Below are 66,741 nucleotides of genomic sequence, written 5' to 3'. Positions count from 1 at the left end.
TCTCGGACAATTCTCAACCACTTTCACGTAGAAACATCGCCTTTACAGTGGCCATTTACATAGAATCTATCTTAGCAGTAATTAGATATTTATTAGACTAATACTAAGTTTTCGTCCTTCAATTGTAGGCACAATCTTTCTTCCTAGCTAAGTTTATTTATTCCCTCTAATCGCCCTGCTAAAATAGCGCAAGTCTGCCCAAGTAGGTACCACCCTTCTGTTTATTTCTGTCTCGAAGCAGTCTTGCATTCTGGTTTGAGAAAAAATCGATTAACAATAAAATTATTGGACCATTTTAGATGAAATTCTCGACCTCTTGAGTGATGGTGGTATTCACTTTGATCTATGATGGTAGTGGTGCTAGTGATTACTTTATCCATAAATCTTCGTACCCATAAACCAGGTGGTCTAGGTTTAGGTCTCGGTATAACTAAGTAGTGTAATAAAAATATCTTATCGGACCCGGGCGACGATGTCGTGTCGGATCCCCGGATCCTCTTTTAGCGCTTTAAAGCCCCTCAAGCACCGGTCACCATCCTCATCGAACTTGTCAATTAAGAAACTGAAGACACAGCTCACTGAGTTTTTCGCCGAATCTTCTCAGTGGGTCGCAATTCACAAAAAAATCTATGTTCTAGGAGCCATGGTACCATTTTGAAAGTTGTATTACCAAATTAACTTAAGATTCCAATTGCATCTTAAGGTGGATGAAATTCATGCTGTGGTGACTATGGATACTCAATGTAATTCTGTATTTTCACAACAAAATTGTACACTGCGTCAACACACAACCAACATGTCAGCAATTATATGACCGGTTACTAAAATAATTTAAACCTGACATTAGCCAAAAGTGTCGTCAGGTTGTTAATTCTCTTAACTAATATCCCACACTCTTGAGAATGAGGTCTGACTCTTAATTTTTTAATTTTAATGACGCAGTAGCTGTCCAGACTTGAAACAGAATTACTATTAAGCGGCTAATTTGAGAATTAAGAATTAAAGTATCTACAAATATTGCCTTCTCCTCGTAGTATTTTGATTCTTTCATGTATTTTTCTTTACAATCGCTATGACATGTCCTTCTTCAAACGAGGCTTGTGGAGAGTATTAAGCGGTAGGCAGCGGCTTGGCTCTGCCCCTGGCATTGCTGAAGTCCATGGGCGACGGTAACCCCTGACCATCAGGTGGGCCGTATGCTCGTCTGCCAACAAGGGTAATAAAAAAAAAAAAAACAATCTTAACTTACTTAGTAAGTCATAATTAGATTACGAAAATAAAATTTTTTACAGGTTTTGCGCAACCGGGATCGATTTCGCTATGTTATGTTACAGTTACTTCATGATTCAGAAATGATTACCTTGTGTGGGCATGTACCTACTGGCATCCATAACACAGAGCATCTTGAAGCCATTCAATGTTTATTAGGTACCAGACCTATTTGTGAAGATCTGGTGAGCTTATAATTTAAAAGGAAACCATTTTCATAGGCTTTCATATTCTAAGTCAGTAAATCTTACATTGTAATTCTTGATAGTATCGGTATAATTGGTAAGATGCATATTAAAAGATATTACGAGCAGAGTGTAGGTATTCAATAATGACGTTCTTTTAATGCTAATTATTTTAATAAGTATTTTTGTGAATATAGGTACCTATCTAAAAGAATTGATAATAAAAGTCAAAAGTATTCATAATATTCTCATCAAATTTAAACTTAAAAGCAAAACAATATCAAGGTGTCCACTTCATTAATTCGTAAGTTTAGGTAATCTTAGCAAAGTGGATATACATATGTATTTTAAGGTTAAGAATAAAATCGTTGTTCTACCTAACAAGTTCATATTTAACAAACAAAAAAAATCACATCAATATAGATCACAATTGTTTATTATCCATAATCATAAAGTATCCACCCAGAATCCATATAAACAAACGGGGTTGATTTCAAAAGGTTTCCTTTAGATGTTCATTAGCAGCAGTTTCCTGTAAGTTAACATATACATATTCAGTTTAAATAACGGATAAAACTATGCGATTTGCTTACAGAAGCAGCTAGGAAACGCCAGATTTGAAGAGTAGGACAACTACGGTAGGTACAATGCAATAGGGACTTACTTATGTCCCAAGAAAGGTCTACTAGGCGTTTGACGTAAGTCAAAAAAATTGAACATTTATTTATTTATAATGCCTCGGTTTTCGTTAGTGACCTTTACTTCTGTACCATAAGGTCCAAGTATGATTTCAGATTAGAGATTGGAGAAAAACACAGAAAAAATATTAATAAATAAATTCAAACCCAATTTTATTCCACATGGAAACACAAGGAAATACTGCGTCTTATTTCCTCGTGAAATTTTGTTCGTGTTGTACTCCTAGTATAAACTAATGAAAAAACTGATTGGATTAAAATTAAAAACAAACTTAAACAGATTTAAAGAACCATAATTAATTAGAAACAAACTTATTATACCTGTCTTTGGTGGACAATCGGAGCAGTTGGCATCGCAGTTGCAGTCGCCTTTACAGGTGGCGCCGTTCTTGCACGACTCTACATGAAATCACGTTTCATAGAATAAGCAAAGCAGTCAAAAAGATTGCTGAAAACTGAACTAGGATAGTTCGTTGACTGAAACAATTATTGACTGAACATCTAAATTCAACTAGCAGATAGTATACAAAACAAACAGAATCTCTTGCTTGTGGCACCGAATTTTCCCATAACATCAAATTTTTATAAAAGAATCGAGGCTTCGTTTTTTTATCAAGTAGCGATTTCAGTATATCAGATTAGGTGAAAGAGCAAAGAAGTCACAGTATACCCTGAGAATGCGGCCCTGAGGACTCGAGGAGGGGAGGATGAGGTAGTAAAATTGAAATACAATTTGAACTACAATAAATCTACGGAATCATTTTTGCTAATAATTGCATGCTTGCTTACCTACATTCTTGTACGGAAAAACTCTGACAATTTACTTTTTTTTTTTTTATTGCTCTTGTAAGCAGACGAGCATACGGCCCACCTGATGGTGAGTGGTTACCGTCGCTCATGGACTTCAGCAATGCCAGGGGCAGAGCCAAGCCGCTGCCTACCGCGTAATACTCTTCATAAGCCTCGTTTGAAGAAGGACATGTCATAGCGCTCGGGAAACACCGTGGAGGGGAGCTCATTCCATAGCCGGATGGTGCGTGGCAAAAAAGATCTCTGGAAGCGCATTGTGGATGACCGCAGTGGCTCCAGGTAGTATGGATGAACTCTACTCCGGTGGCGGGCGGTGCGGTGGTAAAAACGAGATGCCGGTATCATCTCGAATAATTCCTTAGAGCACTCCCCATGGAACATACGGTACAAAATACAGAGGGAACCGAAGTCCCTCCGCAGACCCAGAGGTTCCAAACGATCCGAGAGAATGGGATTATCGACAATCCGAACGGCCCTCTTCTGTAGGGAGTCAAATGGAAGAAGCTGGTATTTGGGAGCCCCGGCCCAGAGATGGGAGCAGTACTCCACGCGAGGCCGGACTTGTGCTTTATAAAGCAAAAGCCTTTGTCCAGGCGTGAAGTACCGCTTCGCTCTGTTGAGGACTCCCAGCATTTTGGACGCCAACTTGGCTTTGCTTTCCAAATGACTCCGAAACTGGACGTCGCTCGAAATGTCGACCCCAAGTATCCCGATACTCTTGGAAGGTTGCAGGGATATTCCTTGGAATTGCGGCGCCATGACAAAGGGGTCCTTCTTGGCAGTGAACGCGCAAACTTGTGTCTTTAACGGGTTACCGCAAGTTAAGTTAACGGGAACCAAGTTCAATTCACCCCATTTGGAGACTCGCCCCAGAGAGTTCTCCACTTCAGACACAAGTTTTGATCGTCTCTCTTGCACCACGCTCCGAGAGAGACTCTGATGGCCGATATATCGCGCATCCCCCGTGCTGTCATCCGCATAGCAATGCATGCCATCAATAGACAGCATGTCATTGATATACAGGATGAAAAGCGTGGGGTAGAGCACCGAACCTTGTGGAACGCCAGCGTTAATGATCAGAACAGTCACCGTCTACAACGACCGTGATGCTCCGCCCATCCAAAAAGCTAGCGATCCACTTGCAGAGACCCTCGGGGATTCCGTAAGATGGTAGCTTCGACAGAAGTGCCCTATGCCAGACCCTGTCGAAGGCCTTCGCGATATCAAGGCTCACAGCAAGAGCCTCGCCCTTGCTTTCCAAGGCTTCAGCCCACCTGTGAGTAAGGTATACAAGAAGATCGCCAGCTGAGCGACCGTGACGGAAGCCGTACTGTCGGTCACTGATCAGCTGGCGATCCTCAAGATACTTCAGGAGTTGTATATTTATTATTCGCTCCATCACCTTGGAAAGCAAGGAAGTTATCGCGATAGGCCTATAGCTCGATGGGTCCGACCGGTCACCCTTCTTGGGGATAGGGTGGACGTGGGCGGTCTTCCATGAAGACGGAACCCTGTTAGCGCAATAAGAAAGACGATACAAACGCGTTAGCGCAGGCGTCAGCTCAGGGGCGCACCTTTTCAGAACCACTGCAGGAATGCCGTCCGGCCCACTCGACTTATGGACGTCCAGGAGTCGGAGCTCCCGCCTGACTGCACACTGTGTGAAGCAGATCTCCGGCAGGGAGCTATCACACCGGGGGATGTTCGGTGGTGTGACACCCCCGTCGTCCACAGTCGAGTTCGAGGCGAAGAGTTTGACCAGAAGGTCAGCCTTCTCTTTCGCACTATGGGCCAGACTGTCATCGGACTTGCGTAGTGGTGGGAGACTAGACCTGCAAAAGTATCCTTCTGCAGCTTTGGCGAGCGACCAAAAAGCACGGCTCCCAGAGGGATAGCTCTTCAGTCGCTCGCCAATTCTAGCAACGTGCTCCGATTTCGCCCTGGCAATAACCTTCTTGTAGGATCTGGAAGCGGCGTTATATTTCCGCCTTTCCTCTGAGATGTTAGGATCCCGACGTCTCCTGGCATCATTCCATGCCACGTATGCGGACCGCTTGAGGTGTGCAGCATCCCTGCTGGCATTGTTATACCAGGGTCTGCTGCGACCCCCAACGGGCACTTCAGAGGAGGGAATAAACAATTCCATCCCCTGGAGCACCACGTCTTTAAGACGGTCCGCACAGACGTCAGGATCAGCAGAGGAAAAGCAGAACCGCCCCCATGGGTAGGATGCGTAAAATTCACGCAATCCATCCCAATCTGCTGACATATACTGCCAAACTCTTCGATACCCGGTCGTCGTTCGACGACTAGGACGAGAGAGTGGTGTGGCAGCACGGATAAGGCAGTGATCAGACGATCCAAGCGGAGCGTCGACCACCACACTGTATCCGGCTGGATCGGTGGTCAGCAGAAGGTCCAACAGAGAAGGCTCGTGCCCCTCAATATCTGGGACACGGGTGGGCTCTGTCACTAGCTGGGAGAAGCCGTAGGCCAGGGCGAAATCGTAGGCAGCCCGACCCGGGAGGTCAGTGGTTCTGGACCCCAACCACTCTTGGTGGTGAGCGTTAAAGTCTCCAAGAACCACTACCTCCGCAGATGGGTACTGCTCAAGCACGCGGTTAGTCCCCTCTTGCACATGCTCTATCAGAGCTGAACCTGCATCACTGTTGTGGGACCTGTACAGGCACGCGTAGACTCGGGTACAACCTCCGTGATCTGCGCGTAGCCACAAGAGGGACAGGTCCCGTTGTTCGAGGCCTCGTAGACGGCGACAACAGACATCAGCCCGGACGAATACACACATGAGAATGAACTCATAATACATTTTCATACCTTTGCACGGTTCACAGGGGGCAGGCATGTCGTAAGATTATCACGATAGTTGATTACTGTGCTAGATCTGTCATAGAATCGGTTTATATAGATGAAACTTCACGTAAAAAACATAAAGAAACAGTTGCAAGGCTGATCTGAGACCTCACTATTGTTGTTTAAGTATTGTTGGCTTTTTGCTACTAGATTAGTTTTTTGGTTAAAGTAACTTTAAGATTTACTTTTGACAGTTTTATTTATTTATACCGTATTTATAAGGGATGACACCATGGGGAAATTCTGTAACTCAGAGGAAATGGGTTGGCGAAAAATATTCCTAACATTGGACCATTGGCTACTCGTGTAGGAAGAAGGCGTTGCTTCATCGACGACTTCAGACAGCAGCTACCACCATGGGACAGTGGTTCCGGAAGTGACGCATCGACATCAACCCCACGGTAAGCACAGCGGTGCTCTTCAAAAGGGGTCGCTCTCCGAACACCACGCTGAGCATCCCTCTCGCGACTAGGCGCGTCAACACCTCCGCTTCCGCCATTCGCCCCATCACGATGTTCGACCAGCCCATACCGTGGGCCCCGAAGGTCAAATATTTAGGCGTCACCCTCGACAGTAGGATGACATTCCGCCCCCACATCAAGACGGTACGCGACCGTGCCGCCTTTATTCTAGGACGTCTCTACCCGATGATATGTAGGCGAAGTAAAATGTCCCTTAGAAATAAGGCGACACTCTACAAAACTTGCATACGCCCCGTCATGACCTATGCAAGTGTAGTGTTCGCTCACGCGGCCCGCACTCCCTTAAAATCCTTCCAAATTATTCAATCCCGTTTTTGCAGGATAGCCGTCGGAGCCCCGTGGTTCGTCAGGAACGTCGACCTCCATGACGACCTGGACTTAGAGTCCATCAGTAAGTATCTCCAGTCGGCGTCGTTGCGCCACTTCGATAAAGCAGCACGACACGAGAACCCTCTTATCGTGGCCGCCGGTAACTACATTCCCGATCCTGCGGACAGAATGGAAAGCAGTCGACGTCGCCCAAAACACGTCATCTCGGATCCTCCCGATCCACTAACGGTGCTTCTAGGTACTTCAAGCACCGGTCACCGTTCTCGTCGAACCCGTCGCTTGCGACGAAGGGCTCGACGAGTAAATTAACTCCCAGACACAGCCCACTGAGTTTCTCGCCGGATCTTTTCAGTGGGTCGCGTTTCCGATCCGGTGGTAGATTCTGCGAAGCACGGCTCTTGCTAGGGTTCGTGTTAGCAACGTCATCGGGTTTGAGCCCCGTGAGCTCACCTACAAACGTTAGAGCGAAGCTGAAATAGCCTCCCAAGGCTCTCAGCTTAGGTAGGATAAAAAAAAAAAAAGGACCATTGGAGATAGGTTGCTGTATAGCCAATTCATCACCATGAAACGCTTGAAGTGAGCATCGGAATGGTACTTCGATAAGGCGATGCGGCCCGATAGCCGCTTTATCGAGGTCACCACAGAATACTGTTTGGATTTTTTATTCATGCAAGAACCAGTAAAGCCATAGAAGTGTCCTTTCGGATCCTCCGGATCCACAAACACTTTTGCTAGACGCTTGCAGCTTAATACTAGGATCAAGTTTAGATACCCTTGGTAACCGTACTCGTCAAACTCATTGAAAACTTCAGTGAAACCTAGCGCATAACATCAACTCGCCACGTTTCTACCCAGATCTTTCCAGAGGCCCTTGGGCAGTTGTTAACAAATGCTTCTCCTCCAGGCTGAGTTTGTGCTCGTTCAACCATCCCATCGAAGCTGAAAAGGCCTTCGGGCTACTAGTTGATCATTCCATTGCAAAAACAATAGTAGATAGGCGCCACATTAAGATCGAATCGAGAGGCTACCGAAAACATATTTTTATAACTGAAAAAGACTGGTAAATTCACTAAATTGAGAAGTCTCCCAAAATATGATCTGGTTAAGAATATGTTAAACATAACATATCAAACAGGTCAAAACCTACAAAGTGAAAAAGTGTGACGGTAGGTCTCATAGTACATCAGAGATTTGACAAAAACCCGAATGGCGCTCACGACATTTTTATTGTAAGTTTGCATACATTCAAGTTCCAAATAAAAACATTCGGTCGTCGATCTACCGAGCTCGATCTTACCTTTTAATTTCCCATTAAAGTTTTTATATGCTTGTTTGAAGTCGTCTTTTAATTTCGCGTTTTCGTATTTCTTGTCATTATAATAATTGTTTTTCCGTCGCATCGAATAGTTACTTTATAGTTTTCGAGGTCACGGTCGTCTCTGTGTTTCTTCAAAAAGTCAAGGTACTTTTTTTTTTTAATTACTTCTCAGTGAAGTTTTAATTAGTTTCGCCTCATCAAACAAAACGCTTCGAATCGTAAGGGCATTTTTTTAAGACATGGATAGTACTCGTATACAACAATTTTACAAGGCATTATTGAATTTCTGTCGTCTTGATAATTCTATAGCTTATTAGAATATACAACATTTCCGAAGCATATTATTTGCTGATATTTGCTTCTGTACGCTATCTCATCTTTTTTCACATCCTAAATTCTTTTATTTATTAAATTTTAGAATTTAATAATTAGTATTTAGTTTTCTTTCACATCATCACAACGGCAAGGAACTTCTGTTTTAGTTACAAAAACTTTAAAAATATGGAAAAAACGTCTTATTGGTAACAGTGTAATGGTATCTTTCTGATTATTTCAAAAATGAATTTCAGTTGTGGAATCTGAAAAACACAGCCCAACGATTGTTGTTGGGTAGTGGCTGTCGAGAAATTATTGTGAAAAAATAATGAAGTTTGTTTGCATTACATTACGTACTTTTTTACTTTACATTACGACCTGTCTAGGCCCTAGAGGTTATTTGTTAATAGGGGTAGGTTCCACTAACTTGGCTATTTCTGCCGTGAAGTATTGCGTTTCGCAGTCAAGGATTGGGCAACTGTTGTACTCTAAAAACTGAAACTTAGAACTCATGTCTTAAGGTACGTGGCGGTATTTATGTTATTGATATCTACGGGCTTCGGTAACAACTTAACACCAGGTGGGCAGTGAGATCATCTACCAATCTAAGCAGCAAGTAAAATAAATACCTTTATTTTTTTACTGGTATTGGTTCATACGAGGCTTCAAATTTATTGTTTAATGACCATTGTAGATACGCAAATATATGTCCCAGCTAATAGTGGCGCTCACGGACATCAGTGTGCTTGGTGCGAGTTTTTTAACGTTCTCGATAGCGTAAAAGTTAACTCAAATTTGAATTTGTCAGTTGAAACGTTTGCCTACGTTTGCCGCTAGGGGCGCTGTTCCAACTGCATACAAACCTGAGATAACGTTTACGCTATCGAGAACGTTAAAAAACTCGCACTGAGCGCAGATAGGTCGCAGATACGAACGGACACGTGAGTCGTCTATTATCAAAGGCGGCAATCTGTACATTTGGACAAAAAAAATTTATTGATATGTCAATACAGATTTATTTGAATATAATCGTCTCCTTCAAAGAATACGGTTCAAAACCTGCATTAAATAAAGGTTAATAGTTAACCTGTTATTTATCTAAGATGTCGTTCCGAAGAGTTTTGTGACTGCCAATGGAATACAAAGTCAATAATTCGTTTTTCTGATTTACCAATCATTGTCCAAAAGTCAGATTGCCGCCTTTGATAATAGTCGACTCACGTATCGTATGATACTAATTTCCTACGTCAGCCTTCTAGTGGGATATTGTCGGCTTCTTACGAAAGTTCTAGAATTCTGATCTACGTGAAGACCTCTCAACCAATTACTACGGTTAATTGCAAGTTAGTTTACAGTAACATACTTTGAGCGAACTTTACGCTATCGAGAAAGTTAAAAAACTCGCACTAAGCACACAGAGACGTTGGCTTTTTCCCCTCACCTACTTCAGTTGAGACATCAATTTGTCCTTAACTTGCCTATCTCCAACCCATAGGCGGAAATACGGCGAATTCTCCAATCGGCATTCTGCTCCAAAAAAAAAAACTAACAACAACACAGTTTGTCCAATTTAAATGTTTATTAATCAGATTACATTCTCAATATTATGATACAATTTTCATTACCGAGATTACAATTTACAATTACATATTATAATTTTCTAGTCGATTTCATGATTTGGTAGTCTTCTTGCTGGCTTCCACTGGTGCTGGCTTCTTGCCGGAACAAGCGCACGAAGAATCGCATTTACAATTCTGACAGCACTGGTTTGTGGTGCATTTGCAACCTGGCAACATAAATTTTAGGTATAATTTTAAATTCATGGCGTATATTAAAATACTATTGATAGGGCGTCTTGTGAACGCGCACAGGTATTACTGGTGGTAGGACCTCTTGTGAGCCCGCATGGGTAGGTAACACCACTCTGCCATTTCTACCGTGAAGCAGTAATGCGTTTCGGTTTGAAGGGTGGGGCAGCAGTTGTAACTATACTTGAGACCTTAGAAGTTATATATCTCAAGGTGGGTTGCGCATTTACGTTGTGGATGTCTATGGGCTCCTGTAACCACCTAACACCAGGTGGGCTGTGAGCTCGTCCACCCCATCTAAGCAATAAATAAAAATAAAAAAGGTAGGTACCACCACCTTGACCATTTATGCCACGAAGCAGCACCGAGATCCGGTTTGAAAGGTGGGACAGCTGTCGTACTATAGTACTGAGACTTAGAACTCATGTCTCAAGGTAGATGACGGCATTTACTTTGTTGATGGCTCCGATAACCACTAGGTGGGTTGTGATCTCAATAGCCCGGCTTAGCAATAAAAAACAAATTAAAAATGCAATTATATGACATCTAAGACGGCCATGGTATTTGTATCAAGTGACTGGAACCATGCCGGGTGCCACGGCTGATACCAAGTGTATACGTGTCAAGTATGTGTACGGCTTTTAAAAGATGTAAAGAAGTTTATCGTCGTATTGTGACCCCACACTTTTTTAATACGCTTTTATTAGCTTCAGACGTATGTATGTTAGTATGTAACGGAATCTTTGAACATGATTTTCACCCCCTTCAAAACGTCGGATTAACTCGAAATTTGGTTTACTTATTAAGGACCGATGACAATTCAATATTAAAAAATATATTGAGAAAATTGAAACTCAACTATAAAATGAAAAATAAATAATAGTTTAAAAAAACTAACAAAATACGCTTTTATAGAAAATCGAACAAAAAATAGAAAATAAATTTTAATAAATTTGAATTAAATAAATAGTGTAAGAAAAAATGATTTTATTGAAAAAAAAGCGTGGGTTGCATGGTATCGGTAGTTATAAATATTTTATGAACAGATATGAGTAGAAGGGTTATTTTGATAATATCCTGAAAAGCACCCCACGCTTTTTTTACAATAAAATAATTTTTTCTACCTATTCTAGTAACCTCGTCGGGTAATACTAGATTCGACGAACGAGTAGGTGAGCTCACAGGGCTCTAACCTGTAGACCTTGCCAACACTAAACCTAGCGAGAGCTTCGCTAGCTGAACCCTTGCTCGCCCACCTGTCTTTGTGAAACTGTAAAGGCCACCGTGCCACCAGTGCACTCTCAATCATAAAAAAAAGCTTATCAGAATCTACCACCGGATCGGAAACGCCACCCACTGAAAAGATCCGGCGAGAAACTCAGCGGGCTTACCCCACACGGGATGGAAGCACCGTCCAGCTTTCTCTGGCGCGAAGCAGTCACGAGTTCTCGTTGAAAGAGTGTTCTAAATTAATACATACGTAATATGTTCAGATCGACTATCTGTTTCACGCCATTGACATTGTCGAGATGATAATGAGATGCATCGTACGTGAATGCATATAATTAATAATAACGATAAAGATAGTGATATCTTCGTTCGGTTCAAAGTTTTTGTTTGTGTTTTATTTAAGTTTTATCGAATGAACAATATATTTTTTTAAAACAAAAAACTCTTAATAGATTTTTTTATTTTGCTGTCATAATTACAATTCGATATATATATTTTTTTGTTTTTAGCCGCAACTAATTATAATGAAGCATTCAGAAGTATGTACATACGTATATTATTTTCATTGTGTTATTTATTTGAACAAGCTAGCCTTATGAGTCAAGCAACTTCCGTGTTATGATATCGAGCACTGCAGTACCAGAATCTTCTCGAAAGAACTCTTAACAATTCATTTTTAATCTATTAAGTTACGGATTAAGATACGACAGAATGTATCTAGTACATTTCGATGCCTCCAATGAACACTACTCTAACTCAGAATTTTGAAATTTTCGTTTTTCACGCAAATCGCTTCACTATGCTAAAAGTATTACAATTAATCATAATTAATGGGGTTCGAAGCAAGAGTAAATCTGCTAGTTACACAAGAAAACCATAAATATATCTGCAGTAATAAAGATTTTATCAACTTTTTTCGTTTAAACGCTCCTCCTGTAAACCTACGAATTTGGAGTTAGCGTAGTGTTCATTGGAGGCATCGATTTCTTATCTGGACGGAAAAGTACGTTTATTTAGGACACACAATTATTTTTTATTGCATGTGAGTGGTTTACCGGAACCCAATCCAAACCCGGAACCGGAGTTTAAGTTATTGGACAGTCGTTATGAAATCATATTGGAACGTCTTTATAACTCAAGTCAGCTTTAGGCTGTGACTTCTATGGGCTCCAATGGTCACTTCAATTAGGTGGACGGTAAACTCGAAGCGTTTGTTTAACATTAGCGCATGATTAGCGCGATTAAAATCTATACTAATATTATAAAGAGGAAAGATTTGTTTGTTTGTTTGTTTGTATAGAATAGGCTCGGAAACTACTGAACCGATTTGAAAATTTGTTTCACTGTTTGTTTCCAAGTGACGTAGGCTATAATCTTTTTTGAAAAAAATTAGGGATCCTTACTAAAACTCCAATAATGTAACCCAAGGTGTAAAAAAATACCTAAAATATTCTTTACATCGCGTACCCTGCGAAAACTATTCATGACAGAATAAAATAATGTACTACGACTTTGTAGAAAACATTATTATTTACAATAAGTGTCGCGACAGCATATTATGTCTAACTATTATAGTTATGCCGCAATAAGTGTTCTTTTATTAAAAAAAATACGACAACGTCAAATATCGTTGAGATTTTTGTGAAAGACCCGAGCGGAGCCGGAGCGGGCCACTAGTCACTAATAAAGCAGAGTTACGCTGAGAATGTTTTTGTATACGTCATAATAACTATGTGGCATATTTATAACGTATAAAGTATGATATTGTTAACAGTATAGCGATGGTTTCATTCATTAATAATTTTATTGGTGGGAGAACTTTTTGTGAGTCCGCACGGGTAGGTACCACCATCCCCATCCTGCCTATTTCTGCCGTGAAGCAGTAATGCGTTTCGGTTTGAAAGATACTGTTGTAATTATACTGAGACCTTAGAACTCATATCTCAAAGTGGGTGGCGGCATTTACGTTGTAAATGTCTATGGGCTCCGGTAAACACTTAACACAAGGTGGGCTGTGAGTTCGTCTACCCATTTAAGCAATAAAAAATAAAATGAAAATTAGCTACTCACCGTCTCCGCAACCTCCGCACGGCATTGTTAATGGTTTGAAATGAGACTAATTTGGTTAAATGTTGAATAACAAAAGTCTTGTGCTGTAAGAACGACTTGTTTAATCAACTGAAAACGTAATGCAGTTTATATACGTTTATAAACTCGTGTTATCGATACACTCGATCGTTCCGAAACATGTTATTGTATTAAATATAAATATTGTTAAGGTGTCATTTACCTACAATGGCGGGTAATCACTGGATTCGGTTAGTGCAGGACTAAAGAGAGGAAAGAGGAAAAGAGTCCAGTAATAAATGTCTGTAGGCTCAGTGGGTAATCTTGGATCAGGGGTTCCCTAACTTATTTTGTCTACTGCCCACTTCGAGAGTAAGTTATTTTTTTACGACTCAATTTTTTCACCTATATAAAAACCACTAAAGCGAGAGCTCAATCGGTGTCTAAGAGTCCGGCTAGATGAAATTACAAATCGCCTCCCAAGACTCTACACAACGCCCACTTTTTTTTTTTCTGGGTCTCTTACCGCCCCCCTTTAGCTCTGCAGCGCCCATAAGGAGGCGTTATCGCCCACTTTGGGAAAGGCTATCTTAGATTATTACGACCTCTAGACAATTCTCCTCCTGCTTGCGTCGTAAATCCTGAATGACGGTCGGGTCGTGGTTTGCGAGTGATCGCTGTGCAATTTGAGAATCTTCCGACGTACTATATCACACCGCGTTGATCTTTTCTCGGCAGCGTGGACCGCCTCACACACGGTGATGTTCAGTGCGGTGCGGATTTAGTCTGACATTGATATTTGGCATTGACTTCAAATACCGTAAATCTGAGGCCACGCGGTGATCCATAAACCGACGTTGGAAGCGTATTAATGACGCCGCTGTTGAGGCAATTCTAAGCCTCTTCTATTTGTAACTGCTCGATAAATCCGTTTTTTAAACGGTTTTTTCTCCATTGAAGCCATGACTTACCAACATATATGGGGCGCTTCGAATTGCGCTTTCTAAGTTTTCTATCCCAAAAACTGTCGATTTTGCTATTTATTGTCTCTAGCCACTGCGAATTGTCAATCGTAAATGTTCACGATGTCTGTGAAAAAAAACAGTCCAGAACTTCGGAACTGCGAATATTTTATTTTTAACTAGCTGACCCGGCAGACTTCGTAGTGCCTCAATCGATAAATAAAAGACCTAAGTTTTTGTATAAAATAAAAATTAAAAAAATTAAAACAAACAAAAGGAATTCGTCCGACGGGGGACATATCAAAGGAAAAACAAAATTGTTATTTTTATTTAATTCCGAGCATTTTCATATTTATCAACCTTTTAAACTTTCTCTGGACTTCCACAAATAATTTAAGACCAAAATTAGTCAAATCGGTCCAGCGGTTCTCGAGTTTTAGCGAGACTAACGAACAGCAATTCATTTTTATATATATCGATTTAAAACTCGTATGTATTTTTAATCGCCAATGTGGGCAGGCATTGCCCAACTGATGGTAAGAACTCACGTCGCCCGTGGACATCTGAGCTTCCTAAATTAATAAGTTAACACAGTTATTAAGTGTTCTGCGAGCATATTTTCATTTCAAACCAACATAAAATAACTCAGATATTCAGTTCTATTTCGGAACACGAATCGAAAACAACGCAGCGGTTACCAATTCACATAATAGTAAGTAGGTACAATATTTTATCAATCTATAAAACTTGACATTTTGATGTTTTGAAATAATTCGCTTTACAATGCGCGATGCGTTTACAAGTTCTTCGCAAAAACCTTAAGCACCATCATCAAATGGTAAGAGCTACATACATATGAAGCCTATAAAATCAAAGGCAGCTAAACGCCATAATGTCGTAAAAGGTATTAACAATGGCTCTATCTTGTTTAGTTAGTTGAACATGCTTTAGTGTTTTCATGTTACAACAAATGCAGCTAAATCTCTAACAACTTTAGTTCAAAAAAGTTAAGTTTACTCTGTATTAAGTACTAATAAACGAAGTTTTATCATTTAAAATTCAGATTATTAGTAATATTCTCATTCTTTATAAATCTGCTTTAAAATAAAGAATATCGTAGCTATACGAACAAAGTTATTTCAGATTCTCAAGCCGGGAGTGTTTGCTAACACTGGCCCTAGCAAGAGCAGTACTTCGATGGATCGGGAGGATCCGTAATGACGTGCTTAGGGCCAAATTTTGTCTTTTGTTTATCTGAATATTTGACAGACTTGGATATAGCTGCCTTTGATTTTATAGACCTCATATATGCCTGATTTGCGAACGCGGGCAAAATACTCATAGAGACAACCCGCTGAGTTACTCACTGTCTTCTTCTCTTCTCGTTCTTCTCAGTGGGTCGCGATTTCGTTCCGGTAGTAGATTCAGCGAAGCACTGCTCTTGCTAGGGCTAGTGTTAGTTCTCTCAAGTTGAGCTCATGGGCTCAACCGATCCGCGCGAAGCTGGAATAGCTCCTTAGTCTACTAACGATTATGTAGGAAAAATAACGCAAAAAAAAAACAGTGTAAGATAGTCTCTTAATGTATTCAATCGTTTCATCCACGTAGATTTCGTATCTTCCATATCACACCATCATTCTTCCTTTTCATTTATTTATTGCCCGTATTTATTCTCCACAAGCCTCGTTTGAAGAAGGACACGTCATAGCGCTCAGGAAACAGCGTGGACCTATTTCTGCCGCAAAATAGCGACGCGCTCTAGTCTGAATGATGGGACAGCCGTTATACAATACAATTGAAACTTCATCTCACGTGTCAAGGTAGGTAAGAAAAACCTATGGAATAAAAAATCCAAGTTCATTGCTAGTGTTTAGTTTTACTTTGAGTATATACCCGGAGAGTATTTTATGCCCTCAGCGCTGTCGATACCAATTCGTGATAAAATCACTGGTTATTAAATCAAGTTATGACAACCAGCAATGGATTGTGAACAACTGAAATGTGTTTACATCATTGTATTTATCTAGTCCAAAGCGAGTCAATTTATTTAGCTCTCGTTAAATGAAAGGGCTTATTCTCGAACATTCTGTGAAGTTTCTTAAACACACAACTATTCAAAACAGCGTGATAAGGAAGATAAGGCGATCTTTGATATGTCGATATTATTTCTTGGAGCGCAAAATGAAGATAATGGTGGCTTAGTAATAAACACGGCAGTCATTGAAGCCACATACCACTTTTATTTCGGTGTCGGTAACGATTTAAAGGTTTTTTTTTTAATTTGGTCAGGAGGAAATCGGCAGACTTCATCCCCAGTGGAGGGCGGAGCATGTCAGAGTCGAACTGACTAAAACCTCCTGTCGCTCAACAACCAACGTCCAAACCTCGCATGAGACAGAACTCATGAAGAGGCAAAGGTTGGAAAGTGAAGCGCTTAGTGCGGAGCACATCTCTCCCATCACCCTCCCCCTCGGGACTCCGGACCGGCGGTCGTCGGCGCCACGACCACCAGCCCTCTCGGTAACGATTTAAAGGTTAGCCGAATTCGAACGCAACACAAAAGCAATTGCTGATGTTCCTATCGCACTGGAATAAGGGCTATTTCTTTCGCTACTTTATAAACCGGTACATTTCTTTACGTCATAAGTAAGTATTATTACGCAGTAGTAAGTTCCTGGTGGCAGAGCGTCAGATGAGCCCGTAGGGTCGGGTACCACCAACCTGCTTATTGCTGCCGTGAAGTAGTAATGCGTTTCGGTTTGAAGGGTGGGTCAGCCGTTGTACTGTAAAACTGAGGCTTAAACTCATATCTAAATGTGGGTGGTGCCACTTACGTAGTTAACATCTACGGGCTCAGTGTGCTTAGTGCGAGTTTTATAACGTTCTCGATGCCGTCAAGGTTAACTCAAATTTGTATGGAGTTGGAACGTTTGCCTACGTTTGCCATTGGGGGCGCTGTTCCAACTGCAGTCACTTTTACTTTTACGCTATCGAGAACGTTAAAAAACTCGCACTAAGCACAAAGGTACCACACCACATACCCGATCCTGCGGACCGAATGGTAAACAGTCGAAGTGGCCCTAAATACGTCATTTCGGATCCTCCCGATCCACTAACGATGCTTTTAGGTACCCGAAGCACCGGTCATCGTCCTGAGCATGCCATGAGTTCATGAGCTCACCTAGTAGCCTAGTGACGCTGACATGGTCTCTCTTGACCATAAGCTTAGGTAGAAAAAAAAAGTATTCGACGAATAAACTAACCCATAGGCACAGCCCACTGTGTTTCTCGCCGGATCTTCTCAGTGGGTCGCGTTTCCGATCCGGTGGTAGATTCTGCGAAACACTGCTCTTGTTAGGGCCAGTATTAGCAACATCTCCTGGTTTGAGCCCCGAGAGCTCATCTACATGTTAGGGTAACACTGATATAGCTTATCATAGGAAGGAAAAAAACAGGTAACCACTTCACACCCGGGGGACAGTGAGCTCCATCGACCTAAGCAATAAAAAACTGTGTTTTTATTACTGATTATAATGTAACTGTAAGAGAAGTCATAAGTTTTTGGTGTCGCTTTCTTCAATGTTACGGTAGGCAAGACAAAAAAGATTTTATTTTATTTTAACCATCAGAGACTCTCCTCCAGTTAGAGGGCTTTAATATGCTGAAATTGCGACTAGGCTCTTTATGTCTACCGTTCATTTTGGGGCTAAAATAATATGATAGAATACGAACCAACTTTCCTTCGAGTCCAGAAATAAATTCGACTCTCCACCTTCAATAACCGAAGTAAAATGTGCTTTGTAAGATAATTCACTGTTCAAATAAATCAGGCGCTTAATGATAAATAATCGCCGAGCGCGTTTTGGTATGGCCATTAACTTAACAAGACCTGCATTGGTATAGGTAGTTAGTATAGGTATTTAGTATGTTTCTTAGTACGAAAATTTACTATGGTCCGTTAAGCCAATACAAGATTTAGACACCCTTGAAGAGTTTACACTAAGCAATCAAATGGAAAAATATTATCGTTTATTTTTCCTTCTATATCGTTCCCTCACTGCTGAGTATCGCGACCACGTGTGACGTTCTTCCGCTGTGTTCGATCATAGGTGGTATGGACCGCTTGGTACAGACTACCACCAAGTGCTTCTTTTACTAGATCTGACCATTTGGCTGGTGTTCTGACAACGACGCGCTCGCCCTCTATGCGACACGCAATTATGAGCTTCTCTAATTCGCGTCTGGGAAACCGCATGATGTGTCCGAAGAAGCTCATAACACGAACATATTTTCCCACGAAGTATTTAAAGTTCAAAACCTCAATTCTATTAAAAGGACGTTCTATTTCTACAACGTAGAGCACATTACTCTGCTTCTTTTTTATTATTTTTTTACTACCTTTGCTGATAGCCTCGAGAGGCCATTTCAGCTTCGCCCTAACATCTAGGGACTCAAACCGGAGTGTTGCTAGCACTGGCCCTAGCAAGAGCAGTGCTTCGCAGAATCTACCACCGGATCGGAAACGCGACCCACTGAGAAGATCCAGCGAAGAAATCAATGGTGGTTTTCCATAACCACTATATGTTTTGTTACCTTACGCACCTGGCAAATATCCGGTTTGGATTCGGAAATGAAATGATTAATTCGTAAAATATTCATGAATCATTCGAACGGAACGGTTCATTTCTATGTAATATCAACCGCTTTGTTACTCGAAAACATCGCTATCACTGATAAAATATACGCCGTGGAGGTTTTATTGATTAATTGCGATAGCAATGTACTTAGGGACTAGATTTAACGTAGCCATGGATTTAATCATCCAAATCGGCATAGGAAATATTGTTTGCGTGTTTGTCTTTGAATTCTAAAATCGTTCATAGGCAATCAAATGCGTTTTTAACATGTATACGAACAGAGTCAAGGGGCCACGAAACTTGCTTCAATAAGTCGGTACATCTAAGAAATGTTCTAACTTATTGATTTATAATATTTTTTATGTGTGTTTTTTTTATTGCTTAGATGGGTGGACGAGCTCACAGCCCACCTGGTGTTAAGTGGTTACTGGAGCTCATAGACATCTACAACGTAAATGCGCCACCCACCTTGAGATATAAGTTCTAAGGTCTCAAGTATAGTTACAACGGCTGCCCCACCCTTCAAACCGAAACGAATTACTGCTTCACGACAGAAATGGGCAGGGTGGTGGTACCTACCCGTGCGGACTCAGAAGAGGTCCTACCACCACCACCATATGTGTGTTTATAATGCCTTTTAAACATTTATACTTATTTATCTGTTTTAATTGATGATATTTAAGTGGAAATTTTATAATATGTATTAAAATGATTAAAGACTTTTCTGAAATAAATCTTTTTAATTTAAATTCAAATTCAAAATCATTTATTTCAACTTAGATGTCAGCATAACACACTTGTTGAATGTCAAAATATAAATAAAAATGTTAACTCTACCACAACAATACACTACAGAACAAATTAATTTGATTAATTAACAATTACCTAGACAACACTAGACACACATACTTATAGGCATTCTAAGCACCGGTCACCGTTTTCGTGTAATCCGCTGAAGAGTCAAACGTTTAACTTAGCCAATAGATAGACCCTTCATCGGTACGTACGTATTGACTGAGAAACAAAATGGAAATCTTAATTTTTTTATTTTTTATTGCTTAGATGGGTGGACGACCTCACAGCCCACCTGGTGTTAAGTGGTTACTGGGACCCATGGACATCTACAGCGTAAATGCGCCACCCACCTTGAGATATAAGTTCTAAGATCTCAGTATAGTTACAACAGCAGCATAATTACAACCCTTCAAACCGAAACGCATTACTGCTTCACGGCAGAAATAGGCAGGGCGGTGGTACCTACCCGCGCGGACTCACAAGAGGTCCTACCACCAGTAAAATCGCTCGCCTGAGAATTTTAACTTTGGCATTCCTTCATATTGTTACGCGCTGGGGTTCGGGATAAATAAAAAATCTACCGAATCACAAGTTAACACTATATTCAAAACTTAGAACACTTAAAGCACTCAACAAACACTTTAAAACTCTAAAATCGCTTTTTCCGATTCGCTTCAGCTAATCCGTTCGTTGTTTCACCATACGCCGATACCACATCCCTAGAATCGTCGAGAATATTCCACACATTTCTAGTATTGTGTTTCCGCTGACTAAAAATAGATGGCGTTGTTCTTCTCGAGCGTTTTAGGTGCTACTAGATCCTTCGATATTCGTCTGACTATTCGGCGATAGCTGGCGTTACTCTTACCGCCGTAACAATATAAATACACCACGCATTTAAGCCCACGGATGCGGAGAATAATATGTAAATAAGTTTGAAGGAATATAGCTGAAAAATTAATTCACTTTGGGCAACAAAAAGGTTTTCCTAATATTTGCTATCAATGCTTAGACTGACTCTTTTGCCTAACCACTGCTAGTAACATCTGGAGGTTTATACTAGCTTCACCGATAGTGTAGGTGAGCTCACAGGTCTCGGTCTGGGAGACGGCTGACACTAGCTCTAACAAGAGCACTGCTTCGCTGAATCTACCACCGAATCCATGTCGAGACCCACTGAGAAATTCCGGCGAGAATCTCACAGGGTTATTTCTATGGGTGAGTTTACTCCTCCTCCCTGATACGCATTCCTCATGTCTGAGGGTCGTGACCATCTCCTCCCATTATCCTTCTCTGGGTGACTTTACAATCAGTACTCGTTTTGCATGGAATACATTTTCTTAGTTAAATCTGATACCACTTGATTTAAGCGTGAATTTCTAATAGAATCTTGTCCGTGTGTTAATCATTAGTCATAAATATTTAGTGCTGACTTCTGACTTCTTGTTACGCATTTGTTGTACATTAAATCGCTGAATTTAATAGAAGCAAGTCGTTTGCGATATATTATCGTCGGCAATTAATTTCTAGTTGCGTCTGTTTTGTAGTGGAAAGGATAAATTGTACAAATCTAACACACTCCCCAATAAGCAGGGCCACGATTAGGACAAAGAATTTGGCACACCTAACGTTCCTATTTACTATCTTATCATATCTGTGTTGATAATACGATATCAGCCGCGTACACAATATACCCACACTTCAGTCGACCTATACAATAGAGAGGCACCTGTCGTTGTTGAGAGCGAATAAAAAAACCGATAAGCCGACCAAATAACGATGACCACAAAAGCGTGAAAGAAACTGGAACAATGGGTGTTAAAATCAAATTAGTTTTAGCGGTGGTCCTAATTTTAAGTGCCAATGTTTTAGGACAAGACGAAATAGTTAATGATACGGAAAGTACTGTGAGTGTTACCGAAGCACAGGTAGTGGAACTTGAAACGGATGTTAAAGAGAAAGAAGATGAGACATTTGAAGAAACTTCACCGGTAGAACTGCTGCCGGATACTGAAAATTTAGAAGTGCGAAGCGGGAAGTACCAGCTCAACGATGGCTTAGTTGGAGAAGAGCCAGTTAACCTTGAAGCTGTCGATTTCAACTCGAACAATGTTGAAAGCGAAAAGCAACTCCTCTCGCCACCAAGTACTACGGTCGTCACCGGAACTGACTATTGTAAGTGTTTTCTTTTTAAATAATATTAAAACGCCTGTATCTAATCCAAATCTGAACTGCTTTTTTCGTTTTGCCTTTTCTTTTCATTTAAGTCGTAACGCAATTGCAATTTAAATCTAGTGAGTTTCGGCCTAACTTTAGGACTCCGACAAGATGGACTGACGATCTATTGAGGTTCGCGGATATCCGCTGGGTGCAGGCAGCGCAGGACCGGTCTTTGTGGCAATGCTTGGGGGAGGCCTATGTCCAGCAGTGGACGTCTGTGGGCTGATAAGAAGAATTTCGGCACCAGTCCCAACTTTTGAATTAAGAGATACCTAATACCAAGAGACGGTTGTTTCGTTTTTTCTATAAATCTCAAATAAAAGAAGACTTCAATTTCTATTCTAGACGATGACCAATTTTAGAGAATCCTTGCAAATCCTGTCCCAGAACAAACTAAGTACGAAGGTGTGATTCATAATTGAGTTGAGTCATTACATACATAACGCTTTGGAAAGAGACATACATTGTATTCCTCTAGTATGTTTGACTTGTGTATGTACTCCCATCTAAGACGCGGTATTGGACTTCCGCTAAGTTCTCGAGCTTAACAATTTATAATTGTAATATACATATATATAATTTTACGCCTTTTTTCAATTAGAACCGTTTTAATAAATAATAATTATGACCTATTAACTCGCAACCGTGTAAGAACGATAAGAGCCACGCCTAGGCATATTAAACTCGAAAACATTATAAGCGACATGATATCGAAGCGTCCAAAATGTATTTTTTTCTTTTTTTTTTAACACGCTTTTACAAGTTTGGCTTGCGTCACTTGTCGTCATGTTCATCAGATTCGAGTATACCTGGAATCAACTGGAAATGTGAACAGGCATGACCAAAGATTCTTGGTAGATAGATACCAAAGATACAATATTTGTATTACGAGTAGTTTAACTTAGTTTGATTTTCTGCCGCGAAGCAGTAATGCGTTTCGGTTTGACGGGTGGGGCAGCCGTTGTAACTGTACTTGAGAGACTCTTGTCCACCCATCTAAGCAATAAAAAAGAGCTTTTAATTTTTAATTCAGCTCATTATTATTCAGTTCATTATTGACGCGTTTTCGCGGCATACGAAGACACAGAGCACATACGGCTTATCGAATTTTGAGAGCTCATTGGATCTCTGTTAGATCATGAACAAATGCTATTGCCATATTGAGAAATAAGGAAAATATCTCAGTTGGGTATTGGTCTCAACCCCTGACCTCGTGATCGCTTCGCGGTAGAAAGGGGCAGAACCCTGAAACTTATCAGTTGAGGCCAATAGCACGCACTACAAGTAATGGTTTTGGCTATTGAATTAAAATTTAAATGTGTAAATTTGCGTTGTTTCTGTTCAAAAAAAAAAAACGCATTTCTTCATTCTGTCTACCTTCTAATGCCATCACCATAGTCATAACACACTGAGTTTCTCGCCGGATCTTCTCAGTGGGTCGCAATTCAGATCTGGTGGTAGATTCAGCGAAGCACTGCTCTTGCTAGAGCTAATGTTAGCAAATCCTCTCAGGTTGAGCCCGTGAGCTCCACCTACCCGTTCGGATGTAGCTGAAATAGCCTACCAGCGAATAGGTACCTAGGGAAAAAAAATACCATCATCGCCTTCTACTTTTCATAGTATTTGTCGTCTTTAATAAACGGGTGTCACTAAGCAATGCTCTGGCCATTTTAAACCTCTTTTAAGTTGAAATCTATACTAATATATACATCTACAGTGGTTTTTACGGATTTTCCCTTATAACTACTGAACCATGCATCCGATTGATTTGGAACTTGGTATCCATGTAGAAAATACACATACTTAATGGATAGGCTAATATTTATATGAATGTTGGACTCCCTAATAATAATGACAATAAATAATAGTGTTAATTTTAAATGCCCAGTGAATTGGGTGAGTACGGCTAGTTATTTATAAAAATATTCATGCGCTTAAAACGTTATTTTAAATTATTATCCGTACAGAGTACTAAACTTTAATGAACGACAAATTAAGTACAGATAAGGGCTCGTATCAGTTAAGATAAAGAATGCTCGTAAAGAATTTGTTTAAATAAAATTATGATTTCATCACGAAGTTGGTTGAAGGATCATGTTTTTGGGTCGTTATGTGTAACTAACAAACCGGGTCAATGCTGAAGAGTCTCTGTTTAATTAATGTACATACCTTTTCTTTTTAAATCTTTAACTAGTTAATTTTACGTATGAGTAAAAACTGTGCAGTGCTCGTCTTTTTCCTACCTAAGCTTAAGCCTTGAGAGGCTATTTCAGCGGAACCTTAACTAGTAGGTGAACTCACGGGGCTCAAACCTGATGACGTTGCTAACACGAACCCTAGCAAGAGCCGTGCTTCGCAGAATCTACCACCGGATCGGAAACGCGACCCACTGAGAAGATCCAGTGAGAAACTCAGTGGGCTGTGTCTGAGAGTTAATTTACTTGTCGAACCGACGAGAAATCATCGGTCATCGTTCTCGTCGGCTCGACGAGAACGATGACCGGTGCTTGAGGTACCAAAAAGCACCGTTAGTGGATCGGAAGGAACATGCAGTACTCATTAACGGATAATTAATTGAACGATGTCAGTTTTACTCGATGGAAAACAGCATGTTATGATGTTTTTATTGTAATCGAGAACTTTTTTGTTTATCTGTACCTAACAGATGTTTGATCAATAAATTTCGATAGAATTAAAAGATTAACAAAAATAGGTCAAAAATTCTATTAAGTTTCTGGCGGTACTCCCTTATTTGCTGGTTGTAAGGCCGTAAAGACATATAGCAAGTCCGCACGAGTAGATAAAAACACTAAGTATATCTACCAAGCAGAAGCCATACATTTCGGTTCGGTTAATACTATACAATTGAAACTTCGACATCAATCCTCAATTAATTATCATAGTATTATTGATTTAACTAAAACTGATTTTCCAAACAAAAAAACTTACAAATTCAGTACTATGTGTTTACTGAAAGACTATCAAATCAACACAAAAAAAATTAAGCATTTAATCAACAAGCGTAACACCAAAACAACAAAAACTGGGCAAAATAAATCTATTAATAGTGATGGATATTACAGATTCATAATAAAAATAACTCATATTAATAATAAATTGAACCCTTAGAACAGAAAAAGTGAATGATTACTTATCGTCCACAGAAGTGCCTTTCCCTTTGCTCACATTTAAATATTACAAATAAAGACAACAAAAATATTTACACAGGTTAATTTGCATCGTTTTAAAATACAGATTCTTCATCTTCACTGTCCGCTTAATGCTTTATTTGACATAATAGAATTATGTTCTCTCCATATTTTTCTGTAATGGAATTTTAATATTTAATTAATTATTTAATAAGCTGTATAGTGAATAGGGCCGTTCGCATTGTCGATAATCCCATTTTCACTCATCGTTTGGAGCCTATGGGTCTGCGGAGTGACTTCGGTTCTCCTTGTATTTTGTACCATATGCTCTCTAGGGGGAGTGCTCTGAGGAACTGTTTAAGATTTTCCCATCATCTCGTTTTTACCACAACACTGTCCGTAGTTCATCTATACTATCTAAAATCACTACGTTCATCCACAGTGCGTTTCCAGAGATCTTTTTTACCACTTACCATCTGACTTTGGAATGAGCTCCCCGATGTGTCCCAAGAGCTGAATCTATCATCGTTTAGGAATCGCGACCCAGTACCGGGGTCCCTAGGCCTGCTCATATTGTTAGAGCTGAAAGCGTCTAGTACTGAGATTAATGGATCTGATGGAATATCTTGCAGAGATATGTTCCCAGTTACTACTTACTCATGACGAAGAGTTTCTGTAATTTGTCGCAGGGTTATCTCAGTAACTGCCCTATTCATAAAAGATAACGGCACCTTAATGACACCAAATTCCGCCAATCTTGAAAAGTCAGGCGTGAAATTGACATCGTAATGCCTACGAATCCTTTCGTCGCAATGATGGCGGCGTTTACTTGGACTTGTTTAAAATACATGTTAGGTAGGTGTTAGACGTACAAATTAAAAGTACCTACGCGGTTTTTAAGATCGCGAACTTAGTCGGGTCGACGTCCGTAACACACATGAAACATACTCACTCGGTATTGCGATGTCGTCGACAGAAAAAGCTTTCTGTTATTTAGTAATTATATCACAGTACATTTCGATGCCTCCAATGAACACTACTCTAACTCAAAATTTTGAAATTTTCATTTTTCACGCAAATCGCTTCACTATTTTAAAAGTATTACAAATCATTATTAATGGGGTTCGAAGCAAGAGTAAATCAGCTAGTTACACAAGAAAAAACCATAAATATATCTGCAATAATAAAGATTTTATCAACTTTTTTCGTTTAAACGCTCCTCCTGTAAACCTACGAATTTGGAGCTAGCGTAGTGTTCATTGGAGGCATCGTTTTAAAAATTTTAATAACAAGTCGAAGAGTTGTCGCTCGCGGTTCGCAATGCTACCACACGTACAAGCGGAGGCGGGTTAAGAGCAAAGTTTCAAATATGTCGGATCGCCAAAGAAGTTTGGCGATTGTCTACAAACAAGATGTACTATGTACCAATGTATATTACGCACCGAGGGAGAAAAGTAGGAAATTCACGCCCGCGAATTGTTTTGTCACAATTGAATTGTGACAATCGCGGGTGGGAATGTTCTACTTTTCTCCCTAAGTGCTTATTCAATTTTTTTTCAACCGGGATGAAAAGTTCGCTTTTAGTCCGCGGACGCGGAGTCCTCTCACCGGGAGAGAATCGAGTACTTTTGTCCCGCGTGCCAGGGACTAAAAGCGAACTTTTCATCCTGGGGGGGAAACAAAGATATTTTGAAACTCGCCGCGAATCGTATTCGGATACGTATATACATTAATCAGTCAGTAATTGTTATGACAATAATCATTACGCTAACCAGAATGCCACCTACTCTGAATGACACTTGAAATTTCTTATACGCAACATCATATTTGTCTTAGATAAGAACACGCGTTAAGTATATTCTTGGAATATAGCAATATGAATCGTGAGTAATAATTGTTTGTTAATGAGTTGATTTAAATTTCGAAACAATCGGAATTCTAAAATAAAGCGTTTTTTTTTTTAGTGCGTAGCTTGCACTACATGTCCGAATTCGCTGATGGCCTGTTTAGGGTATGTGGTTGCCTGAGGCCATATACATCCCGGCTTGAATCCTGCCACTTACTAACACGAGGTCTAGTATGAAAGCGAACTAAAAACTACATAAACAATTTGTTAATCGTGTTGATTATCAGGAAATTAAAGCAAGAAGAACGAAAAGAAGGCAAAGTATTAAATTAATAATTTATTGCACTTTTTTTTACCTACCAATCCGCTAGTAGCCCAAGGGGCTATTATAGCTACACAGTGGCTGGTAAGTAAACACACTGACTCCAGCAAGAGCAGTGCTTCGTAGAACCTACCACCGGATTGCTTATGATACTGTCAAAGATACTTGATACGTGAAAAGTGAAGTAATAATTGTGTGTGTGTGGAGTAATAAAGTGTCATAATAAGGTCATCTGATCCCAAGCTAGGATTTCCTGTAGTATGGAAATCAGAGACTGAGGTGGAGGTGGACGAGCTCACAGCCCACCTGGTGTTAAGTGGTTATTGGAGCCCATAGACATCTACGACGAAATGTGCCACCCACCTTGAGATATAAGTTCTAAAGTCTCAAGTATAATTACAGCGGCTGCCCCACCCTTCAAACCGAAACGCATTACTGCTTCACGGCAGAAATAGAAACGGCGTGCGGACTTATAAGAGGTCCTACCACCAGTAATACATACTTAAATACGCTTAAATACGTACATTTATAGACATTAAATACACAGACAAAGAGCGAACAAGCCTGTTAATCATATGAATGTTTGCCTGATGTCGGAATCGAGTCTTTACAATCAGAGGCACTAATTTCCGCGCCACCGAATCAGCCAGTCAATGAAAATCAAGTCAAATACGGATGCATACGGATTAAGCTAATAAAGGCATGTTAAAAACATCATTAACGTATAGAGGATTTAGCGCGCGCAAACTGAGGGAACTATTCAATTACAGAAAATAAACTATAAGAAAGTCACTTGTAAAATAAATAGTTTGAAACAATCGAAAGTGACATCATACGTCGAGTTAGTCGCCTCCGTCCGATATAAAACGATAAGCTATCATTTATCGGAGGTTAAGCCCGATATAGACACTTACTAGAACTATTTGCCTCGGGAAATTGTGCCCTCAATGAAAACATTTAGATATGTATAGAAATTCAACGCCATTACGAATCAAAATGAAGTTTTTTTTTTTTTTTTTTTTTTTTTTTTTTTTTTTTTTTTTTTTTTTTTTTTTTTTTTTTTTTTTTTTTTTTTTTTTTTTTTTTTTTTTTTTTTTTTTTTTTTATTGCTTAGATGGGTGGACGAGCTCACAGCCCACCTGATGTTAAGTGGTTACTGGAGCCCATAGACATCCACAACGTAAATGCGCCACCCACCTTGAGATACAAGTTCTAAGGTCTCAAGTATACTAACGACGGCTGCCCCACCCTTCAAACCGAAACGCATTACTGCTTCACGGCAGAAATAGGCAGGGTGGTGGTACCCACCCGCGCGGACTCACAAGAGGTCCTACCACCAGTAATTACGCAAATTATAATTTTGCGGGTTTCATTTTTATTACACGATGTTATTCCTTCACCGTGGAAGTCAATCGTGAACATTTGTTGAGTACGTATTTCATTTGAAAAATTGGTACCCGCCTGCGGGATTCGAACACCGGTGCATCGCTCAACACGAATGCACCGGACGTCTTATCCGTTAGGCCACGACGACTACAAAGTCTTAAGCATTCGTTTATTTGCAATCAAAGCAAATCGGTCGCGAATTTCGATAAGGCAAGCTGGTGGTAGGACCTCTTGTGAGTCCGCGCAGGTAGGTACCGCCGCCCTGCCTATTTCTGCCGTAAAGCAGTAATGCGTTTCGGTTTGAAGGGTGGGGCAGCCGCTGTAACTATACTTGAAACCTTAGAGCTTATATCTCAAGGTGGGCGGCGCATTTAATTTGTAGATGACTACGGGCTCCAGTAACCACTTAACACCAGGTGGGCTGTGAGCTCGTCCAACCATCTAAGCAATAAAAAAAAATTGCTTTAAATGCTGTTGCCTGCTAGAGTTCTAAGTATGAACTTACTAATACAAGGGCTGCCCTATTCTTAAATCCAAAACGCATTACCCTTTCACAGCAAAAATAGGTAAGGTAGTGAGACCTACCCATGCTCACAAGAGGCCATACCACCAGTAATTACTTAATTTGGATGTCATTCGTTCATCGTGGTAGTCATTCATGATGGTAAGTACATACTTCATTGCAAAAATGGGTACCTGCTTGCGTGATTCGAACACCAGTACATCGCGTCGCTCGATTCGCACGCATGCACCGGCCGTTTTATCCTTTAGGCCACGACTGAATCAAAAATGATTATATATCTGCTTAAAGTTTTTGAATTTGTTTGTTTTACATTGCTTTTTTTGTATCAATTCGGTTCAAACGTATCGATAAAACCGAGCATTGTACGTTAATAGTTAATAATAAGTTTACTAGCTGTCCGCTTCGCTGGCCATTTAAAATTAACATTATTATTTCTCACCCCCACAAAGATTCTCATCAACGCCCCCGCAACTGGTGTAGGGAGTCCAAAACTCATATAAATATTAGCCTATCCATTAAGTACATGTATTTTCTACATGGATACTAAGTTTCAAGTCAATCGGATGCACGGTTCAGTAGTTATAACAAAACATCCGTAAAAACCACTGTAGATTTATATATAGGTATTAGTATAGATATGAATGTAGTGATAAGTTTTGGTATAGACAGCATAATATTCTGAAAAAAATTCAAAAGTCCCAATTTAAATACAAGAATACCCTGATCAGTTATCAGTTAAAATCAGATGGGCTTATCTGCCCGTTGAGACACAAAAATACCAATAGCTTCATTATTACCCACAGCTTACATCGATGGCCGTGTCCTCCCAGCGACGACTTACCAGAATAATGGACAACCATACGTCATCACCACCCAGCGCCTTCAGCAGATCCGCTCCAATTTTATGTACTGGTTCTACGATCAAGGAGGCAGCGAAAACATCGGTGACTACCAGAGAGACATACACACTTCAACGCCGCAGATCCACAAGAATTTCAACTTTCAACTGCCATTCTTTGGGTTCAGATTCAATTATACAAGGGTAAGCATAGAAAAAAATACCGACAAAACCTTTAATTATATTTCAAACTATTAGTAACTATTTGCTGTTTGCTAAATATTATATCACTTAGTTACGTACTTAATCCAACTGTCTCATTATATTACCCACTGAGTTTCTCGCCGGATCTTCTCAGTGGGTTGTGCTTCCGATCCAGTGATAGATTCTGCGAAGCACTGCTCTTGCTAGGGCTAGTGTTAGCAAAATCTTTGAGGTTGAGCCCGTGGACTCACCTACCCGTAGCGAAGCTGGAATAAGCACATAAGACTACCAGCGAACAAGTAGCCAAAATGTTATCTATATACTGCCATAGTTAAGAATTTTTATTAACATAACCAAAATGGTTCCCAAAAATGTTGTGGAAAATAATGACTGTATCTATTTTCTAGATCTCGATGAATGGGTACATTTACTTCAGTGACCCCCCAGACCACTACACCTACCCATTGTCGTTTCCCGTGCGAGACTGGCCGAATATCAACGATCCTTCTTTCATAGGGATATTCTTCAGCAAGTGTCGTATTGGTAACATGAGACCCGAAGAGCCTGATCCGAGAAGACCTGGAATATACTTCAGATTGGACAGAGACTTACAGGTAACGTTCTTAACGCAATTTCGAAGCAGGAGTTTTTTATTTTATTTTTTATTATAGTTTAGATGAGTGGACGAGCTCAGCCCACGTGGTGTTAAGTGGTTACTGGAGCCCATAGACATCTACAACGTAAATGCGCCATCCACTTTGAGATATAAGTTCTAAGGTCTCAGTATAGTTACAATGGCTGCACCACCCTTCAAACCGAAACGCAATATCGCTTCACGGCAGAAATAGGCAGACAGAAGCAGGCAGTTAATAATTATAAATAACTAGATATACTACTCATTGAATTTAGGGCCCGTAGTGTGACCTTAAGTCGTAGCTCATAAGGACTAATGTAAATTGTTGCTGAATTGGATAATTACGCGTTAATGCCTAAGAATGAAACCCATAAATATTCCTAACAAGTAAAACAAACACGCGATATGTCAAGTGAATAATCTTTTTTTTTCTAGACACGTACGGACCAACTGGGAGTCGAGATGCGAGAACGCGTGACGTGGGACATCCGTGAGGGCGTCATCGGCTCTGAGACCTTCTTCCCGAAACATACAATAACGATCACGTGGAAGAACATGTCGTTTGCCGGCGGTATTGACAACTCGCTGTTTATGGTAAGTATTAACATCGTGTAATATCAAGTGTGTCCAAGAAACTTTGATCTCAGGTCTCTAGTTTGGCGGTCCCACCCCGTTTACCAAGTTTTTGGGCACCAGTAACTAGTTACGACCAGTCGGGTTGCTTGGTAAAAGTGGTTGATACTGCTTAAAATTAAATGCTTAAAGCACGTACAGAACGTTTTATTTTATAGAATATGTTCATTCCCCCTATGGTGGGTGGTATTTCTCTATTTACATCTCATTGAAATTACTTTGAAGCATACTTAATACCTCATTTTATCGGTTTTAGACAAACACATTCCAAATGGTTCTAGCAACGGATGAAGTCTTCACTTATGCGATTTTCAATTATCTCGAAATAAATTGGAGTTCTCACACTGAAGCTGGCGGAGACACCACTACTGGTGAAGGAGGCATACCGGCCTATGTAAGTTCTAGAAGTTTACTGTAATCTATTTCAAGATGTCCAGGATTGTAAGAATCCGTAGTATCAAAGTCTCTAGTCACCGAAAAGTCTGTATTACCATCAAACTCTTTCCGCTATGAATTTTCTGCCATAAATTTTGTGGCTAACCAAGCAGCTTTGGGCAAAAATGTATAAGATCTACGCAATTTTTTTATAAAGATTTTAAAATTTTTGTCGCTGATTCCAGATTGGCTTCAACGCTGGTAACGGGACACGAAGTTACGAATACAAACCGTATTCCCAAGCTTCTGTGCTTCGAGATTTGACCGGCAGAGGCTGGGCCAATGGCTTTCCAGGGCGACACATATTCAGAATTGACGAGAATATACTAATGGGCACTTGTAATAAGGATATCGGTTAGTTTTTATATTATTTAGAAACAGCAAACGTATTCCTATAGATTGCCTAAAATTCAGGTTAATTAAAAGTGGAGAAGTCAAACAGTAATAGTATAAATAAAATAAAAATTATTTTCCAATGTCCATAGAACTTTATTGCTATTTATTCCAATTGGCCGAGTTGGTTATTATTTTGTTATACCATTATAACTACTCAAGCATAATCAGTTTATGATGCAATGACTTTTGACAATTTAAGATGCCTTTAGATATATTAATTTAAGGTTCAAAATTTCATATATAATGGCCTAGATCTAGGGTTTTTTCGAGTTTTTTCGAGTCGATTCAAGATTTTTTCAAGTTGAGTTGAAAGTGTACAGTTTACAAGTACAAGGTTTTCCTACACTTTCAACTCGACTCGAAAAAATCTTAGTTTTTACTAAGATACCGATACCAAATATTTCTAGCCAGTTGATACAGAAATCAGGATTGCTAACCAATAGATCACCTACTTAAAGCGGTGTAAGTATTGACGCTGTTTCTTTATTTATAATCTCAGACGGCGCCAACCTGCCCCTGATGTTCGCGCCAGAGAGTGGTAACATGCTCGGCGGCACAATCGTCAATATCACGGGTCCATGCTTCAATCCCAACGACAGAATAACGTGCAGATTCGATACAGAATCCGTTCTCGGAGCTGTTGTGGACGTCAACAGGGCTATCTGTGTGCAACCAAGATTCTGGCACAATGGTTACGCAAGATTTGAAGTTGCCATTAACAATGAACCTTATAAATGGAAAGGAAGATATTTTGTTGGTAAGTTTGCTTTTAAAATAGGCTTTGAAACGAGTTGTTAGAAGTCTTGTACATGCACACTTTTGTACACTATATGCCATTACACCACAAGTTGCTTACGGAACACAACCTTGAACCAAGAGTTCGAAGTCCCAGTTTCGTTGAGTGTAACACTAATCTTATCCTGAATTTGGCAACAAAGCGCCTCTTTTGTTTGAGGTGGATACATTTAAGAATGATAAACTTATCCTACAAAATACCTGGGTCTTTCGTTACTGAAACAGGCGTAATGATTGACCCGGCAAGGGCGAATCTATTAATTCATATCATTAATTAGGTTTCATTTTTTTCAGAAACCCCTGCGACCGCAACCGAAAAGATATTTTTCCCAGATAATTCTGTACACGAAAGATATCCTCCAGAAGTCCGAATAACTTGGGACCGATTTAATTTGACAACAAACCTAAACGTGCAGCTCCAAATCAGTTTGTGGGGCTACAAAGAAGTCACGATCCGACCTCAATTAGAATACATCGATATGATAGAAGTCGGAGTTGCGAACACCGGTGAATACGTGATAAATCCACAAAATTTCCGGAACAGGGAAAACATCATGCACAACGACATGCAATTTGGTTTTCTGCAAATCAATTTGACCACTCCCGAAGTATTCAAAGGGGTTCCTATATCTCCGTAAGTATCCTGTTAATGTCCTTAAAATATACTTTTGAAATGTAAATTTACTACACTAAAATTTTGTTTTTTAAGCCGAAATGCACTTTATGACAGTCGTTACCACAATATTGAAATCGCCATCATCAAATTCGTCCCTGACCGTACCAAAACTAAAGTTTCGGATTCGTAAAAACAGTTTTAATTGTATTTTAATAATTGAAAGGTTATATGGAAACCGCTGAAGCTTATTTTTCCTTTTAGGATTCTATGGAGTCGTCCGATCCCGCTAGGTTGGTATTTCGCCCCACAGTGGGAAAGGCTTCATGGACAGCGCTGGTCGAACTCCATGTGTAACAACTGGCTTCGAACCGATCGTTTCCTTAAGAACTTTGCAGCTCAAGTTTGGGTCTGCCCCTGTACTTTGGAACACGCGCTTCTTGATAAAGGTCGCTTCATGCCGGACTTGGACTGCGACAGAGACACGAACCCTACTTGTAGATATCATTGGGGTGGTATTCATTGTGTCAGGAGTGGTGCTCCAAGGTAAGAGAAAACTAATAAAATTTCAGAGTTCCTATCTTTTTTATATTAATTGTTACTGTTATTTTTGCGCTCTATAACAAATATCACGCTGTTAACACTTCTTCTTGCATCGATCTCCTCAATACTGAGGGTCGTGACCATCTCCTCGCAACAAGAGTTTATTGCGCACTATTCCACGCCATTTGCCTCTATCTGCCGCCGAGTGTAGAGCATCGTGAACTGGTTTGTCGAGGGTAGTGCGGATCTGGTCAGTCCAACGTGTCGTTAACACTACAATAACTATAATATTACAACTGAATCACACCTTGTTCACACTTACTAATATTAAAAATCCAAGAATAGGCGATATTTACTAGTTGTTTAGAAGATTGTTATTTATTACAATACATCCCCTTAGGAGGAATGATGTTCTAAGCTCGACCCACTACTAATGCCTGCCTAAAGATTTGCTTAATATTCATCTCAAACTACAACAAATAAATACGTAGTAAAGATGTAATTTAGAATATAGTAAACTCACATTGATATAATCAGGTAGTCATAGTTTTTGTCTCGTGAAAATTTGACTCTCTGTATAAGCTTTTCCAAGCGAATTGAGCAATTGATGTGCGAATGAGTTTTCCACTCATAACTAGATCAGCCGCCCTTACTAATGACTAACGCCTCATATATTTTAGTTCGGAAGGTTCTGGTCAGCAATGCTGCTACGACAAGAACGGCTTCCTCATGTTATCCTACGACCAGATGTGGGGCTCTAAGCCGTCAAGATCTCACGATTTCGGATTTACACCTTACAACGAAGCCAATAAGGTATTTTATAACCAGGAACCTTTCTTTTTGGCATCGGTTCTATCAAATGCTGACCATTGTTTTGTTTTGATTAGGTTCCGTCGTTATCTCGCTGGTTCCACGACATGATTCCGTTCTATCAATGCTGTTTGTGGCAAGAAGAACAAGCTGTCGGTTGCGAGACTTTCAGGTAACCATTGCGTTTTATACTAATATATAGTAATAGGCGTATTGCTCTAAGCTGGTGGAAGAAATCATGTCGTCATGATCTACATGACGTCACGTTAAACTAGCCCTTACAATAGTTATACAACTCAAATATCTACACTCACTTTGATACCTAAAAACGAGTCAACCTCGACAGACCTCAACTTTATGAAGGCAATAACAGACCGTTATGACTGTGACTGTCACTGTTCACTTGCGGACTAAATAATAATAATAATAATGGTTGGTTCGAAGTAAATATCAGTTGAATGGAATACTTGAAATGTATTCAACTGATAATTACTTTTAATAAATGTATCTTTTTTATTTGATTGGTTTTGTTAATTTTAAGTATGTTTCAATGATACTATGTACACATATGGACTTATTGTTGTCTGAAATAAAACAAATCATTCATTCATTCATTCATTAATTCATTTATTTTAAGTATGTTCCACTATTCAAACCATTAATTATACGAGTAGCTATTGCAAAATTAGTTTCATTTTGAAGTTATGATTAATTTACTTCATGAGCCTTCTTATTTGACTAACTCAGGTTTGAACGTCGACCGTCTCAAGACTGTGTGGCCTATCAATCTCCAGGAGTGGCGGGTATCTTCGGTGATCCACATATAGTCACTTTTGACGACCTGCAGTACACTTTCAATGGCAAAGGTAAATATTATTCAGGGTAGATATCCCTTACCCAGACCACGAGTAAGATCGCCTATTAAGTGGATTGATTGGATAAAAGCCGCCGTAAAAGGCTCATCATCATTATACGAATGCACATGCACGAGGAGTGTGGCCGTCAGTGAGAAGTGGCGGCGTGTTGTGATATTTGCCACTAACACTTTAAATGATGACCACGACCACTCTGTCAAGAACGATACCGACTTGAATTCTTAATCCCAAATCGAGAAAATAAGATTTTACAAAAATACACTGTTTTGCTTTTAAAATAACGTCGGACTTTCTTTGGTTGTTTTTAAGGTGCACATTTGTTATTTAAGGCCTTTGATAAGGAATCGATTTAATGTAAATTAAATTTGTATTGCTTAGGTGAATACGTCCTAGTGAGGGTGGATCATTCACAACTCAAGCTCGACGTCCAAGGTAGATTTGAACAGGTACCAAGAAATATTCACGGTGCGGTCAACGCGACGCACTTAACGTCAGTCGTAGCAGCGTCCAACAACTCTCAAACCATTGAGGTAATACCTATATTTGGTTGTAATTTTTTTTCCCTACCTATGCCGATAGCCTTGAGAGACTATTTCAGCTTCTCCTTGACGTGTAGGTGAGCTCACGGGGCTCAAACCGGGAGTGTCGCTAACACCGGCCCTAGCAAGAGCAGTGCTTCGCAGAATCTACCACCGGATCGGAAACGGGACCCACTGAGAAGATCCGGCGAGAAACTCAGTGGGCTGTGTCTGTGGGCTAATACACTCGTCGAGCCCTTCGTCGCAAGCGACGGGTTCGACGAGGACGGTAGTGGTTATCAAGCGAACGAATTGCGTATAGGAAACAATATAAAATTAAATAAATATCGATTCAGTTCATAATATGATTTATAAACACAATATAGCCGCAATAAATTATTCCAAATAACAATGTATATGTTTGAAAACTTAAAATAAACACGCCTAAGTTGAAAACTGAATTAACAATTCATTTCATCATTTTTATCCAGTTGGTACTGTTCTAGATATCAAAAAGCGTAGGTACTATAAAATTATCGCATTAATTATTATTTATTCCGAGTTCTTAAAATCGTTGAAGATGATTCAAGATTCCGATCTATATAACTATATTATATAAAAATGATTTGCTGTTCGTTAGTCTCGCTAAAACTCGAAAACAGCTGGACCGATTTGGCTAATTTTGGTCTTCAATTATTTGTGGAAGTCCAGAGAAGGTTTAAAACGTGAATAAATATGAAAATGCTCGGAATTATATAAAAACAAACAATTTTGTTTTTCCTTTGATGGGTCCCCCGTCGGACGGATTCCTTTAAGTTTATTTTATACAAAAGTTTAGGTCTTTTATTTATCGATAGAGGCACTACGAAGTCTGCCGGGTCAGCTAGTATAATATATAATAAAAGCGATTTTATTATTAAGCATCAGCACATCAGTCAGGGTTAAAACTGACACTGTGACCATAGGATTGATTCGACTGACTTTTGATATTTCCACAGGTACGCCTTCGACCACAACACGCTCAGTGGAGGTACAGGCTCGATGTTTTCGCCAATGGCAAGAGAGTCTACTTCGACAGGACTGCACTAAGAGTACAATATTTCCCAGGTAACATGTCAATCGGTGTTCACGCAACGTCAAACCATGATATGATATTCCTCAATAGTTTGTGAATCCGATTTCTGCCGTGAAGCAATAACGCGTTTCGGTTTGAAGGGCGGGGCAGCCGTTGTAACTATACTTAGATCTTAGAACTTATATCTCAAGGTGGGTGGTGTATTTACGTTGTAGATGTCTATGGGCTCCAGTAACCAATTAACACCAAGTCGGCTGTGAGCTCGTCCAACCATCTAAATAATAGTTAATTAAGTTCTAGGGATCTTTTTTTCATATCTATTCTCGTCAGGTCATTTATTTATTTATTTTTATTTATTTTTTTATTAAGTTCCACCAACAAAGCGGATCATCAATACAAAACATTGATAAACTATTCAATCATCAATATCACTTAAAATTAGTTCAGCGCAATCGGACAACTCCGAATGAACATTGACGGAGACCGCGCTACCGTGAACTGTATTGTAGTCCCAAAGGATTCTGTTTAAGGGAGAGTAAGCACCTAAATTCGAAAGAGCGGGCTTTCGAATTTACGATTTAAATTTCTTTGTAGGTACTTAAGGGCTGATATTTTTAACCTAGATTCACCAAAAGAGTAGGTGATCTCACGGGGGTCCAACCTATGGACGCTACTAACACTAGCAAGAGTAGTGCTTCGCAGAATCTACCACCGGATCGGAAACGCGATCCACTGAGAAGATCCGGCGAGAAACTCAGTGGGCCGTCTGAGGGTCAAGGCTTCAACTATATGTCTTCGTTTTCATTATACCAGGTGTCACCGTGTACCAGCCTATGTACGTCCTAAACCAGTCGGAAATTGTCGTTATGTTCTCGTCTGGGGCCGGATTGGAAGTAGTCGAGAATCGTGGCTTCATGACCGCGAGAGTTTATTTACCGTGGACGTTTATGGTTAGTGAAATTGACAGTTATTTTTATTTTATTTATTTATACTTTATTACAGTTTTTTTTTTAAACCATAACATTTTGTTAGTAAGAATTACTTATAATCTATGTTAGTAACTTAAAATATGTATCTGAAAAAAAAAATTCCAAAAACTCTTGCATCCATCCTAACACTCTCCTAGGGGCACTTAGGGGAGATGGAGGACCTCGGTCCTTAAATTTCTAAACACGACTTTAAGGATGGGACTGTTGCTATATAGTTTGAGACTTTAACCTCATGTTTTTTAGTTGGATAACTGTATTCGTGCTGTGGTGTCTTTTTTCATATAATAATTATTTATTTTTATTATGTAACGTACGACACAATACTAGGATTACAATCTAGCTCAATAAGGGTAATAAGTAATTTTAATTTAACATAAACTACAATTTTAACTAATGTCTCTAAGAATAAATTCCACTGACCTTACTTAGTGCCTATTAAGGCTACGCACTTTTGTTCATGTGTTTTTTAACTCATATAACGAGTATGAGTATAAGAATGAGCTACCTACACCTATTATACCTTTCATTTTTTTAGAATCAAACTCGAGGATTATTCGGCAACTGGTCTCTGGATGTGAACGATGACTTCACAAGACCCGATGGCACGCTGGCATCGGTCGATCTGAACAATTTCCAATCCGCCCACAGAGATTTTGCACAGCACTGTATGTATCTTTCACTTTCTTTGTTATTACATTGTGAATTTTCAATAAAGATAAAATATGTTATTAATCTAGTAAATGTAAAATGATCTTACTAATTTAGTTTATTAATATGTGAATTAAATTAAACGAATAGAATTAATTTTTGAATAAACGGTTTTTTTTATTGCTTAGTTGGGTGGACTAGCTCACAGCCAACAACAACAACAACAGCTGGTGTTAAGTGGTCACCGGATTCCATAGACATCTACAACATAAATGCCGCCACCTACGTTGAGATACGAGTTCTAAGGTCTCAGTATAGTTACCACGGCTTCCCCGCCCTTCAAACCGAAACGCGTTACTGCTTCACCCCAGAAATAGGCAGGGTGGTGGTGCCTACCCGTGCGGACTCACAAGAAAGAATACTTCAACAGAGATACTGATTTAGACCATACAATAAACTCACACCATACATAGGATACAGTATACATTAGCTACGTTCTCATTGACATCTTTTTTATAGCCTTCTGTATTTAGGACATCATAGTATGACAAGTGAATCACAAGCTTATTAATTTTCCCAGGGCAACTCACAGATCGTGAGCAACGGGACATCGGCGTAGCGATGTTCGTTAGAGAATATGGTCGGACGGCGGCTTATTACAACGACAATGAATTTATACCGAACTTCATACGAGAACCGGCGAACTTCTTGCCGGCGAATCGTTCTCACGACGTGGCAAGAGCTATCGAGATATGCCAAGATTCTTATCAGTGTCGATACGATTACGGCATGACCCTCAATCGGGATATGGCTGAATTTACGAAGAATTATCTCTCATCGATTGTAAGTGTAAATCTATACATACACTAGCCTACCCGGCAGACTTCGTAGTGCCTCAATCTATAAATAAAAGACCTAAACTTTTGTATAAAATAAACTTAAAACAAACAAAAGGAATCCGGACGGGGGACACATCAAAGGAAAAACAAAAATTATTTTATTTTTATTTAATTCCGAGTGCTCTGGTCTTCCACAAATAATTCAAGACCAAAATTAGCCAAATTGGTCGGTAGTTAAGCTTCGTTAGTACTAACCTGTTCGTTCACCGTTCTCGTCGAACCCGTCGCTGGCGACGAAGGGTTCGTCGAGTAAACTAACCCATAGACATAGTCCACTGGGTTTCTCGCCGGATCTTCTCAGTGCGTCGCGTTTCCGATCCGGTGGTAGATTCTGCGAAGCACTGCTCTTGCTAGAGCCAATGTTAGCAACACTCCGGTTTAAGCCCCGAGGGCTCGCCTACACGTTATGGTAACGCTGATATAGCCTCTCAAGGCTATCAGCATAGGTAGCAAAAAAAAAGAACTAAACTGCACTGTCAATAAGGCGGGTCAGTCGTAACACAAAAAAAATTGGAACTCTGACCCCACATGGGTGCCGTATTAATTCTCTGCAGTCTCCGATAACTCAGATACTGGCTAGGCCGTAAGCTCTGCTTAACCACAAAGCTTAAGAAAATGTAAATATGCGTAAATAATTGCGAATTCACTTACTAATGAATCACGCTTACACAATAATTGAACAACCTTGGTCGTTAAGGCAAACCTTTAACGTTTTCCCATAATTAAAAGTAGAAAAAAGTACATATTTACCTACAAAGAATATATTTCTAGAATCTCGGCATCACATATAATAACTAACAGTATTGTTGGTCTATTCAAGACAAGAGAGAGATCTGACCTAAGAAGATTTTTTTATTTTTTTATTGCTTAGATGGGTGGACGAGCTCACAGCCCACCTGGTGTTAAGTGGTTACTGGAGCCCATAGACATCCACAACGTAAATGCGCCACCCACCTTGAGATATAAGTTCTAAGGTCTCAGTATAGTTACAACGGCTGCCCCACCCTTCAAACCGAAACGCATTACTGCTTCACGGCAGAAATAGGCAGGGCGGTGGTACCTACCCGCGCGGACTCACAAGAGGTCCACATATTTTTGAATATCCTCAAATTTAGTTTTGAGTTTTATTTTATAGGAAACGTATTTGTTATTAATTATTCAAGCCTCCACTGGTGACGTATTATCATATGTACATATTAATCGAGAGGTTGGGAATACGTTTAAGGCCAAGGACTTTCTAAGGGCAGGACAACCGTTACTAGAATGTAATTGAGGCCAAGACCTCATGTGAAAAAAGTTGGCGGCTAAATTCTTGCCGTAGTACGAACAAGCACTGATATCCACCTAATGCCGAATAGGCAATAAACCGTCTGCCCAAAACCCTTCTAAGTCAATGATTAAATCCGCGGGTATCGCACCGTCTCCTTCGAGGCAGCGTGTGTTTTGGCGGGGACGCCGCCATGGGAGCTGGAGGCGGAGTCGCTCGCTGCCGACTATCGGTGGCGCAGCGAGCTTCGTGCTCGGGGCGTGGCGCGTGTCCCCGAAAGTGAGGCGCGGGCGCGGAAGGCCCATTCTCGGCGGTCCGTGCTCGAGTCGTGGTCGAGGCGATTGGCCAACCCCACGTGGGGGCTACGGACCGTCGAGGCGGTTTACCCGGTCTTTGATGACTGGGTGAATCGTGGCGATGGACGTCTCACCTTTCGTCTGGTGCAGGTGCTGACCGGGCACGGATGCTTCGGGAAGTACCTGCGCCGGATAGGGGCTGAGCCGACGACGAGGTGTCACCATTGTGGACACGACCTGGACACGGCGGAGCATACGCTCGCTGTCTGCCCCGCGTGGGAGGTGCAGCGCCGTGTCCTGGTCGCAAAGATAGGACCTGACTTGTCGCTGCCTGGCGTCGTGGCGTCGATGCTTGGCAGCGATGAGTCATGGAAGGCTATGCTCGACTTCTGCGAGTGCACCATCTCGCAGAAGGAGGCGGCGGGGCGAGTGAGGGAAAGCTCTCCTCACTACGCAGAAACCCGCCGCCGCCGAGCAGGGGGTCGGGACCGGGGTCGTATCCGTGACCTGGCCCCCTAAGAGCTAGGGGTCCCACCCGTTGTGTGCGGGGAGAGACCCAGACGTGGGGTGGCGTGCTTTGCACGCTCACCCGCAATAGGAAGCCGGGTGATGGTAGACCGCGTTCCCCCGACCGCTCTGGGGGAAGGTGTAACGCGGCGCCATCAAAGCGGACCGAGAGCCCGCTGAACGAGGGAACCGGTGGTCGTGTCGCTGGCGGCCACCGGTCCGGCGTCCGTGGGACGGTGGGATGGATGTAATGTGCTCTGCGTCAACCCTGTCCCGCCGTTTCAATAGTCCCGACTGGGCTCCGGCCCGGTCCGAGGTAGGGCGCCGGTTGTGAGCGGCAGGAGTTTTTAGTGAGGTTCAACTCCCACATACCCCACCTGCCGCGCGGGTGGGGATCCGGTGATTTTCTCCTGTGGAAAAAAAAAAAAAAAAAAAGTCAATGATTAAAAGTATTTTCTGTGCTATCTAGTATTCGCTATATCTATGAATCATTTTATAATTCTATAGCTATTTTAATGATTTTTTTTTAACTAATACTTTTTAATTAATTTGTAACTAATTGCAAAGACGTCTGCGCACTTATTCAGATTGATAAATAAAAACATTTGTAGCTACTAGCTACCTAAAAAACGCAGAATTTATAAATAGTACGTACAAAAACCATTTTAACTGAATCACCACTTTAAAGTCTAAAAACAAAGTATTAATCAAAATTAAAGTAATAGATAAAAGTAGGTAATTGATATTTTATTTAAACAGGAAATGTAAGGAAAATCTTTGATAAGTATAAGATAAATAAATAATTTTGACTCTATTTTATTGAAATATGAGATTGGCTCTGATTTATTGAAAAAACATTTTCATTGATTCTTTTTGAAGAGTTTTTACACTGTGCCGTTGCGTGCCAAGCTTTATGTCATTCTATTGTTCGTTTTATTGAAATGCATAATATGCCAAGGACTTAGAACACACATAGTAAGAATGTGGTCTTAACTCAGTCTGTCGTTGTAAGCCGTGAAGATTTATGCATTAAATGTTTTTTTTTAATAATTTTTAACATTAGAATTCTAAGTTTTGCCAATAATTTAAACGAAGACACTGACGTAACAGCACAGATAATATTCGTTTTCGTACGTTTCGCGCGCTCAAACTATTATAGTTTATTTATAGGGAGTTTTATCAATTGGGTCTCTTTTAATTGTGAGCTATTTATTAAAACTCAGTTCATATTTTACAGTTTTAATTAAATAATGTGCATAGTTACGAATCTGGTGAGTGATGAGAGCTATTATTTCATTTTGTTCCCAGACTAATATAAAAGAGCAGAACGCAAGGCGGGTCATCAGTTGCGGTATTTTGGAGACGCCACGTTTTGGAAGAAAGAGTAACTTCTTCTTCACACCTGGAACCAGGGTAACTATTCATTCTTACAAAAAGTTAACTCATATTTGTATGGAGTTGGAAGGTTTGCCTACATTTGCCGCTAGGGGTGCTGATCCAACTGCATACAAATTTGAGTTAACTTTTACGCTATCGAGAACGTTAAAAAATCCAACGAAAAAAAACAACTCTTCCTAGCTCCGTCTGGAAGCATTCGAGTCTTAAAGGTGAGCGGTGGTATTCACTTTCAGTACTTAATAGGCTCAACAAAATACATTAATAAAAGATCTAAGATTTCAAAGATAAAAAAGAATAGAAAGAAATACTACTGATTTGAAGTGATCTCTCTCTCCCGTTTTCATGTTCACGAATGTTCACGAATGATAAATCTTATTCTGACGTGGAGCGCTCAATTTAATGTTTCAGTTTACATAAACCGTTCCAAAACAAATGATGTGATGTGATTTTTTATTTTTTTATTTCTCTCGTACACTAACATGAGCAAATTAGTAGTAAGCTTTCGTTTTCTATGAAAGGTAAACTTCGAATGTAATCAAGACTTCATTCTGACCGGGGACAAAAGACGAGTGTGTGAAGATAACGGCAGATGGAATCTCCCTGACTATGGATACACAGAGTGTCTACGTAAGTGCACGCTAATATTAAATACGAAAAACGACTTTGAAACTATTATACATACAGGCTATTTTCAAAAAGGATTTTTCGAGTTAATATGTTGTAGATTGATTAGAAAAATCTTGAAAAGGATTTAAAAGCTCCTGCCGCCAGATTTTTGTAACGCACTATTTTTTCGTCATACAGGTCAGCAGGAATTCTCCCAACGTGCCCTATTCCTAACTTGGGGCGTCATAGTGGCAGTTATTCTACCATTAGGCCTCCTGATTTGCCTCCTCTGGTTCTGGTGCTGGCACAAACCGAGGTCCGAGGGCAAGGAGGGCTTCCGTTTCGAAGACTTACCGCGTTCAAAATCCGCATCTAGATTAAATCTTAGGTCTTCGTCAATGGGAAATATCACAGACACTATGAAATCTTCGACGATACCCGGTTCTGAGAAAAAATCCCCCGAAACCCCTACTGAGGAAACCCCGGCCAGAATAATAGGCAGGTCGGTCCTCGCTCCTCCCGCGGATGGGGATAGCTCAGGGATAGGCTATCCAGACTCGGGCAAAAGTGATTCCGGTAAATCTGACAAGTCCTCGGGTCTGCCTAAAAAGCGTAGGGCTTACGATAAAACATATCGTACCAATGAGCCATTGCCGAATGCACCCGATGTAGAATTCCCAGAAAAACTATGGGATCTGTCCGAGGAAGACTTGTTATCACTGACTTCACCATCAGATTCTGAATCTAATAGGGATTCCACTCTAACTCGTCCGGCTAAAGACATACAGTATCTAAACAAACCGCGACAAACGGGTCGTCAAGCCATACCGTCTGACTCGGGCTATTCCACGAAGGAGGGATCTGAGGATCCTTACGCGCCGAAATTCGATGACCAATACAGTCCAATACCCTCTCAGTATTCTCCCACGTACTCTGAAATTTATTCGCCTCCAATCAGTCCGGCCTCAGATTCGAGTCCCAGGAATACATATAATAATCCCGGCATTCCCGAAGCACCTAAAAGCGCTCCTGTTGACGGCATTAAAACTTTTACCATGCCAACGAACAAGGGTAAATCAATGGAAACCCTTATTGACCCACCAGCGGCCGAAGTACCCACCCTTAGTAGTCGATCGACTATGGTTTAATATTTGCATTGAGACTTTAAATTTGTATTAGAATAGTCTAGATTAAGTTCTGATAGTAATCACTGCCCATTCGTATGACAATTTCTGGGGAGAGTGTTTAGGTTATATATACATAATTATTTTTAAACGCACCTAATATTAGTGATTGCACTTTATTTTATTCTTCCGAATAGTGTTTCGTGAGATTTCCCATTGTTGTTGTTTTTTTATCTATTAAAATGTTTATGTTAAGACAAAAATAGAATTTATTTACAAAAAAAAGCCCTGATCACATAAAGAGGAAATTTCTGTTCCCAATCACGGTAGAATAACTTCCCTGTGAGTGATTTTTTTTTTTAAATAAGAAAGCAAGGAATATCTTACTGCCACGTTTTTGTGGAATGGAAATTTTCTCTGCTATCGTGATGTGTTTTATTTTTTTATTTCCCTAATGATACGTAGTGAGGCTATTGCTTGCTTTCTTATCAGAAACTGTTTTGTGTACGAAAAAAATTTATCTGGGTCACACTAACGGTGAGTACGTTTTAATATTTGCACCTTGTATGGTAAAGTAGGCCGATGATTTCGGGTATCTCTGATAACGTGACGTTAGTTTAGATAATTCACCAAAGGAGTGTTACAAAAAAAAAGTTCAACAAATGAGCTTTTGTAGGCCACGGACAATATCATTATATGCCTACGTTAATTACGAGACAAAACTTAAATAAATCTAAGCTAATAGTAAAACGGGAACTTTTTTGCCACGTACCATCCGGCTATGGAATCCGGCTCCACGGTGTTTCCCGAGCGCTATGACATGTCCTCCTTCAAACGAGGCTTGTGGAGAGTATTAAGCGGTAGGCATCGGCTTGGCTCTGCCCCTGACATTGCTGAAGTCCATGGGCGACGGTAACCACTCACCATCAGGTGGGCCGTACGCTCGTCTGCTTACAAGGGCAATAAAAAAAAAAACTGGAAATAAGAATGAATATGATATAAACACATTTCAACTCTCTATAGTAGAATACCATTATTTTTTTGGTCAGGATGAAATCGCCGGACTCCCACCCCACACTGGGGATGGCGGGCGGGTTATGTGGGAGTTGAACCGACTGAAGCCCCCTGTCGCTCAACAACCTACATCCGAGCCTCGCATGAGACAGAACTCATGAAAAGGCAAAGGGGGGAGAGTGAAGCACTTAGTGCGGAGCACATCTCTCACATCACCCTCCCCCCAGTAGAGTACCATACGCGCTATTTCATAATTATTATTCAAAAATTGGTAAAACTTTATACATGTTCTATTTATGACAAACAGGTAAACAGGAGTACTCGTCTCGGACTCTTGGTGCGACATGGGGCATCATTAGTGCTGTGATGCTGCCAATTATAATAATCTTAATCTGCGTCGCTTGGAGGATCTTGCAGAGGCGAAAAGCTGAAGAAAGAGAAGAAAACGAGTTCATGGATGTGAAGTAAGATTTTAAATTGCTTCTCTTTGTCATTTATATCTTGATAATAATTAAATTCAAAGTGTCTCACGATTTCAATGCCTTTATATTTGCAATGACAGGACCATAGATACCTAGGCTCATTTATCTTCAATGGCAATAGGTACAGTGAAATCTAAGAAAAATAATTAATTTTATCATAAATTAGCTTTAGAACAGATAAATGAAAAATACATATTATTTTATAAATACAATATTTATTTAACATGCCCTATAACTGAGGTTATGCCATTGTTAAATTATTATTTTTGACAGGACTCGAGCCATCGATCCTGACGATTCCGTTAAAGTGACTTCAGACGATGAAAGCATTCCTTACAAGAAAGACGTAACAGAAGAGACGCCTGAGCCCACAGAAGGCGTCCAGGCGGTGGAACCCTCCGATCCGAACTACAATTACGGTCGCCCCTACGTTAACCTCCAACCGGGACAACCGAGACAATGGGGTGGAGAAACTGAAATTAATTAATCTTGCTCAGAGTAATGTTTTATTTTTACTATAAGTTTTTTTTTAATTAATTAGTTGTGTGTTTACATGATTCGTATTGTTGTAGCGTTCGAGGTGATTTTTTTACCGTTTTAACGATGTATGGAAGTACCTACTTTATTCTTATTATGTAATTTTGGATACTTGATTTAAAAAAAAACAACATTGTATAAATTAACCGAATACATAGCTTTTAATTGGATTATGTAATCATTTTTAATTTTCTTACATAGGTTTTACTTATTTGAACAATCCCACCACTATGCTTTTTTTAAATGTACTTTATATTGAATTGATATGTTTGAATATATATTACGTGGAAAATTGTAATTATTGTTTTTGAATAAATTACAACACCAAGGCTCAAGACATGACAAAACTAAATTCATCTTTGCCAAATTTTTTAAACTAATTTCATATTTTATAGAAATAAAATATCTGTTTTTTTTTTTTTTAATAACGTAGGCCATTTAATAATTATGTAATCGAAAATCGATTTAGTTTACTTTACTTACAATGGTAAGGCATTGCTTTTCTAAAATAATACAAATTCTAAATGTATTGAATAAATACCAAATCGTAGTACCTAGTGTTTTTTTCTGTATTCTCCATATTATATATACTAAATTTTATTACGACAAATATTTACGGTAATTTTTTTAACTAAAACAATTACCTTCTAAAGCACACAAAAATAAGAAGATAAGCTATGACTATAAACGAGGTACATAGCATGTTGCAACTGATCGGACCTATATCGAGCCATGACGGTCAGAGTCATGATTAGAAATTGTACATCTCTTTTGAGGTGCGTGTTGGTGAATATGATGGCCTTTTTCCCAAACACAGAGGCTTTCGCGGTTGATTATCGGAGACGATGATACCTGCAGACTCGGAGCAAACAAGTGAAGGCCCAACCTCGGTGATTCGTTCTCGAGACCGGTCATCATGTCCCAGCCGTGTCTTCATATAGAAATTGGGTTGAAAGGTTTTATACCTGCTGAGCATCGTAATTATAACTTTTAGTCATAATGAGTCGTGGTACTATCTGCAAAGGCTTCATTGTGCAAACAGAACATAGAGCAGGGTATACGATGGAATACTGATTTCTCTGCTGTTAAGTGCTGCCGTCAAAGAAAACAATGCCTCAATCCTAACCCTAGTGCTTTGAGTCCCTTTACATACCAGCCTAAGGATCGGGGCAGAAAACCCAAAAAGACCACTTAAAACTGCTCTGTAGGAGTATGGAAACTAAGTAACCAATTGACCGAGTGTCACGCTGCCCAACACACATTTCTGCGTAGCTGGCTTTAGTGAGTCGAACAGAGAGTGCGTTGATGTGAAATTCAAATCGCTGCTCCTTGTTTCTCAGGCTCCACCAGAAAGACTATGAAAGTTATAGTAATTTCAAAGATAAATTAATTTATTTAGCTTTTTGCAAAAAAGACGTTCTCTGGCAAGTCTCGCCTTAAATATTAATTGATAACGTGTTCCGGAACCATTTGCCTATTCATTGAATAAACATGAAAAACAACACTGACAGAATCATGACGTCAGCTGCCAAAATCATTTTTACCACAAAATCCTCTAATGTCAAACTTTAAACAGAATATGGAAATGTAAATAAATAAAACGCAATGAATGTATATAGCTATAATTTATTAATAAATGTATCATGTTTAAAACGTCTGCGAATAATTAACAGCCGCTCATATTGATTGAAATGTAATTATGTAAAGTATTTAATAGCTATTGTTAACAAATACTTTATGGCTGAACAGCTGCAGTATATTTAAAATCTACAGTGGCAACTACCGCAGCACTGGATGAAGCAATTTGAAACATACAAAAATTATTTATTGGAAGGTAAGGAATTTTTTGCAGTAAATAAACCAATTTAAAACAAGATGGATAACTTTCGCATTATTGCGCATAATATTACGAAACAGACTGAAAATATAAATACGAAAATAATAAAAATTGGCCGTTTTCCTGTTAGGACCTCATTACGGTATGCCTGTAATGCATCCGGATAGGTCGATCCTTCGGTACCACCACACCAGCGGCATTAACTGCTTCAGATTGATACTGGTTCTTTGGAGTAGCTTTTTATGCATCTCTTCTTCCTATACGGCCTGCACAAAGGACTGTGTAATATCAATAAAAAGCTGTTTCGAAATAGGAGGTGGAAGTCTCCTAATTTAACTGCTGTCCACTCTTCAAGCTGCAACAGAAACAGGCAGGACCGTGGTGCTTATTCCGCTTTTTATTTCAATATGAAACTGGATAACTGTTTGATGCTCTGTTAAGTACTTAGTCAACAACTAGCCATTGTATTCTAACTACTTCAAAAATAGCATTTCATTTATAAGAGAAAACTTTAAATATTTATCAGTATTGATTGAAGCATAAAACAAACTTCTGGATATCTAATAATTTTCTGGTATTAGCTACCCTGAATTAGGTATTGTAGTCATTGTGGCCTAAAGGATAAGGTCCGGTGCAATCGTATCTAGCGATGCAACGGCGTTCCTGCAAGCAGGTACCAACTTTTCTAATGAAATATGTACTTAACAAATGTTCACGCTTGACTTCCACGGTAAAGGAATAACATTGTGTAATAAAAATCAAATCTGCAAAATCATAATTTGGTGGTAGGACCTCTTGTGAGTCCGCATGGGTAAGTACCACCACCCCACCTATTTCTGCCGTGAAGCAGTAATGCGTTTTAGTTTGTAGAGCGGGGCAGCCGTTGTAACTAGACTGAAACATTAGAACTTATATCATAAGATGGGTGGCACATTTACGTTGTAGATGTCTATGGGCCCCAGTAAGCACTAATATATAAAAATTATATCATAAGATAATAAAACTTATCTAAACAAGGTAAAGTTATAGGAAGGTAAAGGAAAAATATAACTATATTATGAAATTAGTTATTATAGCCAACTGTATAAATTATTTTATCGGAATATTACCTCCAAATTTAATAAACTTGTAAGGATTTAAGGAGAGTGGCAGTGGAGTATGTGGTTATTCCATATTAGTTCATGTATTTTATTATGTTTCCATGACTGCTTTTATGCATAAATATTATTACAGAATTTAAATTCTGCACAAAAAATAGAGAATCTGAGTCAGGTCAACATCACAGAACTCCTTGAGCTTGTTAGGGCCAACCGTTTGTTAGACAAAAAAATCTCCACTCTATTCGAAATATAATCAGATATTGATATTAATAAAATAATAGTTTGAGAACCTATGTCTTATAAATAATTGTTAATAGAAATTATATCTTCAAATTTAACTTTTATTACAGGCACAGTGACCATATGAAATGAATATTAGAACAAAAAACGTTCTGTCCTGTTTAGTTCTCCGGCCATGGCTAATAATGCCATTTGGCGTATGGATCGTTGTGTCCGTCATATATTATTGGTGGTTGATATCGAGGATAAGTGTACTGGAGTCGCAAAATAATGTATATAAAACACAGTTGACGTTATCACATCAAGCAATGAAAGAAATTTCAGTAGAATATACTACCACATATCAAGTTCCTGTTGTGAGTATAAGTACATTCATCTTTTAAGTATAGAAAAATGGATGTTGTGAGTATAATTACATTCATATTTTAAGTATAGGGTTAAATTTGCCCTTTTTTTAAAAACAGCATAACTCTTCCCAGCTTATACTGTCATTTATGTCTTGAAACTTGACTGTCTATAATTTGATTTTTAAAAAATATATTATATAATTCAGTTTGTCATGAACATTATATAGTTAATAGAACAAATAAAAAATATATTACCGCATAGTAACAGATACAGGAAAAAGCTAAATATTTCAAACATATTTTTTTTAATTCATATCTCTGTTTCGATATTACATATATTACATTTTTCAATTTTAACTATGAGATAACAATATGAATTTCTACAATCCAATAATGTAGATGGTCTGTTTTCCGTAATCAGACGTCCCTAAATTACACCTTTTTTCCAATTTTTTTCTGTAAAATTTACCTCTATATAAGTACTTCAACAAAAAGCTTTATCAATGGAATTACATTTTTCAACAAAATCAAACAATTCCAGTATTTCATCAAATTAATATAAAAGTACCTATGCATTGTTATGTGGAAAAGATAACATTTCTTATCATAGATATTGCGAGAAACTGAAAATCATGTTTGAATTGTAATCAAGTTTCATTTATGATCAGTTATTTTATTATTATTTGTTATCACTAGAGTTAGGCAATTCTAAGTCAAATAGTTGTTGAACTCTACAAAAATGCGAACCTGCAGTCAACCTTGAGAGAACTTTGCTGTATAACTCTTAATTATATTCTACAACAACTGCCCCATCCATCAAATCAAATTACACAAATAGGCAGGATTGTGATAGATAGAAGTATCGGTTTTAAAAATAAAATAAAGCAAGTTGTTTTAAGTTTTTAATGTGCAATAACAAAAATGAAATATTAAATAATAGTGATATCTTGTCTGTGCCCCTGGTATTGCTGATGTCCATAGGCAATGATGACCACTGACCATGGAGCGAACTAAATGTATCTATCTACAAATTCAATTTAAAAAACCAGGTCAATCTTTGTTTTTCTTAATCAATAATATGATTTAAAATTATCATAACAATTAAAAAATTTCAGATACCAGATTCTATAGGCACCTTGTGTGAAACAATTCATATAGCATTAGTTTGTATGGGTAAATGTACGAGACTGATCACTCCTATGTTTAAATCGTTGTTACACAACAGACAGAATCCGTTACATTTTCACATGGTCGTGGATAATACTGCTGAGCACACAGTCGCTGTGCTATTTGATACTTGGATGCTACCTGACGGTGAGTTGAATGAGAATTAAAAACGTATCACCTAATTATTGCAATAACTTTAATATGATTGAAACTAGGAATTTTCCAGTCGTTATAGTTTTTCTCTGAATGTGTTGCTATTATGCACTAGCTGGTATTGTTAGCCATTTAACTAAAAACTATCCCCACATGCTACTCGACATTCATATAAATAATATGTAGTGTCCTAAAGGATATGACGCTGATTGAAAGTCATTCATGAAGGGACGTTAAGTACCTATTTTATTTTTAAAAAAAAACCGGGTCTGAGCGACATAGTCACATCACATCGCTTAATACTGGTACACGAAGAACACTTTAGGTCACAGCGACTTAACATATTTTATGTCTTATCCGCACACGAATCAATATTAAAGCAATAGATCTCTTACCCCAATCCAAGAATCTAACTCTGATGATGATCATCATGACGGTGATGACACCCTATATTGAGTTGCAGGAAATAATAACACATTATTACATTTGTACTGGTGGTAGGAACTCTTGTGAATCCGCGCGGGTGGGTACCACCACCTTGCCTATTTCTGCCGTGATGCAGTAATGCGTTTCGATCTGAAGGGTGGGGCAACCTTTGTAACTGTACTTGAGACCTTAGAACTTATATCTCAAGGTGGGTGACGCATTTACGTCGTAGATGTCTATGGGCTCCAGTAACCACTTAAGACCAGGTGGACTGTGAGCTCGTCCACGCATCTAAGCAATAAAAAATAAAAAACATGCTTTATTTGTGTTTCAGTAAAATACACATGCTACAACGCGCAGAATCGGTTGTCCGAGGTCAGATGGATCCCCAACAGTCATTATTCCGGTGTATACGCTCTGGTCAAGCTGTTGTTCCCGGATATCCTGCCAGAGAACCTGGACCGGATCATTGTGTTGGACTCGGACTTGACCTTTCTCAGTGACGTAGCCGAACTCTGGAGGATGTTCAGGAACATGACCAACGAACAGGTGCGTGACGAATTCATGTATACTGAATTATACGTTTTCAATACATTCTGAATCGATTTTGTTTCACTATACTGTAATTATGATATTTAATACATACATACAAGGTTCAGAATCGAAGTGAGAATAAGCCACTTCTCAAAAGAAAACAATGTTAATTTGAAAAATGACTGAATTGAGTAGATGATGTTACTGGTGGTAGGACCTCTTGTGAGTCCGCGCGAGTAGGTACCAACGCCCTGCCTATTTCGGCCGTGAAGCAGTAATGCGTTTCGGTTTGAAGGGCGGGGCAGCCGTTGTAACTATGCTTAAGACCTTAGAACTTATATCTCAAGGTGGGTGGCGCATTTACGCTATAGATGTCTATATGGGCTCCAGTAACCAGTAAACACCAGGTCGGCTGTGAGCTCGTCCACCCATCTAAGCAATAAAAAAAAAAGATCACTAAACAAGCTCACTGTCTTTGTTTTGTAAAGTAAAACTATAATACAATACAATACAATACGAAAACTGCAAGAACCGGTAGTTTTCATAATTCCGCCAACCGTCTGTGTGCTTAGTGTGAGTTTTTGAACGTTCTCGATAACGTAAAAGTTAACTTAAATTTGTATGGAGTTGGAACGTTTGCCTACGTTTGCCGCTAGGGGCGCTGTTCAAACTCCATACAAATTTTAGTTAACTTTTACGCTATCGAGAACGTTAAAAAACTCGCACTAAGCGCACTAGAGACACGGTCGAAGCCTCAATTGGATTGTACAATGATTGTTTTATAAAGTAGTACCTTGCGGCGGTACCTAACCCTGTGGGTTCACTTATAATTACGTTTTAAATGAATATATATTATTTTGCCTAAGTATGTATTTATAATAATTAGAGTAAATGTTTAGTTTGTTTTTTTAGAACAACAAAAACTTATTAACCATACTCATATTTATACTAATATATAAATCTACAGTGGTTTTGACGGATATTCCGTTATAACTACTAAACCGTGCATCCGATTGAATTGAAACTTGGTATCCATGTAGGAAATATATGTACTTAATGGATAGGCTAATATTTATATGAGTGTTGGACTCCCTACACCAATTGCGGGGGCGTTAATGATAACAATCTTTGTGAGGGGGAGAAATAATAATGTTAATTTCAAATGCCCAGCGAAGCGGACGGGTACAGCTAGTACTATATATAATAAAAATATTTACATCCATCAGTTTATAGGTTTGGTGGAGAACGAAAGCAATTGGTATTACGACACGGCGAAGCGATGGCCCGCCCTGGGTAGGGGCTTCAACACCGGCCTGATGCTGCTGGACTTGAAAAAGATCAAAACGAACATAGACTGGACTGATCTATGGCAGAACGCCATTAAGGAGAACATAGAGTCGCTGAAGCAGACGACCCTCGCCGACCAGGACATTATCAATGCCATCATCAAGAAACATCCCAATTACGTTTATAAAATTGAGTGTCAGTACAATGTGCAAATGTCGACGAAGACACTGTCCAAAAATTGTTATCGCGAAAATAAGAATAATGTTAAGGTGAGTAAGTTGTATTTAATAAACCGACAATAAAACACTGGCGATCGGTTATCAAAAAATTCTTAGCTATAATTCTTTGGTCACACTGCTTGACGGCAACCAGACAACCTTGAAAAATTGGTTGTGGTGAGCAAGGTAGAAGGGAAAAGACCCCCGACCGGTTACCAAACCTTTGGTCAGATTAGGTAGCCTTGATCACCGGACTCTGTTACAACTGCCCTGAGGTAACAGGTAAACCGAACGAAATGGAATATGATGGTACAAAGAGCCACGAAGGCCTTTCAAGGAATAGACCTTCAGCAATGCCAGTATGCCAGAATGCCACTATTGCCCGTATGCCACTAATGCCAATATGCCACTATTGCCCGTATGCCACTAATGCCAATATGCCACTATTGCCCGTATGCCACTAATGCCAATATGCCACTATTGCCCGTATGCCACTAATGCCAATATGCCACTGTTGCCAATATGCCCGTATGCCACTGCTGCCAGTATGCCCGTATGCCACTAATGCCAGTATACCAGTTGCCACTAACAAGAAAACTCTTAGGAAGTATACACACATGTGAGTTGGTCATGATGTCCCGGAGTAGTCTACATAGTTATAATACAGAATCATTTCTGACCTAATCAGTGAGGATTCATTGCTGAATGTATCCTTCAGTATAATTTTTCCTAACTAACCGAAACTATTTTACAAGGTTAGAGTTACTTACATATAGACCATAATAATTGTACTTGTTATTTCTACAAACATATATATAGTTAACCGAATTCTTAAAATTTAGATATTTTATTACATTTTCCTCTTAAATTTTAGATACTTGTAATTGTGCATAAAAACTTGTAAATCTAACTCTAACGTTAATGTATCTTGAGGTTTCAAATACCAAAAAACATACCTTATACTTGTCAGCTGATCTGAGATGTGAAATAAAACCAAAACAGATGTATTCCATATGATACAATTTGATAGTCGGAAATCGATAAAGAAACTTTGACTGCCAAAGATAATGCAATTCGGATAACGCCAAATACCAATCAGAATCAGTAGGCAGCGGCTTGGCTCTACCCCTGGCATTGCTGAAGTCCATGGGCGACGGTAGCCACTCACCATCAGGTGGGCCGTATGACCGTCTGCCTACAAAGGCAATAAGAAAATTAAAAAAATCCATGATGTCATATGTGACCAAATGTTGCCCATTTATTTAGCCCCAAGTGACGTCATAGGTTGAGTTAGGCTTGGCAAAGATTACTCAGCTCTTCAGAACAAGAGTTCTCCGATTCCGTATAATATTTACCAAAATAGATGACTGTCAAAATAGTTTTTAAATCTATACATATAAATAAAATTAGAGTGTCTGTTTTTAGTATTGAAATAACCGCTTTTTACTACATGCATATTATGAATATATATACGGTACATACACCAAAATAACATTTTTTACAATTTTTGTCTGTCTGTCTGTCTGTTTGTTCCGGCTAATCTCTGGAACGGCTGCACCGATTTTGATGAGACTTTCACTAATTGGTAGCTGATGATATAAGGAGTAACTTCGGCTACTTTTTTTTAGACAAGCCTCGCCCGTTATTGTCGTACCGCGCGCAACATGGCGGGCTTCGCCTATCAACAATAACATTTAATGTTTCAGAAGCGAAGCGAGGGCGGGTCGCTAGTTTAAAATAAGTTTATTATTTTTTTAGGTCGTTCACTGGAATTCTCCAGCGAAGTACAATATAAAGATCAGAGACGCGAACTATTTCCGTAATCTATATCAGAGCTATGTTAATTTTGACGGGAATCTGTTGAGGGAGAAACTACATACGTGCAGTCAGAATGAAGCGCTGACTAATAAGGTATGTGACTTTTGTATCCAAATCGACGTCCTTATAAAGGCGTCCCGCAGACTTCAATAGTGACTGGCCCTAAATATTTACGATACCATCTATATAGTGTTTTTTTCCAGCTTTATACACAAAAGCCCGGACGGGTTAGTTATATTTACTAGCTGACCCGGCAAACGTTGTTTGGCCATATATAAGATTTCTAGGGAATTTCTAGTGTAGAAAAAAAAACTAACTTATTGTAAGCGTGTAAGGATCTCGTAAATATGTGAAAGAGGCATGTAGCGCTGTGAACGATGAGGGAATATAAAAATAACAAAACCTCATTAACCACATAGTGCCGCATTATAACAAAAAAATTGTCCAAAAAATAAAAAATAAATATTTGGGGTTGGACAACCCTTACCACTTAGGGGTATGAAAAAAATATATTATATTCTCAGACCTACTGGACACGCATATAAAACTTCCTAAAAATCGGTCAAACCGTTTCGGAGGAGTATGGTAACAACATTGAGAATTTTATATATTAGATATCCCTATTTCTGCAGTAAAGCGGATTCGGTTTGAAGGGTGGGGCAGCCGTTGTACTGTAACAATGAAACTTAGAACCCATATCTCAAGGTGGGTGGGGATTTTACGTTGTTGATGCCTTAGGGCTCCGATAGCCACCTAATATCAGGTGGGACCGTGAGCTCCCTCTCCTGTCTAAGCTATAAATGAAAAATAATAATTAAATGAAATATTTTCGTAAAAGCATAATTGAAATTGTATTTCGGTATAACGTAGCAAGACTGTTTCTAAATAATAATCTAATATTAGGATGAGTGGGTGTCTTGTGACTACATATAGCTATCTCACTCGCACGTCTGCACTTAGGCAGTGACGTCACAAACCATAATAAACTTTCTTTTTTAATATATTTCTAAGTTAATGATAATGCCAATTACAGTATTGTTGCTAGCTGAAGCTCGCATATAGCAGTCAATTTATTTATTTAAAATGTCATGAATATTTAAATGAATATATTATTTCTACAAATGTGACAATCTAAATTTTATACAATACTTATAATTAAGGAATGAGCATTTTCAATTAAAAGCACCATTATTTCTTAAAATACAGTAAACGAGTAATGATAAAACCCCTTTTATCGTTACTCGCTTCGCTTCGCTGGGCAATTAAGATTAACATTATTATTTATTGTCATTATAATTAGGGAGTCCAACACACTCATATAAATATTAGCCTATCCATTAAGTACATATATTTTCTACATGGATACCAAGTTTCAAGTCAATCAGATGCATGGTTCAGTAGTTATAACGGAAAATCCGTAAAAACCACTGTACCTAGTCAGGTCATAAATTCTGTCACATGTTTAATGTAAAATAATTGAAACAAGTTTATTCATTATGTAACCATTCATATACCAAAATGAACTTAACAAAACATAGATTCTTATGACACTAAAGTTTATTCAAAATGACCTCCGTGGTTTTGAATACAGGCCTTCAATCTGCGCGGCCAGTCGTCTATCGCAGCACGAACGAGGTCCATGTCAATATCGGCGGCTGCCTTAATCAAGGATGTCTTGAGTGACTCCAAATTGGGATGAGGCTTTTAGCACGCCTTTTCCTCCAAGTGTTGCCATATCTTGTAATCTAACGGATTCAAATCTGGACTGGAGGAGGGCCAGTCTTCGTGCCGGATGAAGTCGATTTCACGCGCCGCCAGCCAGTCTTGTGTGCTCTTCGCTCTATGAGCTGGCGCCGAATCTTGTTGGAATACCCAGTGCCTGTTATTGAACATGGTATGAGAAACAGGTTCCACAAGGTTCGTCAGGACTGTATTTTGATACACAACTGCATTCGTTTTTACACCTTTCTCACAAAAATGTACCTCTGTTAAGCCCCAATAAGAAACTCCCAACCATACCATGAGCGAGGATGGAAAATGACCTCGTTGGACACGCGGAATACGGTTGCTCGCTTCTTCACTACTGTGTGCGTACACCTTATCATTTTGTTTGTTGTAGCTCTCTTCTACGGTAAAAATTTTTTCATCCGAAAAAAGAATTTCCCGATTTTTTTTTCCCGCGTATCGCTTCAACAAAGCGCCGCATCTCTTCAGTCTTAGGTCCATTAGACGAGCATTCAAACGATGTCCTGTTTTTCTTCGATATGCCCGAAGCCCTAAGTCTTCATTTAACACCCTTTTCACCGTGGTTCTGCTTAACCCCATCTGAAGGGCCAACAGTTTCTGCTTACGTTTGGGATTTCTTTGAATTCGCGCCTTCACAGCTTTTATCACTGCTGGAGTCCTAACAGACCGAGGGCGACCACTTCTTGACCTGTCATCTACACTAGAGTCTTCATTGTATCGTTTGATGGTACGATAAACGAATCTTTTGGTTATATTAAAATTTTTCAGTATGTAAAAAATTTGAATTGGCGCGTAACCGCAACGATGCAACGCAATAACTGCAACACGGTCTTCTTTAAGCGTCCACTCCATATTTAAAAATGAGTAAAATTCTAAAAGTATACATTTTTATTTTCATGAACAATTCGAAATTCGAATTCAATAAACTTTTTTGTGGCCAGCATTCTAAAAGAAAAGTTTTTACTGTGTGACAATACTTATGACCTGACTAGTTATATTAGTATAGATTTAGAAAAAATTCTCACAGTGGAGAGTTTAGGCCTTATAGCATCCTTGTCTCAAGTATGAATACTCTATATATTAAGGAACTATGCCTAACGATGCCAAACAATGCCTTACTATGCCTCTTTTTTTAATTTCAGATAAATTACTCCGATCTGTGTGTTAGTTTTCGTTCGGCTCAGAACATTAAGCTGCGTACTCATTTGTACTACATGGACTACAGCTACAATAATATCGACGACTTCGACGTCACGTTAGTTCTGCAGCTGTCCATGGACAGACTGCAGTTTCTGGAGAGACTTGTCAATCATTGGGAAGGTATTTTTTTAATTGTAACGTGTAATGTGTGAAGTCTTATAAGCGGATTGTGACAAACTATTCAAAATGAATTTGAAGTTTTAAGTTATTGCATAGGCAGCGGCTTAGCTCTATCCCTGCCATTGCTGACGTCTATTAGCGACGGTAACCACTCACCATCAAATGGACCGTACGCCCGTCTGCCTACACGGGCAATAATAAAAAAAACACGTGTGGCACTCGGGGACTGCCGCGGTAAAGCTATTGCATAGCATTTTTTATCAACTTATGCAAATATAATTAGACAATATTAATTTAAGTTTAAAACAATAATAAAATAAGACCAAGTTATATTTATAAACATTAACAAAAGCAAAAAATTAACTGTCCCCTTCACACTCTTAAGCTAGACCGCGCGAGTGAGCGATGGACAGACTTCTCATGATGCGCATGCAGTGTGACGTCACGCCACGCGCTTATTCACAAACACTACACAAGCGCAACGTGTGAATGTGTTGAACGCGAGCTACATGGTAGGCGAAGTGTGGGGTGTTAGGTTTTATTTTCGTTACGGAATTTCTTGATTCGGCGCCGCGCTCAAAGCCCGCGATAAAAGTATGCATTAGCTTAAAAACACTTCAAAACGTGAATAGATTTTAATCAAATTTTAGGTCCGTTAAGTGCAGCGATATATTTGTCGGACTGTGACGTCACAAAGCTGGAGAGCTTCACGCGGGACTGGTCGGACACGCTAAGCTCCCGGAAGAACATCGGATACCACTTAGTATTCAAACATGATTCGGTTAGTAGCATCTCTGATTTTTTTTATTGCTCAGATGGGTGAACGAACTCACAGCCCACCTGGTGTAAAGTCGTTACTGGAGCTCATAGATATCTATAACGTAAATGCGCCACCCACCTTAAGATATAAGTTCTAAGGCCTCAAGTATAGTTACAACGGCTGCCCCACCCTTCAAACCGAAACGCATTACTGCTTCACGGCAGAAATAAGCGGGGTGGTGGTACCTACCCGTGCCGACTTACAAGAGCTCCTACCACCAGTAAAAATTTCTTAACAGGTTCTAAAATTCCTTACACTGAAGGAAGATTTAAAAAAAAACAATTGAAATTCATTATTGAAACCATTAACTAGGTATCGAAATTGCAATTATAAAGCCGAATGTAATTCATTATTTGAAATGAGTTTTTAAAACAGAATTAAGCATGTCACAAAGTTGAACGTTTCTAATAGTTAACAGTAATCATTATTATTTACGAACAATTATGATAGTAAATCTTATTGAATATTACATTAATTTAAAAAAAATGATAAGTGATATAATTTAACAATAAATAATAAATATTACAACTCGTCAGCAAACTAATATTTATATGAATGACAGTTTTATTATTATTTTAAACTTGGATAATGTAAAAGATTTAAAGTTGCTTAAGACAATAAAATAGAGCAATTAGTTTCGTTTGACCGATTTCAAAATAAGGTTTCTCAATTAGGTTGTATTTTTTTGAAGTTATACTTCTTTAGGCGCGTTATGAAAAATTGATGAGAGTGAAATTATACGATGCGCGCGCACCGTGACACAAAATTAACAGAATGAAGTTGCCCACTAAATCGCTCATTACAATACGACCGACGTAACTTGGCGAGTCTGAATATAGCCGCAGGTGAACTTTTGCGCATGTGCATTTGTAAAAAAAAAGTGTTATTAGCATTCATTTTTTAGTAATATAAATGACAAAATTATTATTTAATATAATTCATACTAAATATTATTAAATTATTAACGTTAAATATTTATTATTAATTATTTAATATTAAAAAAAAAAATGAAAATAAAGTATAACTTCTTACGCGCGTACATAAGTACACGCACCCTTTTTCTTTGTTTTGCGTCAATTCAAAACTTTCCTCTAGATGAACCGATTAAGATGATGATAAATAATAATGTTAATTTTAAATGCCCAACGAAGCGGACGGGTACAGCTAGTCTCAAATAAATGTGTCATTTGTATTCGTCCAGGTACATTACCCGGTGAATTATCTCCGTAACGTCGCGCTGGAGAATGTGAACACGCCCTACGTGTTCCTCATGGACGTCGACTTCGTCCCAATGGCGGGCCTGTACCAACATCTCAGGGACGCGATACGACTCATAAACCCTTATCCACAGAAAAAGGTACGATGAGAGTGAAAACTTTTTTTTGGAACATATTAGTGTACTTACATCAAAACTTAAATATAATTGCGTAATCGTAGTCTGGGACTTTTGTAGCGATGCGCGATTTGAAACTTGATGAAACGAAAAAGCGACACTAAAAAGGAACTTTATAGCATCATATTAATACTCTTTACTCTTTGCATATAAAGCGTTACGGCCAGTCACTGTCATGTTTCTATTATCTATACATATAAATAAAATTGGAGTGTCTGTTTGGAATATTGAAATAATCGCTTTTTACTAAATGCCACCAACCACCCACCTTGAGATATAAGTTCTAAGGTCTCAGTACAGTTACAACGGCTGCCCCACCCTTCAAGCCGAAACGCAATACTGCTTCACGGCAGAAATATGGCAGGGCGGTGGAGCCTACCCGCGCGGACTCACAAGAGGTCCTACCACCAGTAATTACGCAAATAATAATTTTGCGGGTTTGGATTTTTCATTGCACCTTCACCGTGTTAGTCAATCGTGAACATTTGTTAAGTACTATTTCATTAGAAAAATTGGTACTTGTCAGCGGGATTCGAATGCCGTTGCATCGCTCGATACGAATGCACCGGATATCTTATCATTCTTATCCTTTAGGCCACGACGACTTTAATAGTACATTGTGCTATTTGCAAACACGCGGGATGAGATGTCCTACTTTTTTCTCGCGGTGCACATATTATTTTTTCTCCTACGAGGCCGAAAGCTCGTGGAGTACCGAGCCGGGGTCCAGGAGCGAAGCTCCGGTGTGGTCCAGGGGCGAAGCCCTGGCAGGGGGTAGGGGGGGCGGAGCACCCCCATACTAGTAAAAAAACAATTTAACAATTTTTTTATTTTTAAATAAACTACTACTAATTGAATAAGAACTGTCTGATGAACTCATCTTTGTTTAATACTTCACTATTAAATTTTATTGCCTTTTCTTTATTTCACTTTTACACCAAACACAATATTGCAAATTACCAGAGCACAACAATGGCGGAGAATTTTAGGTGCGGGAGAGCAAACGTAGACACTAACGCGCATGCGCACTTGTACCCAGGGAGGAAAAGTTACACTTTCTTCCCTGTACAGCGAGACGAAAACCGAACTTTCGGCGTAGGTAGGAGAAAAAAGTACAAACCGATACAGCCCCTCGGGGTGAGTAGCATGGGTAGAGGAAACGGATTGTGTCGCAGTGTCTGGTGGTGCCCGCGTTCGAGACGCAGCGGTACCGCGCGTCCGTGCCGCGCGACAAGGCGGCGCTGCTGGCGCGGCTGGCGGCGCGGCACGGCGCCGGGGACGTCGCGCCCTTCCGCACCCGGGAGTGGCCGCGGGGACACCGGGCCACCAACTACACGAGGTGGATGACCGCCACTGCGCCTTATGAGGTCAGTTAGTTGACGTGCGTGCGTGCGTGCTTGTGCGTACGTGCGTGCGTGCGTGTGTATGTGTACGTATGTGTGTGTGTGTGTGCGTCTAGGAGCAGTAGTAGTAGTAGTTTTGCTTCACTAACTGTATTAGGTATGCACTGACATGAAGGATGGGTAACACAGTGAGTATGAATATGTACTGCCCGCAGTTTCCGAGATTGCCGAAGTATCTCCGAACGTGTTTTGGTGGGAAAATCAAACAAAGCTGCACATAGCTTCATGGGTTCATCTTCCAAGAACTCCACTGAATGAGTCTCAATAAATAACCACCACTTTACTGAAACCATATCTCGTCTCGTACAGTTTCATTTAATTTTATCCCTTTTGATTGAAATCTTAAATTAATAACAAAACGTTAAGAGAAAATATGAAACTTGGTTTAAAAGACTGGTTGCCACGTCCAAAATTATATTTAAAAAAAAAAATATGAACCACCCTGATGATGATCCCAATTGGTTGTAGGTGGAGTGGGAGTCTGACTACGAGCCCTACCTGGTGGTGCACCGGTCGGTGCCTAAATACGACACCAGATTCTCGGGCTTCGGCTGGAACAAGGCGAGTATCAAAATTATATTTTCACTCGCGAATATAAGCTGTATGCATTGAGACATTAGGTTGAATTATCTCCATTTCGAGAAAGCGGCACAACACGAGAACCCTCTCGTCGTGACTGCCGGTAACTGCATTCCCGATCCTGCAGGAAAACAGTCGACATCGCCCCAAACACGTCATTTCGGATCCTCCCGAACCACTAACGGTACTTTTAGGTACTTCAAGCACAGGTCACCGTTCGACGAGTAAATGAATCCACAGACAGCCCACTGAGTTTCTCGCCGAATCTTCTCTAGAGGATCGCGTTTCCGATCCGGTGGTAGATTCTGCGAAGCACGGCTCTTGCTAGGACTAGTAGGGCTAGACCTTTCAGTCTCGTGTTGCTGCTAACGTATGACCGTGTCTGCGGCACAGGTGTCGCACAGCGTGGAGCTGCGCGCGACCGGGCACCGCGCGCTCGTGCTGCCGGCCGCCTTCCTCGTGCACACGCCGCACGCGCCCTCGCCCGACATCACCGCCTTCCGCGCCGACCCGCACTACCGCGTGTACGTACCGACACCCCCCCACACACGCACACTACACCCCCCTCCGTCCTAGATTCTTAGATTTGTGGACGAGCTCGCGGCCTACCTGGTGTTAATGGATCCCATAGAAATTTACAGCGTAAATGCCGCCACCCACTTCGAGTTCTAAGGTCTCAGTATAGTAGTAACAGCGGCTACTATACTGCATTACTGCTTCACGGCAGTAATAGACTAGAAAACCCCCAAATTAAACCGTAAAACGTTCATCCGCAGTGCGTTTCCAGATAAATTTTTTGCCACGTACCATCCGCCTTTGGAATGAGCTTCCCTGCACGATGCTTCCCGAGCGCTATGACATGTTCTTTTTCAAACGAAGCTTGTCGAAAGTCCTTAACGGTAGGCAGCGACTCGGCTTTGCCCCTGGCATTGCTGGATTCCATGAGCGACAGTAATCACTCATCATCAGGTCGGCCGTATGCTCGTCTGTCTAGAAGGGTAATAAAAAAGAACAAACAAAAAGTAATTTTGATAAAAAAAAAAATATCGGTTTAAATTAAATTGCCTAGTACTAAGTGGTGGCCGATGAATAAGGCTCACGACGCGAATTACGCCATTCGCCTTGAGACACGTGGAAGGAGTGGCAATGACATTGTCACAGGCCAAATGATGGTGTCCTCTCAGACATTTTCGAATGACCGATAACATTGACAGAAAGAATGAGTGAGCGAACGATTGAGTGTATTAGTGAACGAATGCTATTAGGCATTTGATAGTCTGTGCCACATTTGGCGTTGCGGCTACACATCCCAAGAATTGTATTCCAATTAACAATTCAAATGTCTACGTATAAAACAATACTTGATTTGATTTGAGTCGATTTAAGTTGGTTTATTTATGTCTACGGCTCGCGAAAACCAAAGTAATAACTAAAATTCCTAACCATTATATCATTATTCTTTCCTATCACCCTCTGCTGGGGTGTAGGGCTCTTTTTTTTTATTGCTTAGATGGGTGGACGAGCTCACAGCCCACCTATTGTTAAGTGGTTTCTGGAGCCCATAGACATCTACAACGTAAACGCGCCATCCACCTTGAGATAACAGTCTAAGGTCTTAGTATAGTTACACTGTCCCACCCTTCAAACCGAAACAAACACATTACTGCTTCACGGCAGAAATAGACGGGGTGGTGGTACCTGCCCGTGCGGACTCAAAAGAGGTCCTACCACCACGGCTCTAATAAAATCCTTCCATTTACATCCAACACGTTACATACAACCATTATGTAATTAGATCTGAGCTGTTATTATCTGAATACAGCTGTCTCGCGTTGCTGAAACAAGAATTCATGGACGACCTGAGCAGGAAATATAACATGACCCTGGGAGGACCTTCGAAATCGGACAATGTGTACCTCGGACAGGCCAAGAGCTTGCTACTGAACCAGGCTAAGGAGTTGCCTTAGGTGACCAGCGAAAATTCGCGCATTCGGCTGTGATCCGTTTAAGACTCATTGTGGTACCAAAAATTACGATAGTCTCAATCATATCGACGCTTGAAAGGCAAACGTGACTAAGCGACAATAACTGCTTTGTACATAAATGATAGGCAATAACCATATTCGATGCGCAAAAAAAATTATATATCTAGGTCTATTAAAAATCATTTCAATCCTACAGCTAGATTCGTTAAAATAGAATTTTTTTCAGGTATTTCAACTTAAAATTAATCTACTGTAAAGTTCACGCATTGTCGCTTAGTTATGTTTATCTTTTTTTTTTTTTTTTTTTATTGCTTAGATGGGTGGACGAGCTCACAGCCCACCTGATGTTAAGTGGTTACTGGAGCCCATAGACATCTACAACGTAGACGCGCCACCCACCTTGAGATACAAGTTCTAAAGTCTCAGTATAGTTACAACGGCTACCCCACCCTTCAAACCGAAACGCATTACTGCTTCACGGCAGAAATAAGCAGGGCGGTGGTACCTATCCGCGCGGACTCACAAGAGGTCCTACCACCAGTAATTACGCAAATTATAATTTTGCGGGTTTGATTTTTATTACACGATGTTATTCCTTCACCGTGGAAGTCAATCGTGAACATTTGTTGAGTACATATTTGATTAGAAAAATTGGTACCCGCCTGCGGGATTCGAACACCGTTGCATCGCTTCAACACGAATGCACCGGACGTCTTATCCTTTAGGCCACGACAAGCGTCGAATTATGTTATTTAAAACGCATCAAATTAACAAATTAAGGCTTTCCGTGATAAATTATGAAGTGTGTTCACGAGCGCTCACGAACGCTCATACGCTAAAAGCTTTTATAGACATCGAGAAATGTCTTTGACCGACCGGGAACCGAAGCCGGGCGCCATGGTAAGGCTGTCCGCCACTAATGAGGTGATCGTTCAGGGATGCTATCTAAAAATTCATTAATTGGTCTTTCATGTCGATTAATTGTAGTCTGCCATCAAATTACTATAAA

The 66,741-nt window shown here is 39.7% G+C and overlaps 2 protein-coding genes and 1 long non-coding RNA gene across 4 annotated transcripts; 2 read left to right on the top strand and 1 right to left on the bottom strand.

Annotated features, from left to right (window-relative positions):
* Nucleotides 1-1,872: 1,872 nt before the first annotated feature.
* On the bottom strand, nt 1,873-8,354 carry LOC149499614 (uncharacterized). The gene is made up of 3 exons (XR_016325623.1): nt 7,943-8,354; nt 2,474-2,551; nt 1,873-1,986 (listed from the first exon to the last, which is right to left on the bottom strand). It is a non-coding gene; the product is annotated as an uncharacterized LOC149499614 (long non-coding RNA).
* Nucleotides 8,355-21,241: 12,887 nt separating this feature from the next.
* Nucleotides 21,242-47,912, top strand: mesh (sushi domain containing 2 mesh). Of its 2 annotated transcripts, XM_028173996.2 has the most exons (22): nt 21,242-21,952; nt 30,027-30,265; nt 30,673-30,879; nt 31,335-31,493; nt 31,789-31,926; nt 32,153-32,321; nt 32,863-33,120; nt 33,453-33,792; nt 34,036-34,317; nt 34,995-35,127; nt 35,202-35,296; nt 35,872-35,990; nt 36,378-36,529; nt 37,516-37,624; nt 38,406-38,542; nt 39,117-39,246; nt 39,810-40,072; nt 43,507-43,611; nt 44,115-44,223; nt 44,401-45,273; nt 46,648-46,804; nt 47,096-47,912. In XM_028173996.2, the coding sequence occupies exons 1-22, from the start codon at nt 21,589-21,591 to the stop codon at nt 47,307-47,309; spliced, it is 4,752 nt and encodes a 1,583-aa protein (XP_028029797.2). In that variant the 5' UTR covers nt 21,242-21,588; the 3' UTR covers nt 47,310-47,912. The 2 variants fall into 2 exon arrangements, with proteins under 2 accessions (XP_028029797.2, XP_028029796.2); XM_028173995.2 differs by lacking the exon at nt 44,401-45,273 and having other exon boundaries at nt 21,243-21,952.
* Nucleotides 47,913-48,881: 969 nt separating this feature from the next.
* On the top strand, nt 48,882-66,352 carry LOC114242744 (xylosyl- and glucuronyltransferase LARGE1). Its single transcript, XM_089739755.1, has 13 exons — nt 48,882-49,193; nt 50,647-50,892; nt 51,999-52,197; nt 52,964-53,178; nt 54,390-54,719; nt 56,427-56,579; nt 59,375-59,552; nt 60,203-60,333; nt 61,574-61,729; nt 62,941-63,132; nt 63,637-63,729; nt 64,141-64,271; nt 65,570-66,352. The coding sequence occupies exons 2-13, from the start codon at nt 50,665-50,667 to the stop codon at nt 65,712-65,714; spliced, it is 2,151 nt and encodes a 716-aa protein (XP_089595881.1). The 5' UTR covers nt 48,882-49,193; nt 50,647-50,664; the 3' UTR covers nt 65,715-66,352.
* Nucleotides 66,353-66,741: the final 389 nt, after the last annotated feature.

This window comes from Bombyx mandarina, chromosome A1 (assembly GCF_030267445.1).
Source record: "Bombyx mandarina strain Sakado chromosome A1, ASM3026744v2".
NCBI lineage: Eukaryota > Metazoa > Arthropoda > Insecta > Lepidoptera > Bombycidae > Bombyx > Bombyx mandarina.
Note: the sequence above shows the minus strand (reverse complement) of the source record. Positions and strands in the feature narration are given on the sequence as shown.

What these genes read in the sequence shown, in the direction of transcription:
- mesh (XM_028173996.2), top strand. Translation starts at nt 21,589, where the DNA reads ATGGGTGTTAAAATCAAATTAGTTTTAGCGGTGGTCCTAATTTTAAGT. An exon ending in GTCAGGAGTGGTGCTCCAAG is followed by an intron (nt 34,318 to 34,994) that starts GTAAGAGAAAAC and finishes CATATATTTTAG; the next exon opens with TTCGGAAGGTTCTGGTCAGC. An exon ending in TCTTCACACCTGGAACCAGG is followed by an intron (nt 43,612 to 44,114) that starts GTAACTATTCAT and finishes TTTCTATGAAAG; the next exon opens with GTAAACTTCGAATGTAATCA.
- LOC114242744 (XM_089739755.1), top strand. Translation starts at nt 50,665, where the DNA reads ATGAATATTAGAACAAAAAACGTTCTGTCCTGTTTAGTTCTCCGGCCA. An exon ending in TACTTGGATGCTACCTGACG is followed by an intron (nt 52,198 to 52,963) that starts GTGAGTTGAATG and finishes TTTGTGTTTCAG; the next exon opens with TAAAATACACATGCTACAAC. An exon ending in AAAATAAGAATAATGTTAAG is followed by an intron (nt 54,720 to 56,426) that starts GTGAGTAAGTTG and finishes TTATTTTTTTAG; the next exon opens with GTCGTTCACTGGAATTCTCC.